Source organism: Dipodomys spectabilis, unplaced genomic scaffold (assembly GCF_019054845.1).
Source record: "Dipodomys spectabilis isolate Male_0828 unplaced genomic scaffold, ASM1905484v1 ptg000075l, whole genome shotgun sequence".
NCBI classification, from domain to species: domain Eukaryota; kingdom Metazoa; phylum Chordata; class Mammalia; order Rodentia; family Heteromyidae; genus Dipodomys; species Dipodomys spectabilis.
The window spans coordinates 10,212,417-10,284,505 of NW_024870752.1; the positions used below are offsets into that span (position 1 = coordinate 10,212,417).

At 37.7% G+C, this 72,089-nt stretch overlaps 2 protein-coding genes across 3 annotated transcripts; one reads left to right on the forward strand and one right to left on the reverse strand.

The window, feature by feature from the left end:
- Nucleotides 1–9,013: 9,013 nt before the first annotated feature.
- Nucleotides 9,014–23,194, reverse strand: Tgds (TDP-glucose 4,6-dehydratase). The gene is made up of 12 exons (XM_042682686.1): nt 23,100–23,194; nt 20,969–21,035; nt 19,211–19,279; nt 17,540–17,630; nt 16,190–16,332; nt 15,860–15,958; nt 14,511–14,570; nt 13,349–13,392; nt 12,623–12,788; nt 11,467–11,525; nt 10,483–10,580; nt 9,014–9,242 (listed from the first exon to the last, which is right to left on the reverse strand). The coding sequence occupies exons 1-12, from the start codon at nt 23,180–23,182 to the stop codon at nt 9,157–9,159; spliced, it is 1,065 nt and encodes a 354-aa protein (XP_042538620.1). The 5' UTR covers nt 23,183–23,194; the 3' UTR covers nt 9,014–9,156.
- Nucleotides 23,195–26,866: 3,672 nt separating this feature from the next.
- Nucleotides 26,867–51,576, forward strand: Gpr180 (G protein-coupled receptor 180). Of its 2 annotated transcripts, none has more exons than XM_042682675.1 (9): nt 26,867–27,060; nt 30,259–30,417; nt 34,776–34,976; nt 42,012–42,192; nt 42,339–42,388; nt 45,852–46,009; nt 47,708–47,899; nt 49,670–49,747; nt 50,897–51,576. In XM_042682675.1, the coding sequence occupies exons 1-9, from the start codon at nt 26,916–26,918 to the stop codon at nt 51,053–51,055; spliced, it is 1,323 nt and encodes a 440-aa protein (XP_042538609.1). In that variant the 5' UTR covers nt 26,867–26,915; the 3' UTR covers nt 51,056–51,576. The 2 variants fall into 2 exon arrangements, with proteins under 2 accessions (XP_042538609.1, XP_042538610.1); XM_042682676.1 differs by having other exon boundaries at nt 34,854–34,976.
- Nucleotides 51,577–72,089: the final 20,513 nt, after the last annotated feature.

A 72,089-nucleotide genomic window follows, 5' to 3' on the forward strand; every position in this document is an offset into this window, starting at 1 on the left:
CAAACCTAAAGTCAGTGTAATGAATAAGTAGCCTGGATGTGTCTAACACAATTGACACAATTGATCAAATTGGATCAAAGGCTACAGATTACATAAGTGTTCTACCACCAGGAAGTTTCCTGGAGGTAGCAACCATAGCTAGTGAGAAAATGCCCTGTACACTTTGAAGTCTTAAGGAATAATTAATTTTCTATTGGTTCACAAAGAAATATGTGTCCATATTATACATATACATGGAGAATATGAAAAAAGTAAGAAAAACTATTAAAAGTTGGCTGAATCTGGATAAAAGATGCATAGAACTTCTCTGTGTCATTTTGTAACTCTTCTGAGAACTTGAACCTCAATTTAAAAAACACACACAAATATTTTTGGCTGTCTACTGGAACCAACACAATTTCAGTTAGATTCAGTACTAACGGTGAACAACAACTTGGTTATATTAGCCTGATCCACAAATTATATATTTCAGGAAACTGAGACCCAGAAATGCTATGGAAGTAACTTACTTGAAGGTTACTTACTGTATTAGTCCGCTTGAGCTGCTATAACAAAACACTGTAGATTGGATGAAAACAAGGAAATGTCATCATTTGAAGGGTGGGAGTATCTAAGAGCAAGAAGCTAGCTGGTAGGGTTTCTGGAGAGGACTCTCTTCTTGTCAAGCCAACAGATGCCATCTCCCTTCACACACATGTATGTCCACACACACACACATACACACACACACACACACACACACACACACACACACACAGAGCTACTTCTTTTAAGGCCATTCATCCTATTAGATACAGGGCCCACCCCATGGCCTCTTTAACTAGAATTTCTTCTAAAAGCCCTACCTCCAAATATAACACAATTGGTTGCCACATATGAATTAGAGTAGGCTCATGATTGAGGCCCTAGTGGTTAGTTTTGTTTAGAACTGTGATTAACCCATATCTCATATTCTCTGCATTGTAATCAAATGCTTTCAATTTTTTATAAAGACTCTGTTTCAATTAAGCATTGGCCCAAGAGTCTAAATCTAAAACTGGAATTTAGGGCCAGAGCTTTTCTGCAGATGAGGTTTTATGGCTTTATGAGGTGCATAGCTACGTGTTTTGAAGTTTTCTGTTCGGAGGAAATATTACCTTTGCTTGATGTATGTTCAATGGTTTCTCCAAAGTTATATATTAAAGTTTTGTAACTTGAAAAGTTAATAGATTGCAAATATCATCAGTGTGCTGAATTGATCCAAAAGAAGTTAATTTATTTAAAGCCATTAAACCACAAGTCGATGAAGACCTTATTGTTTTTTGTTTTTGTTGGATCACATACATCAATATAAAGCCTCTGGGTATACTTACCAGGCCAGAAACAATTAAGTAAATTATACTCAAGAACAACCTAGCAAGCTTTTTTTTTTTTAATGTTCTAATCCAATCTTCCCACATCCATCCAGCAATCGCCTAACTAACCATCTGTATTGTGCACAATGCCCTGAAGGGCAGAACTTGGATTCCAGAGCTTGAATTTCAGAGACTTGGGCATCCTTAAATACTTCTAAGCTTAATTGCTGCCTCTCCCTTTGATGAAGTGGGCCAGCCTCCCACCTCTTTTCCTGTCCCTGTTTCTCCATCTGCCTACTCTCAACTCTCCAGCAACAATTCATCCGAAGAGATTGAATGAGATAAACAACACTGGAGCTTCCTGAATCCCTTGCTATTTTTAAAATAATGATAGACAGTATTTTTTTTAATCTGTTTGTTCTTTTGCCCAAGTGAAGGTATAGAAGGTGGTATCCTAATATTCAGGGGCTCGGAAAAGGCCAGGATGTAGAAGTGCTTGTGGGCATTAGCCCTATTTCTCCTCCAACCTCTCAGCTGCTTCATTCTCTTGACTTCTCACAACCCCAAATGTTGTCAAGTCATCTATGCATAGATTTTCCCCATCACATCAAGTTACATACAACTCCAAAGGGAAGAAGATTGTAGTCCAACCCCATTATTCTACAAGTTTTTCCAATGACTGATTTTAAGCAGGAATCCACCATACCCCACACAGAAGCCCCCATTCAGACTATATACTTTGATCTAGTGACAATGTTTTGTCAATGTCAATAATTGGTAAAGAATAGTGCTTTGATTTAAGAATAATACTTCCTTCCTGACAGTGCTGGGTTGGAACTCAGGACCTTGCATACTCTGCCACTTGAGCCACATCTCCACTTCCAACTTTTTGGTGGTTAATTGGAGATGAGAACATCATGAACTTTTCTGTCTGGTCTGGCTTTGAACTTTGATCTTCAGAACACAGACTCTTGAGAAGCTAGGATTACAGGTATAAGCCACCAGCACCTGGCCCATGTATGCTATTGTTTTTAAGTTTGGTGCTAAAGTATTTGGAGGCAATTTGTCATAGTACCTACAAATATTAACTATCACACACAGAGAGGCAGTACAAAATGTTAGTATTATTAGATTCAGAAGGAATGTCCCAATGGCCTTTTTCCATTTATTGCTAAGTTTTTCTTGTATATATCAAGACCATATTTTTAGAGTATGTGGTTTTAATGAGGATTTTTCTTTTCTTGCTTCTGCTTTTACTTTGAAAATCACACAAAAGCAGAAGAACCAAAACATGTATCGGTTTTCTGATTTAATACGTCAGTTGTATCTTAAAAAATAACACAACTAAATGAAATGATGCTATTTCAAGGAAATATCTCCACACCTCATAGTCAACTCCAATGTGATTTACTGCAAAAAAAAAATCTTTAATTTCACAAGGTCAATTTAATAATCTATCATGACATACACTGGGGATAATAATGTCTTCCTTGTCTTTTATTCTTAACTTTTAATTTCCATTCTGAAGCAAACTTTCAGTTTTGACCTTCACAAATAATAAGGAAAATCAGATTGCAGTAATTAGAATATTACAGTAACACCATCTAAAACTATGGTTTGATTTGCCCATTAACTTAAGAAACCACAATTTCAACTCCCAAGGATTTGAAACTGATTTAATTGAAGCCATATGTCATACTACTCTTTTTTTTAAAAAATGATAACTGAAACCTTTGCAGAGTAGGTCAGAGGTTATACACTTATTTAGAACACCACCAGGCAAGCAGAAGATCTACAAAGCAGCAGTTCAATTTAAAGGAAATATGTATTTTCTAAATATTAAGTCGAATTTTCATTTGATATGTACTATCCAAATAGGTAAAATGTACACTTTTCTCTGGAGGGTTTATCTGTTTTGGGCAAAGAAAAATTGCTTTATATTTTCTACTAAGGTTATTCTGGGTTTCCCCACAATGGGAAGAACAAAACTCCAAAACTATTCATTAACTTAAAGATATTTATTTTTCCTGGAAATAGGTGTTCCTCATAAGACTGAACCTAATTTAATATCCATCCATCTTTATCCATCTTTGTAACCTGGAAATATACTTTCTCTCTTCTCCAAAATCTACAGTTAATTTTTTTTAAAACTACCTACCCTGAGAGTAAACTGTTTTATTCCAAATCCATCAATGGAGATGGTGAAGTACAGGTTTACATTAGACACTGAATTGGGAGCCAGAAATTTATAGCCATGGGGAAAGATCAAGAATTAAAATTGCTTCTTTGGCTCAATGAAATGGGCTTCCCATTTTCTGAATTTAGGGTAGAAAAGTGACTTTGGGAAAATGGAATATTTTCCATCATTAAGAATGCTCTCAGCTGGGCGCTGGTGGTTCACACTTAAAATCCTAGCTACTTACGAGGTGGAGATCTGAATATCATGGTTTGAAGTCAGCCATATAAGGAAATCCCCAAAACTCTTTCCTCCAATCAACCACCACAAATGGAGCTGTGGCTCAAGCGGTAGAGCTAAAAAGCTCGGGGAGAGTAGTCAGGCCCAAGACTAGTGTATACACACACACACACACACACACACACAGTCTTTTAAGACTAGAACACAGCAAGTTGAGCTATAAACATAGCTACAAACACCGACTATAGGAGCTGGCCATGGTGATGAATAACTATAATCCCAGCTGCCGGAGAGGCAGAGATTGAGAGGGTCTCCACCTATGCCAGTCCAAGCAAAAAGTTAGTGAGACTGCCATCTCAATCAACAGACTGATGTGGTGGTGAGTACTTATAATCTCTGTTAAACAGAGACAGATTGGAGGACCAAGGTCAGAGGCCAGCCCCAGGCAAAAACATATAATACTATAGAAAAATAAAGAAACATAAAGACTGAGATGTGGCTCAGTGGTAAAGCATCTAAGAACACTGGGGGAGAAAAAGAAAAGAAAAAAAATAATAAGAAAGGATCAAAGAAAAACTACCCAAAGACAGAACTTTCTACAAAGGGGCCTCATACTGAGCATTAAAGCCAAGTTCTCCTAAACAAACAACAAAGAAGCTGTCAGAAGCAAGCATTAAAACTTGCAACACTGGTTTACTTCTTTCACAAAGTGTGAAGTTCAAGGAAGAAAGTGAGCTTTCTGTGGTTAATGGTGCTGTCTGAAAAAGCAAGGGTTCTGCTTAGGATGTGAACAGACAGATGTGCATGTGAGGAGAGAGGAAGGGGGAGAGGAGAAAGAGAAAAACAAATGAACCCATATCCAGGAATGCAGATGATTACAATATAGGCTACAGGTCCTGGGAGGGAAACAAATCCCTAACACCTAGTGTGATGGTCACAGGCTAGAACCTCAACAACTGCAGGTGAGGCCAACTGATACCTTCTGTCACCTGTTATTCTAGCAAAATGCCTGAAGCTGGGTGACTTAAAAAGAAGTTCATTTTGTTTACAGTTTTGGACACCTCAAGTCTGAGACTAGGCAGGCCACTTCATTTGGATCTCTGAGAACAGGCCGGATAGATGTCGTCACATCAGGTGCATGTACAGAAGCCAAAGAGGGGGTTGCGGGGTGGTGGTGGGAGGGGACTCTTCATGGACTTGCTCTTTCTGTAACAATTCATTCTTGGAAGAACCCAGTTCCTAAAAGAATTACATGAATCCCTTGGGAAGGTAGTACTCTCAGTGACCTAACTATGTCTAACACTGAATAATGCTACCACAAGTTCCACTGGCAGGTATTCATACATTTAACTCTCAAGTACATGTCTCTAGATCTTGAGCTCACCAATTTGAGTTTCAATCTCATTTGTTCCACAGACCCCTAAAGCTCAGTATCTCCCAGCCAGTATCTCAACAACTAAATGTAACTTACCTTTCTAGTTCCCCACTTAAAACCTTAAAGTACCACTGAAGAAACAGTCTTCCACATTATCATCAATCAATAAAAGGTTTTTTTAGCTTGAAGTTCTCAGTCCATCCCTAGCTCCACCCCATCCACAGTGTTGTGCTGTAGGTCCTATCATTGCAGCTTGATTTAATGCCACCGTTTCCTAGGTTGGATCCCTGCAGGAGTCTCAGTCTTCCTTAAATTCTTCCATACTGTTGCCAGTATAAGCTACCGAAAAATGTAATCCTCCAGTCAATAAAAATGGCAAAAGAGCTCATAACATGTGAAAATGTTTTTGATATACTGCCAATGGAGCCAGGGATGGTGGGGTGGGGGGCGGCAGGGAAAGCAGACTCTAAAACACCTCTAATAATCCTCTATTTATTTTTTAAACATGTACATCTGGGCTGAGGTGTGGCTCAAGTGGTCCAACACCCACCTAGCAAGCACAAGGTCCTGAGTTCGAATCTATCTATCTATCTATCTATCTGAAGAGCACATATCTATATTAGCAAAATTAGATTGTGGATGTAGATTATGGATAATTTTTAACTTAATTTTCCAAGTTTTCTTTAATGTCTGCCTGTTATTTTCAAAATTAGAAAGCAGAGAAGTACAGAGAATTCTGATAATGTCAATAGCTTCCTTAAAATTCTGAATTAGCTCTGTGCTGGCAGGATGTGTCTTAAAATGAGGTGCCAGCCCATCCCCCTCTAGCCCTTTGTTCCTGTCTCATGCCACAGAGGAATGGTTTCCAAAGGCTAGAGGGCATCTGAATTATGGGCCCCAGCCCTAGGATTTTTGATAGTATAAATCTGGAAGGAGGCCCAAAAAGGTACATTTGACAGTTTCTAAAAATTATTGTAGGAAAATATACACCACTTTTAAGTGTACAAGTATACTTAAGTACATTAAGTGGTATATTGTGTAACCATCACCGTTATCTACTTCTTTGTCATGATCCCTAACAGTAACTATACATTAAACAATAGCCACTCCCCTTTCCTCATCCCTGGCCCTGATAAGCCTCCAATACACTGTCTGCGCCTATGAATTTGCCTTGGGTTTGGCTTACTTCACATGATGTGTCCTTCCTCAAGATCTGTCCATGCTGTAGCATACTTCAGAATTGTGTCAAAAGGCTACATTTTAGTTACCCACTAATGTACTGATGGACACTCATGCTGTTCCACCTCTGGCTATCATGAATAGTGCTGAGCACTAGTGCCCAAGTATCTGAGTCTTTTGGCTATGCACCTAGAAGTAGGATTGCTAGGTAACATGTAATTCTGTTTAAGGTTTTGATAAACCACCACACTATTTTACACAATGGCTGTATCATTTGATATGCCCACATACAATGGACCAGGGCCCCAATTTCTCCATATTCTGGCCTACACTAGTTTATGTGTGGGGGGGGGGGGTGGGGAGGTGCATAGGCATGTGCACTGGTACTAGAGTTTGAACTCAGGGCCTTCTGTTCCACCTACTATCACTTGAACCATGCCTCTAGCCTGGCTTTTTGCTGGTTCCTTTTTGGAGATGAGGTCTTGAGGACTTTTTTGTCTGGTTCATCTATAAGGATCTTTCAGAACTCAACTTCTTGACTACCTACGGTGGCAGGCATGAGCCACCAGTGCCCAGCTAAGTTTTCTTTTAAATAATACCCATCCTAATGGTGTGAAGAGCTAACTTATTAGCTTCAATCTGCATTATTTTCAATACTGAACTAGGAGAATGGTTGACAAAGCAACACTGATAAAAAAAAAATAGAGCTTCCACACTGCACCAGTCCTTCTGCCCGGAATCACCCCCAACTTTCTCTACTGGCTCTCAGTCAGTCTTTGACATGGATAGCTTAAATATCATCAAGGAAACCTTCTTGGAACCTCTTGATTAGGCTGGTGGATCTCAGAACTTCTGAGGCTCAGGACCCTGAGACACTGGGGGGCCATTCCCTCAGTAAGGTATCACTCCCCTAGCCAAGACAGTAAATAAAAAACAAAATTGCATGTTGGAAATGGAGATGACATCACCCTTGAATATCTCAAGGATGTAGAGGTGGGCCCACAGTATATCTCCATTGACTTCACCAGCCTGGTTCTTGCTGTAACTGTAAAGAACCTGCAGAATCGCCATTCTCCTGAGTTCTATGTGTACAAAGGGTTTGCAGATGGCTGGGAGTGTGAAGAGCCTAGCTGTGGATCACATGGTGATGCCAACTAGAAAGCAACCACTGTGGAAGAACAAAGTCCTGAGCAGCCCAGCAGACTAAATTACATGGGTAGTTAACTTGAGCCAGCCATCAGTACTGACCCCAGAACTACCACAATGGGCAACCTGAATAGGACAGTTATGAAGGCAGAGATGGAACCCACTGTGATTCACATCATAGATCCTCACTTCTCACAACCAATCCAGCTGCTGTTATCTGTCAACATCTACTGTTGGAAATGGTGACAGATGCTGAACCTCCAACATGGCACTGCTAACAAAGAAAACAACCAATTAGTTGGTGACAAGCTGACTTGATGCTCACAGTAGACATTTTTTCTACATGGGGTTTGCCTTTCTGTAAGCCCAGCCACAGCAGCACCATGATCCTGCCCAAGTTTGCTTTCTCCTGTCTTATCTCTGCAGGCATTGCTGTGTCTCCACATTTGCCTCTTGCAGGACCTGACTGCCTCACCTGTCCACTTTCCTTCCACTCAGGAAATTATCTGGAAAAAAGAAACAGAGGAAGTGGACTTGGAGACCAGAAGACACAGTAAGAAGGCTGGAGTCAGAGTACTGATAAAGTGTATCAGGATTTTTAATGGTGGGTCAACAAGCCACAATACCAACAGAGGGTCATACGCTTTCCTTTCCCTTTCTCAACCCAGTACCCAGCCAGTTACTTTTTCAAGTCATTTTAAAGTCTTTAGGCAAAGAGATTTATAATGCACAATCAAGCATTAGAAATATTTTCTACAGTAAAATAAAAGCATTAATAAAAATTGCCATATTCTATATTAAATATACTAAAATATTGACAGTTTTATAAATAAAATCATTTTAAACAATACATACATGATGATAAAATTTCTTCAATACAGGTTATATATAAATCAACAACTAGCTTTGAAAACATAAAAATCTTATATGCCCTTTATAAAGTACCAAAATTCATTTTATAAAATTATCAAAACTTAAAAAGCTTTAGAAATACTTCCATTTTTTTCCATTTTTAAAGAAACTATAGCATAATAGCAGACCTTTTTAATTTTTTTAAGTTGAAATACATTATAATACTCAACCTACAGTGCCTAAAAACACTTCTGAGACTTGCAGACACCGGGAAAAGCTAGGAGCGGAGCCCCAGACCCACCAAGCTTTACTGTCTACCCTGTGCTACTACCAACCTTTATTCTCAAAACCACAAGCCTCCTTCTTGACCCTTCTCTAGAAAGCCTGTCATGAGTGATTTTCTAATTTCCAGAAGTTCTGAAAGAATTCTGATCTTTAAAATCCCATACCAAAATTGAATGAATGACTTATTTTAAATTTGAAGTTAGCCAGGCGCTGATGGCTCATACCTATAATTCTAGCTACTTAGGAGGCTGAGAGCTGAGGATCATGGCTCAAAGCCAGGCCAGGCAGGAACCTCCGTGAGACTCACATCTCCAATTAACCACTAGAAAACCGGAAGTGGTGCTGTGGTTCAAGTGATAGAACGTTAGCCTTGAGTTGAAGAGCACCGGGACAGTGCCCAAGCCCAGAGTTCAAGCCCCACGACTGACACCTCCCCCCCAAAAATGGAATTTAATACAAAAAAACCATGGATCTATTCCTAATGAATTAGGGCTCTTCATTTGGTCACATGATTTCATGTCACTTGTTGAGGTAGGACAATTTTTTTCTTCCTCTGAAGACTGTGCTGATTACATAAATGGTGGCTGTACTGGAAAGGGCTCTAATGCTTGTTCCACATTCTTCCAGTTGTGAAAATTCTCTCTGTACCATTCAACTGATAGAAAAACAAACAAACAGAAAAACAGAAAATAAAAAATCTAAAACCAAATGTCAATCAAGGTTACTGAGTTCTCATTATATAAGAAAATTCTTGCCCCTCAAAACCCATCAGCAGACCAAGGCTAAATAATCTGGTTTTTAACTTGACAATGATACTATAACCTGAAAATGTTAGAATTAAAAACACCTTTTTTTTTTTTCTGTTTCACTTCAAAAATCCTCCAATATTGAAACTGATGTAAGTGCAGAAGACATTCTGATTTCAGGGAATTCAAAGTGAGGGAAAAGTCATTTGTAGTGGTTTTTAAAGTTTTTATTTAAAAAATATGGTTTATATAAATATGGTAGCACTGCATCAGAGGCAGAGTATGCTGATGTAAGCTTCCTTCTACTATGTGAAATTATTTTATTCAATACTATCAGTAAAAACTTTCTGAATTAAAAGAAACTTAACAGCTATATGTTGCCTTTGATTTTTTTTTTCTCAGCTCTTCAACTCAAGGCTAGCGCTCTACCACTTGAGCCACAGCACCACTTCCGGCTTTTTTCTTTTTGCTTATGTGGTGCTGAGGAATAGAACCCAGGGCCTCATGCATGCAAGGCAAGTGCGCTACCACTAAGCCACCTTCCCAGTCCCTGCCTTTGATTTTTATTTTCAGTATTTGACTGAAGTATTTTGTATTTCAAGATCCAAATCATCAATTGTCTTCATTTGTGTAGATGTTTTCTAATAAGTACATTTCTAAATAGAATTCTAAAATACATGCAGACTTTATACTTTTCTTCATGGATTTTCCAAATACATTGAATTTGTTTCGTATTTGTTTCTTTCAATATAATGTAACTCAAGACACTCAAAGACTATTGCAGCTTATATTTCATCAAATTTTAGGAACCACACCTGAAATTGGATTCTTATTTATAGAAAATGAAAGAAGAAAAAAGCTACAATAATAAATATAAGGTATCAATGATTACATTACACAAAACTTTCTAGGATATAAGAAGGTATAAAAATATGCACTTCAGAATCAATGAAATAGGCATTTGATTAATATTAATATAACACAAAAACTGATGCAGTTAGTCTACGAACTTCAAAATACTCAGAAATATGTTGTGTAACAATTTAAGAAGTACAAATGATTTATTGAAAAATTTTATATAGTGTTTCTAACAATGAAATATTTTCATGTTTTTCTGATTGCTCCTAAAGTGATCAAATTTTAACCTACTTGTTTTCTTTATTCCTTCATTCCAAGGCACTTTAGGTTTCCATCCTAAACCGTGAATCTTTTCTGACTTCATTGGATATCTCATGTCATTGGTAGGTCTTAGGGGGAAAAAAAAAGAATTAAAATGATGTTCTGGATATATGTCCACATATTTAACACTGAGAGGTATGTTTGTGTTCATGAATGTCTACAATAATTCATTTTTTTAATTAAAAAAGAAAATCTCTCTGAGCCAGGTGCTAGTGGCTCATGTCTATAATCTTAGCTACTCAGGAGGCAGAGATCTGAGGACTGCAATTTGAAGTCAGCTGGGGCAAGAAAGTTTATGATACTCTTATGTCCAGTTAATCACCAAAAAAGCCAGAAGTGGAGATGTGGCTCAAGTGTAAGACTTGTGGAAAAAAATAAAGCTTAAGGACAGTGCTCAGGCCCTGAGTTCAACCCCCAGGACCAACACAAAAAATAAACAACCAAAATAAATCTTTGAAGGCATACTCAATGCTGAGTATTAAAAACAAATTATATAATATATAATTTATAAAAATCTATAATGCCCAATACCTAACTTTCTCTGGGGTTTATTCTTATAGTTACAATTTTAAATATAAATCTAATGTCTGGTACTTAATAAATGCTTAATGAGTGAAAAAATAAATACATATAACTTAGGAGTTTTAAGTGTCAGGCCCTAGGCCAGGCACTTTATTCCCATTGTAATTAAACCTTAGCATACTCATGTAAGCAAGGTATTATTATCCCTCTTTCACAATGGAGGAAGCCTCACACTTAGAAAGGGCCAATAACTTTCTTTAAGTGTCACAGCTAGTAACAGTGCTATCCTTAGTCTGTATGATGTTTATAATTAGGGAACAATTTACTAGAAAATTCAAAAGAGATAAACTAGTTTTCAGGTAAGTCCATAAAATTTATAATTTTACACTAAGATTTCACAACCTTCCCCCAGTGTTTTAACTTGTTACTCACCTATCATTAACATAATCAACCCAATTTTCCATTTCAGACTCTGAATTTGTCTCTTTGATCTGTCAAAATGAAGAAAAAGCTTTTGAGTCAAATTATAAAATGAGACCAGAGAATAACAATGGTATTTAAGGGCTGATAAAAACAGTCAAGAAAGACAACTGCCTCAAGCACAGGAGACACCAAAAACACTTTCTATACCTCATAAACCACATTCCATATGAGGTGCAAAAGAGAATATGCAGGATATAAACTACAGGAGAAAATGTATTTTCCTGCTTTTTGCTTTAGGTTTTTAATATATATATATATTATATATATATATATGTATGTATATATATATACGTACACACATATGCTCCGAATTATGTTATATGTCATGTGCTTTGATTCTAAAATACACAATTTTGTATTTCTGACAGTGAGTACATCTCACAATATGGACGTGTACATTAGTGAATTTGTTTCTTGCAAGGAGTGACTACTAAAAGAATTACCAATGAAAATACAAGTAGGACATGTAATTATGAATTCTACTTCCCATTTTTAAATTTAGTAAACTGCAAACTACTGATACTGATAGGTATGAGTCAAGCGGAAAAAGTCAGAGAATGTGATGTTAGGAAAACGAACCCTCAAATATGTATTTTAATGTTTTTGTTTCTTTCATGCATGTGTTTCTAACGCATTTATAATATTATTTCTTTGTTGCTTTGTATGTCCCTCCCCCACAGTGTAACCCCCGCTTTCACTATATTTGATGTCAGTATAACATGTGGAGGAGACGGGGACAAACAAGTTGATTAAGGATTCAGGTGGACCTGTTGCAACAATGAGAAGTACAAAATGTCATGTCAAAACCAGCTTTACAATGTCGGTGGGGGGGGGAGGGGTATGATTGGGTGGGGGGGGGAGGGGGGAGGGTGGGAAGGGAGGTGAAGGGTAAACAAAGGAGGAGGCTGCAATGCTTGGTAAGAAATGTATGCATTTTCCTGCCCATGTAATTGTAACCCCTCTGTACAGTATGTTCTCAAATAAAATAAAATAAAATTTAAAAAAAAAAAACAAAAAAAAAACTACTGATACTGAATAACCTTGCGCTTACTGTCACTGACTTTTTGACAGTTTTCATGTATCTCCCTCTGAAAGAGTTACATACCAGATGTATTAGTTCTTTGGCAAGCTGGACAACTGACATTTCAAAATTGGTTCCAACGTTATAAACTTCGCCTGGCTTTCCCTTTCTGAGGACAGTGAGAAGTGCTTCTACTACATCGGTGGCATAGAGGAAATTTCTTCTTTGAAGCCCTGAGCCATGGATGCAGCTAAAGAACAAAGCAGAATTGGAAAGTGTGAAACATTAAGCTCTCCCAGGGTAGGATAAAACAAGACTGGTACAGCTCTGAGAACTAGTTACCACAAGGAGCTTAGCAACCTTACTGAAACCACAAATTCTCATAGTTTTTGTATACTGTATCTCTGCAAACTTTCTCGGTCTACTCAATAATTGGCAAATGTGAACCACAATGAATACTTCTCAACTTCATTCTGTAAATCCATCTTGAAGAACTAGCCACAGTTCTACCAATTAATCCTTTGAGAATAGGAAAATTATATAAAGATTGATGCTAAACTTAAACGTTGTAACTCAAAATTCAATGACAGGTCATTAAGAGTTGAAATTATCTTATTAAATTAAAATGATGAACTATGGATTATAATTACCTAAAAAATATCACATTACATGAAAAGATTTTTAAATTTTGTGGGACATTCAAGTCCATGGCCTCCAGCTCCAAAGCTCTATGACTTTTATGAAATGCTATTACCCAACACTTTCAACAGACCAGAAAACACAGCAGTGAAAAAGCAAGTGATAACATACCATTTCCTGTTGTGTTGTAATAAAGATATAAATTTTGGAATAACCTGAAATAAAAAAATATTGGAATAACCTTTCCAACATTGGAAATCACTCACTAATATGAATCTAAATTCAGAAGATTAGAGATAAATTCTAGTTCTTTTTAGTCATGAATCCATGAAAGAGCTCATAGTATTTGATTAGCAAAAGAACTCTCAGATAGTTTATTGTATAAAACGTGGATTATCTACAGATAAAATTACATAAATGAAGGAGAAATCAGAGGAAGTCTTCATAGGATGCTCGCTGTCCTCTCTGTGCTGATTCCTCACAGAAGGTAAGAATATTATCTTACTGCTCACTTTATATATGACTTGTACTTTATAGAGTCAAGTGCCCATGGACTTACAGATAATTTTATGTTAAAGGGAAAATAAGAAATTACTATATTTATTTTATACTTGCTAAGGATACTCTACAAATAAAGCAATATAAATATGCTGAGGGTCTCCTGTTTGGACAAATACGTGAAAGCAATCACCTGTGAAGTAAGAAAACTAAGCCTCCAAATATAAGCAGAGCAGTCACAGTTATCTAGAACCGGACTTGTGGCCAAGGACCAACTGCATAGGCACTTTCACTCACTTAACTACTTTTCCTATCTCCTGCTTGTTTGGCTTTCTGAGGCCATTCGGCCATATAACAATAAAGATGAGTTGTGGTACAGTTAACCATCTGACAGCAAGACAAATTTATGTACTAGCTTCCCACATCACTGCCTAAGGAGCTCTGAACTTTCTGTCCATTGAGATATATAGATCTGACTGCAGTCTTAACTGCAGCATAGCAGCAGTGGTGGGACTCCTCTCTGGCATTTCAGTCCCCCAAAGACAAGGCATCTGCCCGTACATCATCTCACTGGATCCTTCCAATGCTTTTCTAAGCATTTTCATTATTCCACCATTCAAAGATGCTCAAAGGGCCTACAATCGTGCCAGCTACTGTCAAACTGATACTTAACCTCAAGCCTTTAAACACTAAGTCTGATGAGACTTGCATATAGCCTATGAAGAACCTATAATTACAAAATAATTATTTAGACAAGTAATTTAAAAGGGATTATTTTAAATATTAAGAGATTACAATCACTAAAACCCACTATGGATTCAGAAGTAAAATTTACCTTTTCTGGATATTGATGTGGTCCATAAACATTACTGATTCTTGTAATGACAACTGGAAACTTAAAAGAGTGAAATTCAACATTAATGTAATGAAAAAATCCAACAATGATTATTTTGAAGATCTGCAGAGGTTTAAACAATAGGTACTGTCACCTAAATAATTTTGCACATTTTTAAGGAGAAGGTTTTTTTGTTTGAAGTTCTCAAGGTTTTTGTTTTTTGAATTTGCTTTTCAAATAGGATCTTGTGCTAACTTTTCTCAGACTAGTATTCAACCTGATTTGTCTGGATTTTTTTCCAAATGCTTGGATGATAGTCATGGGCCATCACATTCAGCTCTTGTGTTTTTAGGAACCTTACATTAGAAAAGGTCTCTTCAAGGGGAAAGGGACTGTGAATCCAAGCTAAGTCTGGGATGCACAGTGGGACCCTGTCTGGAAAGATAGCAAGAGAGCTAAAAGTGACAGTGAGGTGGGGAAGGGCAGTAGAGAGTGACAAAGGAAAGTAAAGGAAGGAAGGAAAGGAAAGAAAGAGGAAGGAGAGTAGGAGGGCAGGGGAAGCTGGGAGGGAGGCAGGGAAAAGACAGAAGAAGATGGAGTTCAGATAAAGGATCCCCCAAAAAAGGCTCCTCTTTACTGGAGCAAGGAAAGGCAAGTTTGTAAATAAGCCTGATAGAGTACTGAGGACCTTCTACTTGCTCATTTCAGAGGCTCCCTCTAGTTCTCTAAGTCTGCATGGGGCTAACCCTCAAGTTGGCCCTCTCTCTGTCATATCAATGCTTATACATAAAAGAACTACTTCAAATGGAAGAGGACCAATGTCACTAGAACAAAAATGGTGAGAGAACCTTGTATGCTCTTGGCCTGCCTTTCTGACCCAGATCCTAATAGCTAATGATGATCAGTGGGAAGCCAAATATGTGGGGGTTTCATTGGGCCAGGCTCCCACATGGACACTCAGAGCCACCCGGGGCGAGTCTACCTCCCATTCACGAGGAGTCAAGAATGCTGAATGATGCAGAGAGAAGCACACGGCAGGAAAGGAAATCTGTCCACCCTCTGTCTTCCTCCACTCATAGGAATCCAACAGGGCTTTTCACTATAGCTGTAACATTCTACCTAGTACTGAAATGGGAAAAATATATATTCAAAATATTGCTTTAATGATAAACTGAGTCATAAGAGGTAGGTCCTATGTTGTCCACATAGTATAAGAAATCAGTATTTTAAATTCCTTAATATGTAAATTTTCTCAAGCTATATCTTCTATTCCAAAAATGAAAGTACTTGCAATTTTAGCACTTAAGTCCAAAGTAAGTGGTTAGTGAGTTTCAGAAATCAGTTCTTACCTTGTGTTGTTCCCAATATGACTGTACAAAACATTCAGCAGCCGCCTTAGATGATGCGTAAGGATTTGTAGGCTGCTTGGGTGAAGACTCATCAAATTCCTAATTTTTAAAAGAAGAAACAATGGAATAACAGTTTGGAGTGTCCCCAAGCACATAAGTAGAGCACAGAAACAGCCCAGTATGGGTTTAGTCCACTTGCTCAGTAGGTGGAATATATATTTTCTCCTATTCAAGTTTCTAACCCCGCCTGACCCTGCTTAGCTTTCAAGGTTAAAGGAGATACCTTGCTACAGGGTGATATGGCTTGTAGACTGTTTTCCCTAAGCTTACCTGATCAACACTGCCTCCGTATACTTCATCTGTGCTGATGTAAATAAATTTCTCAACTCTGGCTTCATGAGCAGCACTTACCAAAACATGAGTGCCATAGACATTAACATATGTAAACTCAAAAGCTCGGACAAATGAAAGATCTAAAATAAATAAATAGATAGATAAATGAGAAAACAGCTAGAACTACTCAAGGGACTCAGGTACAAAGCAAATATCAAACATACTACAAATATTATTCATATCTTTCCCCAATATCATTTAATATAAAGCCATCTGCTCCAGCCCTATTAAAAAAAATAAGGTGTATGTATGAGTACAATGGTACATAGGTGGCTATTATTTAAAGTTCCTCAAATGTTTATGAATTCAAATATCCATCAAGAGTAAAAATACATAAGAAAGCTGCAATATATTCTTAAATTGAGATAGTACACAACACTGAAAAATGAACAAATTCTATCTACACCTATCTGGATGAGTCTAAGATTTTTTTTTAAGACCAAAGAAAATCTACACACTAGTTCATATGTGTTTATTTTTTTAATTCAAAAATAGTCCAGACTATGGGCTGGGAAGGTGGCTCAGTGGTAGAGCGCTTGCCTTGCATGCCTGAGGACCTGGGTTCGATTCCTCAGCACCACATAAGCAAAAAGAAAAAAGCCAGAAGTGGTGCTGTGGCTCAAGTGGTAGAGCGCTAGCCTTGAGCTGAAAAGCTGAGGGACAGCACCCAGGCCCAGAGTTCAGGCCCCACGACTGGACCCAAAAAAAAAAAAATAGTCCAGACTAAACTATAAGTTTTAGAGGAAAAGATGTAGGCAGCCAAACTATAACAAAATGCAAATGGAATGATAACCAATCAGTAGGTACTTGGTACAGACTACCAAGGACTCAGCAACTTTCAATTTCCTGCTTTGCTTCAGTGATGGCTACTCAGGTATACACACTATCACTTTTTTATTTAACTACACTTCTAAATTCTTCAGAATATAGGTAATCTTCCACAATATTAAGAAAATTATCAAAAATATCGCAAATGCACAAAAATAGTACAGATAATTAAAAAAACAGTTTAAGACCCATTTCCTCATGCTTCTCCCTCCCTAGTTTGAATCTGATTTAACTCCAAGTTGTAAGATATATCAAAAATTATATTTCAACCTACATTCATAAAAATAATTTTAAAATGCCAAGTAGACCAGTGACCAGAATCTAGTTTACAGCATGTATATCTTCTTTCAAAGGTATGCATTAAGTTACCCATTCATTCAGTGCCATTACCGGACTTTAGACTTCTGCCTCCAAGGGATTAATGTGCCAATCATGACTGCAACATAAAATAGTGCTTACCTACGTGTGTTTGTGCAGCAAAGTGTAGAACTATATCTATCTGCTCTGTTTCAAAGAGCAGCTTTACAAAGGGCAAATCACATATGTCGCCCTATATGGAAAAAACAAACAAACATGAAAAAGTAAGTTTCCTGGTACATTCTTATTCACAATAGCCATTCTTATTTCATATCCCCCTTTTCCTACTTCCTATTTCAATAGAGAATATCTTGAAAATTCAGCGAAGTAGACAGGCAGATATAGTAAATGTGGTGTTTATCCAGTACCTCAGAATATATGAAATTTAATCCAAAAATTGTTGCAAATAAATGTAAAATTATATTGAGCAACAACTACTAGTTTTATCACAATTGTGTGTATGTGTGTGTGTATGTGAGTACACACACACATGCATGTTTGCTGGTACTGGGGTTTGAACTTAGGGCCTCTCAATCTTGCTCTGATTTTCCGCTCATGGCTAGTGTTCTACCACTTGAGTCATGCCTCCACTTGCAGCTATTTGCTGGTTAATTGGAGATAAGAGCCTCTTGTATTTGTCTGCTTGTTCTGGCTTTGAACCCAGATCTTTAGACCTCAGTTTAACTAGGACCACAAGCATAAACCACTAGGTTGAGCAAGTTATAGCACATTTTTATGACTGCTACATCAGTAAGGAACCCTAGTACTGTGGCAGTACTAGGGTTTGAACTTAGGGTCTGGGTACTGTTCTTTAGTATTTTGTTCAAGGCTGGTGCTCTACCATGTGAGGCACAGCTCTACTTCCAACTTTTTGATGGTTAATTTGAGATAAGAGTTGCATTGACTTTCCTGCCCAATCTAGACTCAAACCATAATTCTCAGATATCAGTCTCTTGAGTAGCTAGGATTACAGATATGAGCTATCAGCACCCGGCTAGGAAAAATTTTAACATTAAAAGAAAACACAAAAACCTTTGAAAGAACCATTACTGAAATATATTTAAACTAAGTCTAATAACATGCATATTTTATCTCAAGTAAGTAAAATTATGGTACATTTAATGTTTATATGGACAGCGTGTTTTTCTTAAAATACACATTCTCAACAAATCTTCAGTAACTGAGGAAAATACTTTAACATTAAATTTTAATATATTCTTTAAGTTTTACAGTTATATAAAGAGTTTATAGAATTATATTCTTGGGGAAAAAATCATACATCATAACATAGTTTCATGGGACAGTATTGCTTCCCTCTCTAAAAGTGAAGGGCCCAGCCCTGTGGTTTACCCTTTGGACTTACCTAAGAGAAATTGCTAAGAGTCAGCTGTCCAAAGGCAATGGCCTTCCTAAGGAAGACTGTCCTGCCAGCTTCCCTGATGGTTGATGTTTCAGAGTAACACTGTACTTCATATCATTTGTTGGGGAAGGCATTATTAAAAGAGGCCAGTGAGGACCCAAAGTCACAAACCAGGCAAATTCTGCTAGTTATGCATGAATTTGCTAATGTATCAAAAAAAACCCCAACAAATCATAGTGTAATGTCAAACCAAAAGTAAAATTCTCTACAGCATGTGCTACTTCTAGCAATGACTACCTGATCCTTTAAAAGGTCTTCAGTATGTAAGTATACCTTATAATTTATAATGGAGATAAACATTATTTCTTCATGACTAAAAGGACACAGTACAATAGTTATAAAATCTTGCGTACCTGTATAAATTTGTAGTTTTGTTTGCTAGAAATGGCTTCAAGATTCTTCAGACTTGCACAGTAATCCAGCTAAAAGTAAGAGAATGGGGGAAGGGGAACACAAAAAAGCGGTAACATTATATTTTCCTATAAAATAGAATTTATTTTATTTAAGACTACGATGATGAAGGCTGGAAAATCAATGTGTGTTTGTTGTATTTTTATACATTTTAAAGTTGACATCTTAAAAGTTTAAGGAAGTAATTTTTCTTAGCTTTTCAAAATATCAAACAAATAACTCTCCAAATTAACCTTTCAATAAAACTCTACTTAAAAATGCTCCTGCCAAAATATGCCTGCAGCTATTGGTAGCTAGGAAAGTTACCACTAGTAAAATTAAAGTAACCATTTGTATAATCTTTTACATCCAAAAACATAGTGACTACTAATCTTAGCTATCACATTCTTCAGGGAGACTCCAATTATTGCTAATTCTCAAAAACAAATTAATTGTATTACATTTTTAAAAACACACATAATATCCAGAAAGTTACAAAAATAGTAACAAACAAAGCCTTTCAGACCAAAAAGAATACAGTACAATATCAAATTATACTAGCTCCCAGTATAACACCAGTAACTACAAGGTTACATTAAATGTTGAATTTAGGAAGGGTGGACCTGTTTTTGTTTGTTGCATGATTGGGATATTTTTTTAAAGGCTGCCCTTGGGTTTGGCATGGTGGCACATGCCTGTAATCCCAAATATTTGGGAGGCAGAGATAGGGGTATCAATATTTGAGGACAGCACTAGGCAGAAGCACAAGATCCTATTTGAAAAATAAACTAAAAGGATTGGGAGATGTGCCTAAAGTGGTAGAGCACTTATCTAGCAAGCACAAGCCTCTGAGTTTGATCTCTAGTTCAAACAAACAAATAAACAAAACAAACAAGAAAACAAGGGGGGGGAAAACACAAACCTTGGTCTGCTGGCAGTGGTGACACATGTCTTTAATCTCAGAATTCAGGAAGTAGAAGCAGTAGGATCTGAAGTTTCAGGCCAGCCTGAGCTATGCAATGAGACACTGCCTCAAAATAGCAAGGGCTATGGAAATATAGCTCTGTGTTGAAACACTTGTCTAGCACAGACAAGGCCAAGAGTTTGATTCTTTTATTTTTTCTTGCTACTACTACTGTATTATTGTTGTTATTATTGTTATTTTGCCAGTCCTGGGGCTTGAACTCAGGACTTGGCCACTGTCCCTGAGCTTCTTTATCTCAAGGCTAGCTCTCTACCACTTGAGCCACAGCACCACTTCTAGCTTTTTTTGTTTATGTGGTACTGAGGAATCGAACCCAGGGCTTCATGAATGTTAAGCAAGCACTCTACCACTAAGTCACATTCCCAGCCTGGGTTTGATTCAGAAAGAAAGGAAAGAAAGAAAGGAAGAGAGAGAGAGAGAGAGGGAGAGAGAGAGAGAAGGAGAGAGAGAGGGAGAAGGAGAGGGAAAGGGAGGGAGGGAGGGAGGGAGAGAGAAAGGAAGGAAGGAAGGAAGGAAGGAAGGAAGGAAGGAAGGAAGGAAGGAAGGAAAAAGAACTCAACTTTGTGGACTAATACATGCTAGTTTAGAAAGATCTTACATAAGTTTTACTACATCATGAGCACATACTATAAAGATCCATAAGTAGCTATCATAACTAAATAAATAACAGGATCCTGAAAAATATAATTCAATTGAAACATAACTTCAATGCATGGTTCATTTTTATAAAACTCACCTTGTCTAGATTTATGATCATATAATTTGGATAATCTTCTACTAAGGAGACAATCACATGTGATGCACTGTAAGAAAAGAGTAGATTGTAGGAGTAGAAAACTTTTACCTCTCTATATTCTTGAGTGCTTTCCTAAGCTGGTGAGTATCAGAAGATAAATTTAACTTTTCCAAAATAACAGAAATAAGGTAACCACCCGCCAAAAAAAAACCCCAACATTTTTTACCCAACTTTCAATACTATATATAAACTAACTCTTATACTCGCTTTATACCATTTGGGAAAAAGAATTGGGTATAAAGTATAAAGAAATAGTCACTTGACCCTATGTTGCTATCAACCTAGTCATCCCATCAATGCATGATGAGTGTGCTAGTCAGAACAACTGCATTGAAATTACACCATGCCTTTCAGGAATTGCAGATACAATTGTATAAAATGTAAATCAGGTTGAACAGTCATTTGTCTAGGTTTAGAGTAACTTCTGCAATGGCTATCTCTTGGTATGACAGTTTGGCAATGCAAACCAGAATCCTCAGGAAAGATTTCCAAGCTAATGATCCAAACTATCCTGAGTTGGCTATCTGCAGAGGCTGCTAGGCTTCAGAACACTTGGAAATGGAACCAAAGGCTCAATGAAGTCAACTACTAGATTGTCAAACATTTAAGCATTGGGCTTCCAGGAGAAGGGTAAGCCCTGACCAGATAAATTATGAATTCTGAGCCTGTACCTGGAAGACCTTTGACAAACAGTCCACCTAGATCAGCATTCTCACACAAGTAACACACTTTAATGTCCTTTTTTAAAAAATCCTCTTATTAGATGGAACTAGCCTGTCTGATACTCTCCCACAAATGACTGTCAGACAAGAAGCAATGAGCTAATGGATTAGTGGGGGAAAAACAGAAATACCACATCCCTTCCTCTTCTGCTAGACACTGAGTTCCTTGAGAGTAGGAAAGTGTCCTGCTTGTCACGCAAGCATTTATCCTTTCAATAATTACTGAAGATCTTCATAAAATGGGCCAGGCATTCTTTCAGGTACTTAGTGAACCAAAGTGTCTGCCCTCCTGGAGTTTACATTCTACAATGGAGATGCAGGCAATGAACACGCAAATACAAACGGGCAATATACAAATATGTGTAATATCAGGAAGAAGTTAAGCCTGTTAACAGAGAGCTAGGCTGTGTGTGTGTGTGTGTGTGTGTGTGTGTGTGTGTGTGTGTGTGTGTGTTCTATATATAATGTATTCAGTCAGGTAAGGACACTGCAGAGGTAGGTGGATGTGAGTAAAAAGCTGAATTCAGCAATGCAAAAAGATGATAAAGGACAGGCCTACAAAGCACTCAAGAAGGGGGTGGGCACTAGCCAGGTGTGCTCCAAGAACTTAAGAGGGTAAAAGGTAGCAGGCACAGAAAAGAAGAGCAATCAGGTTGGAAACAGCAGTTAGGCACCTGCATCTTCTAGGTGCAGGAGAGTCTGGAGTTAAGTCTGGGAGGAGACCCCGCCGTGCCTTCGCATAAGTTACACAAACGTTGAGCAGTCTGAGAAGCAGAACAACCTTGAGGGAACAGAGTGCCACCGGGATGCTACAGTCTTAATGCAGACAAAAGGCAGCTCGGGTGGGGAAGGCTGGTGAGCCCTGGTCGCCTGAAGGACGTGCTCTGGAAACGGACAGGAGTGGCTGCTCGCACGTGGGTCCGAGCAGGAGGCAGAGAGCCTCTTGGGAGTCACTGGGTTTTTACGTATGCTGCATGATGCATGTCCTAGGAGATGGCTGTGGGGTGCGGGAGGTATCCACCCATCAAGGCCTGGACGCGGTGCTGGCCGGAGGCTCCTTTTAGGGGTGGGGATTTCCGTGACACGCGCGCACCCCAAGAAGTGACCAGGGGTGACTGGCGCCAGGCGGGGGCGGGGACAGCACCCCCAACACCCTGGCTTTGGAAAGGACTCGTCTTAAAGAAGTTGCAAACGGATCGCGTCTGGCGGGGCAAGGGGTGGGGCGAAGTGGGGGCGCGCGAGGACCCTCCCCAAGTCAGACAACCCCTCCCCCGAGGCAGGCAACAGCGGTGGGGGCAAGTTCGGCCTTCCTGAGGAGAATCTGCTCGGCCAGCGGCGTCGGTACCTACATGAAGCCAGCACCGCCGGTCACCAGGACCCGCTTCGCAAAGCTGTCAGGGCCCCCAGGTTCCGCCCCGACCGCCATCGACATAGCCCAGCTCGGCAGCGCTCGGTGCCGTAAAGCGCGGGGTCTGAGGACCGCCGTGAAGCCCCCACCACGACGTTTTGCGACTCGCCTCCCTTCCCTGATACGTTACTGGGAACTTGGCCGCCGCTTCCGGAAGGTGGGGCCTTCGCCAATTTTCCACGCCCACTTTGGGGGCGGGGCTGAGGGAGTCTTCCTGCGCAGGCGCAAGTCCTTTTGGCCTAAGACTGGTCTGCCAGGAGCAATTGAGATTGTCCAAGGCATTGGGCATTTTATAAGCTAGTGTGTCTGGTGTGGGTTAAGCTTTACTTAGATTCACAGAAGTACAACATTAAGAGTGAGTGACTTCTTTCTTGTACTTCATCCATCTCTAGCGGTTATGCACCGTGGAACCTTTGTGGGGTTTTCTTCTTTCAGGGTGGAAATGAGAAGTCACTATTGCAAAATTAACTCTTACTATTGTTGTTCATACGATTATGGACAGCACATGCTACTTGTAATCATAATAATGATGCACTCTATCCTTTTGCTCACTTTGCCCCACTCCCCTGGTCCTCCTTGGTCTTCTTTGAATTGGATAAGAATGCTATTTTCCTACCCCTTTTCCTCAAATGCCTGCTTAGTTTCCCAGTATTCAGTCCTAGGTTTAATGTCTTCCTATCAGAGACCTTTTTTCACCACACAATTAAAATAGCAAGTTCCCCATTACCCTGAAAAACCATCTTAACCTTATTTGTCTTTATACTAGTCAATGTGCGAGTTGATGATGCAATTATTTGTTGTCTCTGCACCTTCACTGAGCTTTTTGTTTCCTGATTTAATCCAAAATCTCTACAACAGAAAAAATGATCAGTTAGTACTGTCCAACAGATAAAGATCTTTTTCTCTGCATGGTATGTCTCAGCAAAGCCTAAACAGAAGTATTATTCAGAACATTTGGAAATTAGAAACTCTTTTATTTTTTAAGACTACCTTGCTATGTTGCCAGGCTCCTGTCTTAGCCACCACACCCCATCATTATTTCAAATTTTTTTGAGGAGAAGGTAGTAATACATAGGACAATTTCAAATGCGTATACTCTGGTGACAAAATTCCACGATGGACAATATTGATCATTTTATTGCTGTGTTGTTTAATAAGAAAAAAATGGGACAGAAGTCAAATATCTATAAGATTGTCTAACTTTTAAAATAGAATAAGCTTTAAACATAGGAAGCCATTACAGAATGAGAACCAAAATATATTGGAGTAGATACTTATACTTTTTTCCTGACGCATATCTTCCTCACCCCTTTATGATCTCCTTAAGTGGGCTCACTCCAGGAAGGTCACATATGGGCACCCTACTCAGCTTAGGCCAGTTTAACTTTCCAGAGATTTCAACTTGATGTAACGTTATAGTGATTGCTGTTCTTGAATTCTGAGGACTTACACATTTAGAAATTGTTCACAGTCATCTTGTTTGCAGTGAACTGAGGAACCCAAATGCCTGTTTTCAGTGAGAAAGACAGAAGGAGAGAACTCATAGCATTCAAGGCTTATTTTTATTTCTTCATTAGGGTCGATTTTATACCTTTCTTTGGTTTTCAAATAACATTATAAAATAACTTTAGACAAATTAAACAGAGCTAATTTGAGCAAAAAAAAAAAACATGAAAAGGGAAACAGAAGGTTGAGAGCTTCACAAGTAGTATTTATAGTGGAGGTATGGAGAAGAAGGGCATTCATCTGGTTATCTTATCTAGACTCAGGCATTCATCTGCCATATATGGACAAAGCCTAATTCATTAGCCTCCTATGATTGACAGAAATTTGGCTATGGGCTAGAATACATTCCCTGCTGGATTGTTCTTAGTTTATATACTGCTAGGTTGCAGTTCCTTGCAGTAATTCAAAGCACTAGTGGCATGTGCAGACCAAATTTAGGTTAACACCACATGTATTTATAAAGGCATGTGTAAAAGGACTTATTCTACACTATCAAAAAGGATTACCTTTCAGTATTAGATACATGCAATGACACAAGGAAGTAGGCTACGACTCTAAATTTTACTTTATACACTTTTGCCTATGACTTCTTATGTAAGCTGCATGAATTGCTCTTGTGGGAGGAAAAAAACCAGTGAAATTTGAAAAAATGATCAAATATTAATGCCGCTAGTCTATTCCTGGTCAGTTAGAGAATCTAAAATGATGGTTATAGGACAGGAGGTATGTAGAGAGAATTTGTTTTTCTTATATAAATGCTTATTGTTGAATGAAAATGTGCATATATTTGTGAAATGATTTTTTTAAGTTCATATTTTCATCAATCCAGTCTCCATCTCTGACTAACTGGAACTTCCAATATAGTGAGGGATGCATATAAGTCAATATTGATTTACAGTAATATCTTGACGAGGAAGTAAGGAATTCTGGTTCCAGGGGCAACTAACACAGAATTGAGAATCTGAGAAAAAGAAGAGAAGTTGAGTGGTTCAAATACCTCCAGCCAGTATTTGCAAAATCACCTTCCAGAAGAGAAGTTGAAGTATTTCAGGAAATGACAATAGGTAAGGATGGGCACTTGGAAGATCTGAGAGCCTGTCAAGAGTTTGGTTATGCACTATAGACTATCTCTGAAGGGATATCTCTATCTCTATATGCACTAAGAGCTATCTCTAAAGGGAATCTCTGAAGAAAAGTGATGCGGTCTAATTGCACTTCTAACAGCTTTCTGTGGCTAAGGAAGAGATGGGTTGTAGTCAGTTGAGAGAATTAAGACCAAAGGAAAGTCAGGTACCAAAGGTCTAGTAAGTGATGGAAGGAATAAGAATGTGACCACTGTATCCTTCCAGCAGAAGCGAGGCCACAAAATAGTTGTCCGTGAGCTGTTTAGCTCTGAGGGTACCAGAAAGGTATGATTCCCACCTGTCTGATCTGTTTGGGAATCAAGAAGACAGAAAACCTAGGCAGGAAAAATCACTTAGAAGCAGAGAAGTTTAATTTAAACATGGTCATGTTCAAAACATATCCTTGATGAGACAAAGGATGAGGGGGAACCAAGGCAGCAGCTATATACACACGACAGTATGTTGGAAATGATCTGTACAATGGGGGGGGGGGGGGAAGGAACGTAGGAGAAAAATGAGGGGAGGGGCAACAAGTTTGAAAGAAATGTACTTATTACCTTACTTATGTAACTGTAACCCCTCTGTACATCACCTTGACAATTAAAAATAAATATCCTTGTCACATTGAAGTGATCTGGGTGTAGAGGAGGAAAAAATCAGCACATGGTTCCAAGTTTGAGAGTTTTCTTTCTGAATCCCATAAACTAAGGGAAGAACCCCCGCAACACACACACACACACACACACACACACACACACACACACACACACACACACACACACACACACACACACCTGCACTTTTGCAGGCCAGCCGCAAGGCAACCGAGGTGATGGTTTTTCCCGTAACCTGAAGCAACAGCCTCCCGCTGCCCCATTTAAAAAAGGCGGGAACTAGCCAGAAGACAGGAGAGAGATGGGACGCCCGGAGGTGCCCGTCCCACCCTCTTCGGCCTCTGATTGGTTAATATCTTTGGCTCGTGGCAGAGGAAGCGCCCCTCATTGGCTATCAGTCTCCGAGGGTCCAGCGTTGGCTCCGCCCCCCTCTCCTCTCCCTCCCTCCCCCCCGGTTGCCGACGTGGGGCTGACGGCCCGCAGGCGGTTGGGAGCGGGTGCGGGTGTGAGGCGATGCGGGGACTGCGGCTGCTGGCAGTGGCCCTCACGTGCTGCTGGTGGCCGCAGGGCAGCCATGGTAAAACCCTGCGGGGCAGCTTCAGCAGCGCCGCCGCCCGGGACGCTCAGGGCCAGAGCATCGGCCACTTCGAGTTCCACGGTAGGTCGGGGGGGGGGGGGCGGGGAGAGGGATGGAGGCTCGCGGACCCTGCCCGAGTCCCGGCCCCGAGGGCCGCTCCTCCCCACCCCACCCCCGGGGAGGCCGGGGCTCGCGCCGCCCGGCCCCTCCCCGCCACGTCGGCCCGGCCCGCCACCCCCACCCCCTGGACTGGCAGTGCCGCCGCCGCCCTCGCCGGCTCCCTGCCCCCCTCCGCCGCTTCCCGCGAGCGCGGGGTGCGTGGGGTGGCCCGCCTCGTCGTCGCGGACGGAAGGCGCAAGCCTGGCGGCCACCTCGCTCAAGCGGAGCTCCCGGCCGCCCCCAAGGCCCTGCCCGCGCCAGCCCGGGGGACGGGCTGCCTGGTTCCCGATCCTTCCCTCCCCCCCGCACCCCTCCCCCAAAGTGACACCTTCTGCCAACTCCAGACACCAGCCGGTTGCCATACGTTGGGGCACGCAGGTTTCCTGTCCCCTCCATGTGCCATCCATTTGGAGCAGGACCGGTGTACGTTCTTCTACTGGTAATTACTACCCACAGTTGCTAGCAGCTCCCACGGTTCTGGTTCACTGAAGTACAGGCGCTGTCGACTTCCACTGGACCACGAAGACCTAGAATTAAATCCATGGCCATCCGTGTCCTTGGACCTTTTGTCACCGGTATTCTTTAGGGCCTGCCTGAAATCAGACTTCGATTTGATGGTTACCTTCGGTGCCCCCCGTCAAAAATCAGTTCTGTTTTCAAGGAATGATTTTTTTTTAAAACCATTCTAAATTTCTGCTTCATTAGCACCCTCAGAATTTTCGGTAATTTTTCATGGCACTCTGGTTGTCATTCCCCTTGATGAAGTTAGGATCTTTTGTTTTTATGGTTCTTAATTGCACTAAAAAGGCACAACTATGGAGATCAGAATATAGACCTGGAAAAGATTCTTAGGGGAATAAAATAGAAATGAAAAGCTGTTTTGATATTGACAGCGAATTTGAAGTCCCGGAAAGTTACAGAGTTGATGGTATAAAGGGAGAAAAACCTGATTTAAAGGAGGAAACAAAATCCGAAACTGAAGTTCTAATGCTACCTAAAAAATGCAACCAGTTTTCAAAATCTAAGGTGCATAAATGAAGAGATGCTTTAAAAAGTTTTGCGAGTGGTATTTTTTGTCAGATTTTCAGTATTTCGGTTTTTCAATCAACTGAATTGTAACAATACTTGGAATTTAGTGACGGTGGCAGTTATGATAATTAAATGGCACAATCCAGAAAGTGTGTGACTTGTATTGTTCTTAGTGACCATCATCAAAGACATTTAGATAACCTGATAGTGGATAAGGTGTTCCAAGTATATTTTTCCCTTTTTATATATGATATATATTATAAAATATACAACTATATGCTCATATATTTTATTATCAACTTTAATTAGCATTATATTTTATACTATTATACTATCATCATTTATACTTAGGCATAATTTATACTGAAACAAGTATAAGTAGTGTGATTTAAGGTGTTAAGAGGCCATTTTTAAGACTTGATAATTAGCTGGGTGCCAATGGCTTGTGTCTGTAAGCCAAGCTACCCAGGAGGCTGAGATCTGAGGATAACAGTTCCAAGCCAGTCTGGGCAGAAGTCTGTGAAACTCTTATTTCCAAATAAGCACCAAAAAGCTTGAAGTGGAGCTTTTTTAAGTGGTAGAATGCCATCCTTGAGCGAAAAAGCTAAGGAATAGTGTCCTAGCTCTGAGTACAAGCCCCAGATCTGGTTTGTGTGTGCACACTACACATACACACGAAATAAGATACATTCTCTATGTATATTACACATTTACATTTATTTAAAATATTTAATCGGAACAAAATTGCTAGTAACAAAAAAGTTTTTTAAAGATCTAAGGGAATTAGAATCTTAAAATGAAAAATGAGAAACAGTGTCCTGCTTAACCTCTTCTCATACAGAGTCCTTTCCTTTAGAGACAACTACTTCTGTGAAGTTCCTCTTGGGGTCCTAACTACAGTTGGTTATGTACAACCAGGCTTATTCTGGATCAGTCATCTAATGTTCTAAAAATTCTTTGGAAGTTCACAGATATAAAATTTTATTTCCAGGTGAAAATTGTGTACCACTTCAGACACATTTACTTAAACTTTCTTATCATTTATGGTTACTTTTACATTAAAATATAATTAAGCATGATTAATCATGGAACACTTTTTGGTTAGAAAAAGGAGCTTGGACAAAAATCTCTATACACTGTGATCAAACGTAAAGTATATGGCAGTGATTATAAAACAAGTCAAATTCTATTACAGTGAATGTCCAAATATACCAGATGTTGCTTTGTATTCAGTGAAATACAATCAATTACATTATAAAGATTCACCAAGTGTTAATTTTTTTAAGCTTGATGACTTCTTTTTAAAAAAAATTATCCGGGGCTGGGAAGGTGGCTCGGGTAGAGTGCTTGCCTTGCATGCATGAGGCCCTGGGTTCGATTCCTCAGCACCACATAAGCAAAAAGAAAAAAGCCGGAAGTGGCGCTGTGGCTCAAGTGGTAAAGTGCTAGCCTTGAGCTGTAGAGCTGAGGGACAGCGCCCAGGCCCAGAGTTCAGGCCCTAGGACCAGACCCCCCCAAAAAAAAAAATTGTCCTAGGTGGGCGCCGGTGGCTCATGCCTATAATCCTAGCTATTCAGGAGGCTGAGATCTAGGATCATGGTTCAAAGCCAGCCTGGGCAGGAAAGTCCATGAGACTCTTATCTCCAAGAAAACCGGACGTGATGCTGTGGCTCAAGCAGTAGATTGCTCATCTTAAGCTGAAGAGCTGAGGGAAAACGTCCAGGCCCAGAGTTCAAGCCCCATGACTGACAAAAAAAAAAAAAAAGATCCTTTATGTAGTTGTATGACAAGGTTTCAATTCAACAGCTGTGAGTACAATGACTTTTGATCAGTGTCATCCTTTTTATCATTTTCCTCATCTCTCCCAACCCCATCCATCCCCTCAAGGTGCTTAGCTTCATTTTCATGTATGTACATTGAATATTATGACTACATGATAATCTCAAAGTGATATTTTTTCAATTGTGATTCACCTTGTTGAGATTTATACTGGATTTTAAATACCCATTTTAATTAGTAGAGTTGTTTAATTGTTCTGTCACCTCAGTTCACTGTTAGACCACACTTGGTAATTTCTGTTTTAATGTCAAGGTGACCATGCTCTTCTGTGTGTCCGAATCAACAACATAGCAGTAGCTGTTGCAAAAGAAGCTAAACTCTACCTGTTCCAAGCACAGGAATGGCTAAAGCTGCAGGAAAGCAGTCCTGGCTATGGTTGTAGTGAAAAGTTAACCAAAGCTCAGTTGACAAGTGAGTATAACCCCTCCTTTGATTGTTGGATATGACTTTTTCCCCTTAATATTGGACAGTATAATATGTACATAGATACTAAACTGTTTCAGTATCCTATACCTCACAGTGTGTTAATACTTTGGCTAATACGTTTTGTTTTTTTGTTTTAGTCCTTCATGAGGCTTGAACTCAGGGCGTGAGTGCTATCCCTGAGCTTTTGTGCTCAAAGTTAGCCCTCTATCACTTTGAGACATAGCACTGCCCTCCCCCCTTCCAGTTTTCTGGTGGTTAATTGGAGATAAAAGTCTCATGAACTTTCATGCCTAGACTTGCTTTGAATGGTTATCCTCAGGTCTCAGCCTCTTGAATAGCTAGGATTACAGGCATGAGCCACCAGCACTCAGCTGGCTAATGTGTTTGGGGCTGAATTTTAAACAAGCTAATCTTTTCCTTGTTCAAAAGACTGAATCTTTTCCTGCTTTATCATTCAAAAAAAATTAAACATCCAGATAATTTATAAAGGAATACTTTCCTTCATTTAGTCTCTATAGTTTGCATAGTTCATGCTAATATAACACACATTTTTTTCCTTGGTTTTAGGTCACTGAGTGAATAATAGCATTTGTTGGATGCATATCACTTTAGCACTGGGCTAAATACTAAATAGGTATTTAATTAGTCACATATATGTTGCTCAAGACATACTGTTTTTGCAACATATCATTGGTTTCATATAATACAAGAAGTCTGTTGGGGGACCAAAAAAAAAAAAATGTCACTTTGCAATGTACCAACACCACATCATTTGTAAACCTCAGGGTTTGCTTCCAGAGAGGCTCATCTTTATCCTAAGCTAATGGCTTGAGTCCTCACTTGCATCCATTTTTTTTTTAATCATGTTTCAGGTGCTAGCCACTCTGAGTGATTTCAGAGCTTTCAATAATGTAGAAATGAAGTATGTGTGCCAGTCTGCTCATTTTTTGGGGGGGGGCTCCGGTCGTGGGGCCTGAATTCTGGGCCTGGGTGCTGTCCCTCAGCTCTTCAGCTCAAGGCTAGCGCTCTACCACTTGAGCCACAGCGCCACTTCCGGCTTTTTTCTTTTTGCTTATGTGGTGCTGAGGAATCAAACCCTGTGCCTCAGGCATGCAAGGCAAGCGCTCTACCACTGAGCCACCTTCCCAGCCCTAGTCTGCTCATTTTATACCTAGAAGCAAACTGATTATGAGACTTGAGTTTGGTGCATCCTTGAGAAAAAAAACAACAAAAAAATAAACTACCCCCCTTCTCACCCCTGTTATTCAGACTCAAAAAATAGGAACTACTCCCTTTCTTCTCTCTCCTGTTATTCACACTCATCTGCATGTAAGATTATGATGGGCTCTTTTAGCCTAATAAAGTAAAACACTCCCATTTCCCATTTCCTCTTTTTCTTTTTGAGGTACTGAGGACTGAACCCAAGGCTTCCATCTTTATTTTATTTTATTTTTTTAATTTTCCTTTCTTCCCTGTTCTTTCAGTGCAGGGGCATTGTTTAAAATTATGAAACGGAAGATAATCAGGAAACAGGAACTTTTGAGGAATAAAGATGGTTTTGTTAAACTTGAAGACCTGAAATAATAAATTAAGTACCTATTATATATATATGTGTGTGTGTGTGTGTGTGTGTGTATATATATATATATATATATATGTATATATTCATCAATTCTTTTTCCAGTAACAAATCTATTTCTTAAGAAAACCTACTGTCTTAAACTTGTATATGTTCTAATATTTATAGTATTTTGTTATTTAGAAGCCTAGGTATATTGAAACGAAACAGTATATGCTAGTACCACATACTTACAAATAATTTTTATAGCAAGTGTTCTTCCTGGCTACCAGTATGACTTTTAAGAACTAACAGCCTTTCCCCTTTGGTAGTGAACTCATTAACTGTACCCAGCTTCTCTGCACAACAGTACTGCTGCTCTGCACTATGAAAGATGATATTTGAAATATCTTATAGTGTTGATTACCACTGGACTCTTCCAAATTAGTGTTTAAGAGGTTATTTTCCATCTTTCTTTGTTGTCTAGTGTTATAACATATCAGAATTATTTTCTTTATCTTTTTTCCTTTTTTTGTGGTGCTGGGTATTGAACTCAGAGCCTTGTTCATGTTAGGCAAAGTGGTCTAATGCTCTACCTACCTGATCTATACTTCCAGTCAAGATTATAGGTGTGTACCACCGTGCTTGGAAAATATTTGTTTTAAGCTGCAAACTGTATTGTCTGTTTTTAAAGCAAGCAGACAGACAGTTTAAAAAACTCTGCACTGAAAATGATGTTATACATATTTTGGTCAAAAACTTAATCTAAATGAAGTTGACAGTAATTTGTTGTAAGATTATAGGAGCGAAATGTAATCTTACATATAATCTTTTGATGTTATCTTGTGCATATTTTAAAAACCACTAAAATGTATTGTTTTTCTGTATATTTTGATTTTCAGTGCATTCTCTCTTATAATTGGATAATTATGCATTCAGTGCTACTTCCTGTAATTCATGTTAATATTTGAGGCACTAATTACACCACCATAGAATATTGCATGTTCTCTTGTAGTCTTTTTGTCTCTAAAACAATAACGTACAGTTTTGTCAAGAGGTTCCTTTCCCAGACTTGCTGAAAAAAACACAGCGAGACAGAAGCTAAAAGCTAGTATCATTTTATGAAGCATGTTTTTGCTTCTTTTTGATGTAAATCCATATAATTTAAAATGAAATGTCAAAAACTATATTGATGAAGATATAATGATGAATTGTCTTATCGAAGAGAGTAAGTGTGAATGATAAAATAGCAACATAAAAGAGCTTTTTTAATGAGGTCAGGATTATGTAATTACAAGTCTCACAGTTAAACAGTCTTATTTCTGAGCCCTTTACTAATTGTATATATTAAACTCTTATTAGAAGTCTTCAAATACTTAAAGAAACAAGGTCTTAGCTATATTTTTTCAGAGACTGTATAGTTTAAAAAAGTAGCTTAAATGAGCTATTTAATAGCAAAATGAGTTCTATTACAATAGCCAAAAAAAGCAGTGTTATAGTATTATTAATAAAAATCCTTGCTCAATAAACTAATGATGAATGAAATTCACAATTTATAGTCAAGTCCTCAAAATTAAAACAATAGGGAGTCATATCTCATTCATAATGATTCATAAAGATATGTCATCTTTCCCCAACTTTCTATTAGGAAAAATGTTCCACATACAAAACAGTTGAAAGTATAGTACAGTCAGCATCTGTATATCTTTTGGTAGATTCAGTAATCATTAATACTTTGTTACATTTGTTTTTAATAGAACCATATGAAAATAAGTTATAGATACTATAATTTGCTCCTTTATTCTTAGTATGCATTGTCCAAGAGTAAGGACAAATATATTTATTACCATCGTATTATTATTACACCTACAAAAATTGATAATTTTATAACATCTTCTAAACTCTATTCCATATGAAAATTTTTAATTACCTTAAGAATCCCCCCTCCACTTATTATTATAGTTATATAACAGCAGAACAGTTCCCACAGATTCTCAAATGCCCTCAATTGGATTTTTTTGGATTGAGAATCACTTGGCAATATAGCTACTTTGTTTTAAAAAAAGGAAAGGAGAATTTATTTAGCAGGTCTGTCATTGACAAATACCATGCTAGATGGCTCATATTTGCCATAGGTTTTTTCTTTTATGAGTGAAAAAAATGAGTGTTATTTCTTGTGTAACCTGGGCAAAGTCACATAGGTCAGAACTGAAGTCAGGACAGGAAGAAAGCCAGGATTCAAATACAGACCTATAAGATCATAAGATTTTCCCTTTCTATGTCCTGCTTTATTTTTTATTCTTTATTCTGTGTTCTGTATATTTTTTAGATTCCTGTTACATTTGTGTTCCTACTCTTAGTACCTTTTTAAAGAATGGCAAATCTAAAAAAATGAATATTTTTGACATAATGTTTTTCTAAATTGAGTGTTCCATTTAGTTAGCTCAAGTAATGTTGGAAAATATTGTGATGTTGTACAGCATTGTGAGTCTGTTTCATGCCACAAACTGTTCTTGGAAAATTTTTCTCCTAAAAATTATTAGATGGTGAGTTTTGTATTGTGTCTATTTTTTCATGTTATTTTTAATAGTGGACTTATTTGGTTAAAAATGCATTATTTTAATCTGCTTGGCATTTTCCATGCCTTGTTCCAATACTACACAGGGTTTGAGTTTCTGAGGCAAAAGACGGAGAGGGACTCTAACTCCAATCAATTATTTGACTGAAACAATGAACACATCCAAAGGCTTTGCTTTGAAAGGTGCTGTTTTCTTTCTCTTTAAAGTGACAGTGAACCAGACTGAACATAATCTGACAGTGTCCCAGATTCCATATCCACAAACCTGGCATGTGTTTTATGCAGACAAGTATACCTGCAAAGATGAGGAGGAGAATTCTCAGGAAGATGGTATCCCATTTGAAATGATGTTACTAAATCCAGATGCTGAAGGAAATCCTTTTGATCATTTTAGTGCTAGAGAATCTGGTAAGAATTTGTATTGAAATATATCCTGGGACTGGGAATGTAGCTCCATGGTAGGGTGCTTGCCTAACATGTAGAAGGCATTGAGTTCTATCCTCGGGTACCACAAATTAAAAAGAAAAGAGAGAGAGAGAGAGAAAGAAAGAAACTTTATGTTGTGGTTTTACAATATTAGAAATTAAAATCAACCCATCTATTTAAGAATGGTAGCTATTAAGTTAAAAAAGCAGAACATTAAATTTTGTATAACTTCAATTGTATTAAAATGCAGAAAATAAAACAAGTTGCAAGTTGTGTATTTGGTAGAGAATTACATTATTTTTAGTTTTTTTCTGTACAATCTAGATTTTTTGTTTTTTGATATTCTAGTCTCAGTTTTATAAACAAAAATGCTAAATGCTAATAAATTGAGCAATCTTAATTATTAATTTAGTGATTAAGTCAGATTAGAAACTATTTTAGAGGGTGTCACTAGGTTGTTTGAATAGATTTAGAGATTGCCTTTATTGGTGCTTGCTTAGGCATAACTAAATCTTTATGTTTCTTAAATGCATATCCTCCTATAAGACTTTTAATCAAAATTTTAGGTGACTATATCCAGTCCTAGCAAAGTGAGATTCTTAACTCCAACAGAAATGACTTTTTGCTGTCATGATTTATTTGTTATGAAGTTTAACAGATTTGCCAGTTAATGATTGAGTAAGGATCTTTGTATAGCATCTGCAAAGAAAAGTATTTGGAGTTGACCTCTTTGTGAGTTTATTGCCATTTAAAAGGTTTGCCTACAGGAAGTGCCCTTGGATTTTATTGGCCAAAAAAAGGGAAAGATAGAATGTAGGACAAGAGTGGGCCACATCAGACTAAACCAGTTCTTTAGGTCGTTTGATACAGCTAGAAAAACAAGTCAAAGATCCTATGTAAGAGTCAGTAAGCCACAAATAGCTTAGAGTGACAGAGGTGCTGAATATTTGAAAATAGTTTTGAAGTTCATTCTGTGAAGGAAATGGCATAGGGTAAACCACTTACAAACTATTTTGAAAGTGGGTAAACTTCAATTTTACATTTCATGAATAATACCTTCGCTCACTGTAGATTATTAGTGGAAGTGAATTTAATCCTGCAGTTTGTTTTTGTCTTTATAAAAGATGTTGATGCCCAGCTCACACTTGTAATTCTAGCTACTCAGGAAGCTGAGATCTGAGGATCCCAGTTCGAAGCCATCCCAGGCAAGAAAGTCCATGAGACTAAACTCCAGTAAACTACTCAGCAAAGGCAGGAAGTAGTGCTGTGGCTCAAGTGGTAAAATGCTAGTCTTGAGCACAAAGTGGCTAAGGGATAGTGCCCAGACCCTAAGTTCAAACCCCAGGACCAGCAAAGAAAAAGAAAAAAGATGTTGACATTTATTCATGTTCCCTATTTCGGAGTGACATTAGGGAAACTCAGGTCTACTGGTAGCACTGGATGCCTGGTTGAACTAATTATTCATAAGGTATCTTTCAACTATAAGACTTCATTTTTTCACGACCCACTTTTAGGACTGGTAAGGGCTTAGCAGGCAGTGTCTGCTTCCATCATTGGCTATGCAAACTCCACATCTACTCGCCCCTTCCCCTTCAGCCTTCCAGGGCATGGACCCTCCCTCAAGTGATTGTTTTATTTATTGTGTGGATTCACAAAGCTCTTATGGATCATCCAGTAGTCTTTGTCTTTTTTCTTAATCCAGGCTCTCATTTCTGGGCTCTTCCTCACTCCTAATTTTATCAACTTTAACCCCACACCATAAAGTGATGGCATTTCTGATGGCTTGGGCTACTCAATGCCAGTCATACTCATCCTACCTGTCCTGAATCTCACCCGTGTCCTCTATCCTCTATTCTTTTCCTTAACATCCTGAGTTATGACTGGCTTTCTGTAGGATTCTCACTAAGCATTCTGATTGGATTCTTGCCTGACTTTGTCACTGATTTTGACTTGATGCTTACTCTGATAATCTAAAAGCTGTCTTTCTTATTTAAAAAATGGGAAGAGTTACATTAGTCCCATCACTGACAATGTTTAAATAAATTGCAAAATCCTCACTATAATAGGTTGATTAAGCACAAGGTTCTGCGCAGAACTTATTTGCAAAGTATTATTTTAAAATGCCAGAAGCTCTGTACATCACCTTTATAGTAACAATTTAAAATTAAAAAAAAGAATAAACACAATAAAAAAATGCTAGAACTCCCCCCAAAGGATCCAACCTTGTTTCTTGGCTGACATAATTCTTCACATCATGACATTTTATTGATTAAAATGCTTATGAGCCATGGAAGTCTAAATTGGTAGTTCTCAGCCCATCACTGCATATATTTCTAGAGTTTTCTTTTTTTGAAACAACCCAGATGTTTACCCCCAGAGACCCAGATCTATTTTGGAGTAGAAGCCAGACATTGAGAACTCTGAAGTAGTTTCTAATACGCAGAACCACTGATCTAACAATCTATTTTTCACATTGTTTTGGTGATATATTGGTTTTAAAGTACACAGGGAATCTTCCTAGTGGATAACTTCAGGTATGGGATTTGTTTCAGGGAATAATCTCCAATTCATTTTAGAAAGATGCTGATTATCTGCTCTGAGTAAGGAAAATTGATTTACTATGCTTTTTACCAAGAATTGACTCTTATCATATATCTGTTGAAATTACAGTAGCCTGCTGTAAACAGCTGCTATTAATGTTCTACATTTAGGCAAATGTTAAAATTTTATATTTTTTAATTAATTATTTTATATCGACTAAACTAGCAAACTAAGGCAAGTTTGATGCCACTTGATAAAGTTCTAAATAGGAACATAATGCTTTAAAGTAAAACAAAATGAGATTGCTTTTTAAAAATAGTCAAATCTGCTGCCATATCTGCCATTACATTGTTTTTAAGATTCCAGCAAATATGTTTATGCTTTTCTGTTTTCTGTTTTTGTTCCTTTTCCAAACAAAAGCAGGTTGTGCCTTCCACTTAGCACTGGTAACATGTTGGAATGTTTTGGATTTCTAGTAAAGGAAAACCCTAGTGCAAAGTATCTTAATTCAGAGCTTCTCCGGAGGGGATTATTCAGCATCTCTCTGCTTTACTGTCCTTTAACTGACTTTGTCTTTGGGCTAGCTCCCTTAAATTCCAAGGTAGCAATCTGGACATTCCATCTAGGTAATGGCAAAATTCAATATCTCTTTTTAAGAGGAAGGAAATCTTTCTTGGAAATCCCCCATAATGTTTCATTGGCCACAATGGGATCGTGTGCCTTGCTATGCAGCATCATCAGAGAAATATGTTTCGATATCAGAAAGAAGAAAACTGTCAAAAAGGTTAAATCTGCCTCTTGCCAGCAAGGATATTGCAATTTTTGGTTTGGAGATACTTGAGGGCAGTTTGGAACTGAGACAGCAAGGATGAATGATGTACAGGAATGTCTGCTCTATGACCATGGACTCCTCCCCATTTTTCTTACTCTCTTCTGCTCTACCATCATTTAGCTGGGGGTGAAGTTATATAGAGAAGCTGTCTTACATAATTTTCTTCCAACTTAAAAACTTGTGAGTTCTTTTTTTCTTTAACCTGGACTTAAGTCTACACATTTTCTTTATAAGTGTTCACTGCCCACTGCAGATTTATTTAAAACTCTTTTTCTTCTTGAGGGTATATTAACTTGAGTGAGACTTATTACACATTAGATTTTAATTTCAGTTCAGAAGTACTTGCTTATAAAAGCCAGTAGCAGAATGAAAGTAAAACTTGTGGTTGAAGAAGATAAAACAGGGAGACTTTTTTTTTTTAAGACAGGATTTATTTTTCACAAAGCCCTGAACCCCAGCATTTTATCTTTAACGTCTTACGGACAGGTCCATGATAAGAATCCTTTATCTGAAACTTAGTGAACAAAGTGTAGGACAGATGTCTTAGGTTAGTTCATTTAATACATTATTTCAGTAAAATAATTTTCTTAGTTAAATGTTAGTACATTCTTGGAAATTCATTTTTGCTGGTGGTGTGTGTTTATTTTTCAATTATTTTTTTGTCAGTTGTGGGGCTTGAACTCAGAGCTTGGGCACTGTCCCTGAGCTGCTTTGTGCTCAAGGCTAGTGCTCTACCCCTTGAGCCAAAGTGCCACTTCCAAGTGTTATTTTCAAAGTTCCTTCCTCCTACATTATTTTGATTTCTCAGCAAATGGTCTGAGGATTTTCATGATGGATTTGTTTTTTTGTTTTTGTTTTTGTCAGTCATAGGGCCTGAACTCTGGGCCTGGGCGTTGTCCCAGATCAAGGCTGGCGCTCTACCACTTGAGCCACAGTGCCACTTCTGGCTTTTTCTGATTATATGGTGCTGAGGAATCGAACTTAGAGCCTCATGCATGCAAGGCAAGCACTCTACCACTGTGCCACCTTCTCAGTCCCTCATGATGGATTTGTAACTCGAAATTTAAAACTATCCTATAATGAATATTCTATAAGGTATTATAAATAAATAAAACTTGTGTTTTGTTTAATCGATTACTTCAATACAAAGAAGAAAGATAAAAATTAAGTACCAAACAAAATAACATAAGTTGTTTTATTCATCAATAGCTGTTATAATATGGTTAGCATTTGCATTTTCTGTCTTGTTACAATATTATACAAACTAAGTATTTTGGTCCCATATTTTGAAATACCTGTTTAGGTAAGGAGATTACTTTAAAAAAAAAGTAATCTTTACTTTTTTTTTTTTTTTTTTCTTTTTTTTTTTGGGTCCGGTCGTGGGGCCTGAACTCTGGGCCTGGGCACTGTCCCTCAGCTCTTCAGCTCAAGGGTAGCCCTCTACCACTTGAGCCATAGCGCCACTTCCAGCTTTTTTCTTTTTGCTTATGTGGTGCTGAGGAATCGAACCCAGGGCCTCAGGCATGCAAGGTAAGCGCTCTACCACTGAGCCACCTTCCCAGCCCTAATCTTTACTTTTTAAAACTCCTTTTTTCCTGTTATTTGGTCTTCCAAAAGTCTAATCATACCTTTTACTTATTGACATAGAGCAGGAGAGACACCCAGTGGCTACAAAACTTCTTGCTGCTCTTTTTTCCCTCTGATGCGAGCGCGCACACGCGCATACACACACACACACACACACACACACACACACACACACACACACACACACAAAGTTGAAATAAACATTTCTTCACAATTTTTCCTCTGACATATTTTCTAAAGTTATTTTCCAGATAATGGAAGATTCCCATTTCTGCCCACATGGGAAATTGGAATTGGAATGGGCTCAGTATTCACAACTGGAATGGGATGATTGCACATTAGACTGTTTATCTTCATATGAATAGAGATGGCTGTTTCTACTGCAATGTCACTTTACTTTAGTGTTAGGATGTAAAAGCCCTAGAATTAGAAACCATCTTGAATGTAACCTTTACAATTGGCCCTCTCCATCAATGGATTTCCCAGCTACAGATCAAAAACATTTGTAAAAAAGTTTTGTCTGAACTAAAAACATACAGGCTGTTTTTTATCAGCATTCATTAGACAGTGCAGTGCAACACCTGTGCACATTGCATTGATGTTGTTTTAAGCACTGTAAATAATCAAGAGAAGATTGGACTTTGCAGGAGGATATGTGTCAGATATATACAATACTATGTTCTTTTTTTTTTTTTTTAAGAGACTTGAACACCCATGGATGTTGGTAGCTGAGGAAGGTCCTGAAACCCACACCTTTTAGATACTAAGAGATAAATGATAACCATAAAATGCAAAGGCTTGTAAGAAATTTCAGAAATTTCTCAAAAATAAAAACCTCAGTCAAAAGATTCATGTAACATGAACATTGCATAAAGAATATTAGAGAAGGTGCTGGCAGGAACCAAAAGTTGCTATGGCTAGTACCATTCTTAACAATAACTTTTAAAATCTGTACTTTTTTATTTTGCTATTATCTTCTCCACCCAACCCCCTTTGCTCATAATTTCTGCTCACTCAGAACTTTTATTTCATTACAACCTAGTTTGATTTTTCTACCATGTCTTCTACCCAAAGTCAGCTTCTATGGCTGACTTTGTATATTTTACAGTTCTAACTACCAAGAGAGAAATGATTTAGCTAACTTATCTTTAACTCATGTTTGCTACTTGTGTTGGGGGCCATTTATTTTGTGTTATAGTCAGCTATGGAGAGGAGTCATTTGCTCTTCATAGGATTTCCTTTTCAGCCAGAGCTATAAAAGTCTACCTCAGAAAGGAGTCTGGGGCATGCCAGGTGTTTTACAACATTCTCCATAGAAATGCAAGGCACTAGAACATTTCAGAGCTGTGGTTCTCACATGTAAGTTCTATTAGAATCACACTAAGACTTACTAGAACAGATCTCTGGGCTCCACTGTGTTTCTGAGTGTTTCTGTGTTTCTGCTGTGGAGCACTTATCATCAGCTCTCTGGTGCTGCTGTTAGCTCAGGCACCATGCTTTGAGAAACATTGTCAAAGTTAACTTTTTGTCAGAATAAATCCATTTCTAAACTTCTTATAAAAGAAGTCTTCTTTGATTGAGGGTAAGCAATCTAAATGAATGCTGAAGTCATTGTTTTCATTTGCTGCTTTCAAACAAAATTCATTTTATGGTGAGTCTTTGGGCTTTGGTGTTGGGATATATACATATATATACACACATATATATGTATACATATATGTATGTGTACATATGTAGTTACATATAGTAATTTGACTTTATCTAGGTTAGTTTAATCTGCCTCCACAGTTAAGATATTGTCCCCAATAATATCTTAATGATTTCCATTTGTTTCTCTCCAATTTTCAAATATGTTCTAGCTGGGTATCACAGCATTCAGAATCAGGCCAGCCTGGGCTAAAGAAAGAGTTCCATGGGAAGATCCTTTCTCAAAAAGTGAATTTAAAAAGTAATCAATGAATTTAAAAGTTCTAGAAATATACTAACAAGATTTAAAAGCATCCAGCACTATACTGGTTTTGTTTAACTGAAGCCGACTCCCTTTCTTCTCTTCACAGGGTTACATGAGTTCTTTTTCCTCCTAGTCCTAGTGTACTTTGTGGTTGCTTGCATTTATGCTCAGTCATTGTGGCAGGCTATTAAGAAAGGAGGACCCATGCACATGATTTTAAAGGTTCTGACAACTGCATTGCTGTTACAAGCTGGTTCAGCTTTAGCTAATTACATTCATTTCTCCAGGTAACTCAAAACCACTAAAACTGTGTTCATCATTACATCTAATTAATCCTAATTAGTCCACCAAAATTATGCTTGCTTTGATTATAGCAGTTGTTTTTTTCACACGTGAAATTTACACTTAATACTCTCCTTTTCAATTTTTTCAGGTACTCCAAAGATGGGGTAGGGGTGCCATTTATGGGAAGTTTGGCAGAATGTGAGTATGTTCCTGAGCATTATTGAAGCCGATGATTTTTAAAGCTAAACTTGCCATTTACTTACCTGTTTTTCTTTTTTAAACTTAATTCTTGTCTGAGGTTGTAGCTCAGTGGCAGAGTGCTTGCTCAGCATGCATGTGGCCTTGAGTTTGATCTTCAGCAATATAAAAATAAAGTAAGTTATTTTTTACCATGGAACAATTTTTCTGTCAAGGGTGGTTAGAATTCAGTTTGACTGTCCTATTTAGTATCTTCTTGATAGTGAATAGTAGGCATAACCCTTCATTGTTTTTAGAACGTATTTATATATATCCTCAATATATATAATATATATCCTCAATATATAATATATCCTTAATATATGTATATATTTGTATTGATCCTCAATAAAAAAAGAATGCTTATTCCTACTTTGCAGATACAGTACATTTCTAAGTATCAGTCAACTATTGAGTTACAGTGCGGGACCCAGAACCAAGTTTTCCAATCCAAAATTGAAAGTTTTCTTCCTAAGATAGCTCCACTTTCTGTTATAATGTCTCTGTTTCTGGACCAAGGCCTTATGTACAATTATAATTGAGCTGAACTTGTAGCTTCATTATTTGATGTCTAAGGGAAACTCTTACAAACATATTTAAAAGATCCTGTAATCATGACATTTTTAAAGAGAGCTAAAGAGGAACAACAAGTCATGAGCTCTCTGTAATCTCTTAAGATTTGCTTTTTTTAAATAAAAAAAGCACATTTTGAATATGAAACTGCTGTAGAATTGACTTTTCCTTCCATTTCCATAGTTCTCTTCTAGTTAATTCTTTAATGGGCTAACTTGTGATAATTGCCATTTGTCATTTTAAGACTCATTCAACCAGAACTTGCTACCTATTCTAAAAGTCTAAAACCTCAGGAAAGTCTCATTTTCCTTATGAAGAGACTGTATGTGAGTAGTCCATCTCTTGTACATATGCAATAAGAACTTAATCCTTTGTGAACATTGTCTACAGCCCTGACCTCTCCTCTCCTCTCTCCTCTCCTCTCTTCTCTTCTCTCTCTTCCTTTTCCTTTCCTCTTCTCCTTTCCCCTTCCCCCTTTTCTCTTCCCTTTTCTCTTTTCTCCTTTCTTCTTTTTCCCTTTCCTTTTTGCTTATCCTTTCCTTTTCTTTCTCTTTTCCTTTGAGTATCTCTTCGACATTCAGTAGAATTATATCACATTAAGGCTAGCTAGATCCTTAGAAATAATTTTGCTTAATGCATTTAGATGAAAAAATTGACATCTAAAGAGTCAAAGCCCTCAGAGCCAGTTAGTGGCAAAGCTATTGCTAAAGTCAAGGACCATTGAATATTTATGAGTGTCTACTATAGATTAAAACTATGGTTTTAGCTGTCTAGAAGTTTCACTAAAAGTTTGAAAAAAAAATTCGCCCTTTGTTTTTTGTTTGTTCTTTGGTGATTTGTTTTGTGAGGCTAGGAGATAAAACCCAGAGCTTTGTACAAGCTAAGCTAATGCTTTATCACTAAGCTTATCTCCAGCTTGGGGTTTTTGGGGGGCGTTGGAGGGAGAGGTTGTTTTGTTGGTTGTGGGTCCTGAACTCTGGGCCTAGGTGCTGTCCCTCAGCTCTTCAGCTCAAGGTGAGCACTCTACCACTTTAGCCACAATGCCACTTCTGGCTTTTTTTGCTTATATGGTGCTGAGAAATCAAACCCAGGGCCTCATGCAAGGCAAGCACTCTACCACGGAGCCACCTTCCCAGCCCCTCCACCTTGGGTTTTTGAGATAGGGTCTCACTGTGTAGTTTATAGTTTTGCCTGATCTGGAACTTGCTAATCTTCTGCCACAGTCCCTCACTCTTCCCCCTGAATGCTGAGATTTGCAGCATGCACCACAGGTGCCTAGTGCAAACGTTTTCTGTTTTTTTTTTAACTGCAATAAATTAATACTGTTAATTTTTACTAGTTTCCATAAGACTCAGTTGAGAGATTAAAATTCAAGACAATTTTGCATGATCTGTGTATTTGATCTGCAGTTATTTTTCAACAACAAATGAGCAGTGTTCTACCTATCCACTATGTAGATCTCTGCATTACTTTCTATATAGAATGAGCTATCAAAGTAGAGGAGTTTTCCCAGGGGATTTTACTTCTTAGCAGATTATGCAGAAACATCCATTCAACCAACTTTTTAAAAGAATCTTGTTAGCTAAACATGTATTTGGAACATATTAATAAAATTAGTTGTCATTTGAAAATCTGATGACATAAAAATATGCTTGATCTGACAAGTCATAACATTTTTTATCATTCAGATGTAGTGACCATTCCTTATTGGAATTTACTTCCACAGGTAAATAAACATAAATGTAGAGTAGCCAGTTTTAATTTGGATGACAGATGTCAGTATTCCTTAAAAAGTGCATCATTAATAGAGTTTTGGCTTGCAGCGTTAAAATACCACCATTATATGCTTGGCTAGTTTTCTCTGTATTGGTAAAGAAAATACTCATATAAAAACATCTAAGTTACAGGTGACAGTTTATTAAATTTCAGTCACCAGGTTTATTTCAAATATACCATGATAAAAAAAAGCGTTGGTATTTTTTACATCAATAACTCTTAGTTTATAAGATAAATGTGCTTGGAACTTGAAATATTTAAAGGTTTTTATTTCTTTTGTAGTGCTGATGGACCTTTTTTGTTGCATTCTTTTCAAAGCAGCAGACTTCCCCTGCAGTACAGGTGATGGCCACGTGGTGGCACATCACGCTAATTCATGGAGCCGTTCAGTTGTCTCAGGTTTTCCATACTAAGAACAACATAATGGATGATACAGGGACCATGTACTTCACTCATACTGTCTCTCATTCGTAGTTTTACTATGTACCCTTCATATTGTAATTCACCCAGAAAACATACTGTTTTCCTTATCACACAATATATATTTAGAATTTGTCTCTTTTTTTTCGGTTGGTCGTGGGGCCTGATCTCTGGGCCTGGGTACTGTCCCTCAACTCTTCATCTCAAGGCTAGTGCTCTATCACTTGAGCCATACAGCCACTTCCTTTTTTTTCTGCTTATGTGGTGCTGAGGAATCGAACACAGGGCCTCATGCATGCGAGGCAAGCACTCTACCACTGAGCCACTTTCCCAGCCCTAAAATTTGTTTCTTTTAATAAGGTATAGTAAATCTAAGAAAAATGAGAACCATGAATAATTTTATAATCCAGCTAGTAGATACAATATATATTTAATGTGTATATAAAACAGTGTTTTCCCACACTTCTAGCTTTTTATAAACAGTTACAACTTTTATAGACAATTTTAAATTGTTTTAGAATTATTGCATGTAATTGTCTTTTCTTTGAAAATGCCCTTTTATGGCAAAAAAAAATACGGTATTGTATCAATACAAAAAGTACAAATTCCAGGTGTTGCAAAAATGTGGTTGATTTTGCTTTTGTTTTTCCTCTAGTTTTTGACATTGCTTCCCAAATCCAGATGTTATACCTACTTCTGAGTCTATGCATGGGCTGGACAATAGTCAGAATGAAGAAATCTCAAAGCAGGCCTCTGCAATGGGATTCTACCCCCGCGTCGACTGGCATTGCAGTGTTCATTGTGGTCACACAGGTGAGTATTGGCACTCAATCTTTGTCACACAGGTGAGTATTGGCACTCAATCTTTCTGCATAATAATGCTGAGAAATGTCAACGTAAACATTGCTCACTTCAGAACCAGGATCCATGACGAATTTGTGTTGTTTTAAAATGTAAGTTAAGGGCTGGGAAGGTGGCTCAGGGGTAGAGCGCTTGCCTTGCATGCCTAAGACCCTGGATTCGATTCTTCAGCACCACATAAGCAAAAAGAAAAAAGCCAGAAGTGGCACTGTCACTCAAGTGGTAGAGCGCTAGCCTTGAGCTGAAGAGCTGAGGGACAGCGCCCAGGCCCAGAGTTCAGGCCCCACAACCGGACCCCCCCAAAAAAAATGTAAGTTAAAAAAATGATTGTTCAGATAAACTACTAATCTTCTGGGTGCTAACATAGATTGCAACTTATTTGAATTAAAGCCTTCTACCTGCTCTTCTAAGCATAGTATGTCCTATGTCATAAAATAGTTTTCTTCCATATTTTCCATCATATGGCAAGTCTCAGCATTGAATAAATGAATCAATAAACTTGCCAGTGAGTTTTAGAACTGGCTACTTCTTGCCTAAGTATTTACGTGATCTCTGAAATTAATTAAAAAGCAAACTGTGCAATGAAGAAAAGTGGGATTTTGTTTCTGGAAACAAATACAAAAAGCAGATCTGGTCTTTTAGGAACATCTCTCTACTTTTATTTTTCTTTTCCTCTATAGCGGCAGCATTGATATTCTAAGATAGCCATATGCATATGTGCAATGGGTTTGTAAAATTTAGGAAAAAAGAAAGGTATAACCAGATATTTATACTGTTTATTAACTATAAATAGTAATGAAATATGCACTCATCTCTGAACAGGACATTATAAGTTTTGATGCATTAAATGAAGAGTTTATTAATGAAAGGTGGAACTTGTGCTTCATTCATCCCTTTCCCTAGCATTTCTTAAGTGCAGTAGGTGCAGAGTGCAGTAGGAATATTGAATTTACATGGTTGGTTTGAGAAACAGACTGTAACCTGGTGGTAATGTTTAAAGTAGATAGTGCCAGAAATTGGATTAGAAATGATTTAAATAAAGGCAAAGTTCTAACCAACTTACAGTTTTGATATAGCACTTAACAAGACTAATGTTAACATCAGACTAAATTTTCAATTTCCAGCTCTTTTAAAAATTCAATTTTCTTTGCCATTTAGTTGTAATTTTAATTCATTATCATAGACAAATACAAACTGAGAACTAAAGTTGACACTAGAGCTTAAGCAAGCATTTATGGTAAGTATATTAGACAAGCTCTGATTTTCAGTAACAGCCAGACAACATTGAGACAGGCAATCAATGACTACATAAAGGCATATATGTATTACACAAGATGCCATCTTTGAATCTTGATAATAGTAGTAGTTTTGTTTATGGTGTCTCACCTGACTTTACCAAAAAATCCCTCTTCTCTAACCCAGGGCTACTAAGACTAATTAATGCCCTTTTTAGTCTGAACAGTCTCTGTACCTCCTTAGGAATGTTTACGGAAAGTTTAAAGGGTTGTTTATGAATGAGTTTAACAAAGTACTTTAGTGGAAATAAGAGTCATGTTTTATATATACATAATATTTATACACATAAACACATACATATATGTACACATATATATACACACATATGTATAATTTGTTTCTCTTTTTCTGCAGAGCATTTTGCTCCTTTGGGAACAGTTTGAAGATACCAGTCATCATAGCTCCCATTCACATCACAATATAGCAGGGATCCTGCTAATCATTTTAAGAATTTGCCTCGCATTCTCACTGGGCTGTGGACTCTATCAGATCATCACCGTGGAGAGAAGCACACTCAAAAGAGAGTTCTACATCACATTTGCCAAAGTATGAGCTGGGAGAGAACAGAGCTTCTTCTAATGCTCAGCTTTGTGCTGGTGTCTATGGGAAGTTTATAAATGACAACCTGCCAACTTGTATTGCCTTTCACTATGTGCCAGGCACTGCACTGGGCCCGTCATGTGCTTTACCAGTCTTCACTGCATCTACATGATATGGGCGTTACTAGCCCCATCACAGAATCCATGCAGCAGTATATCCCTGAAGTCTGCAGTAGTCAATTTTGCCTCCTCCACAGTTTCTGTATAAATGATTTTTTTTGTGGCAACAGAATATGTTTTAATAAATTAGAATAGAACTCACAGTTTCTTAAGTCGTTAATTGAGTGAGAACTGTGACTGTCAGAGTTACAAGGTCTTTTATCGCAATCTGAAGAGCTGTCCTTCCATGTGAGCACATGAGTCCAGGAGGCCAAGTATCTTTTTTATTTGTCACTCACTTCATCCACATGAGATCATATCTACTTCATACCTCCTCTTTGTATCCTTGTGTCCAAGAAGTCCAAACACAAATATGATTCTCTCCATACTTTTTTAGTCAAAGAAAAAAGACTTCATCCTAGCAACCCACCCCAGAATTCTGATCCGCTCTCCTGTTAGCTCAGCCTGCTCCACAAAGTCTCTAAGCCTCCAAGGGAGGTGGGCAGAAGGGTCAGAGTTCCCCTTTATTCCTGGTGTTAGGCTTTGCAAGGCTAACAGCCCCGAGATACACCTCCAGCTCTGAGCACCAAATGACCATTTACTTCGGAATTTTTCATAAAGACAGTAGTGCTTACTGAGCTTAAAAATTCTTAATGCATTTTAATTTTGAATAAAGGCAAACATCCAAAAGCATTTACAGAGTAGCATAAAGTGCTACTTGATTCTCTCCCATCTACTCAGCAATCATCACCTCCTTATGTAATCCCTGCTGAGAGTACATATTCCTATATTCATTTTTCTCCATTTCTTTTGTTCCTTTGTTTTTGTGTCTGTCCTGGGGCTTGAACTCAGGGCCTGGCACTCTCCTTAAGCTTTTGTGCTCAAGGATGGCATTCTACCACCAAGGCACAATTCCACTTCAGGCTTTTGGGTAGTTAATTGTAGATAAGGGTCTCATGAACTTTCTGCCTTGGCTAGCTTCAAACTGCAATCCCCAGATCTCAGCCTCTTGAGTAGCTAAGATTACAGGTGTGAGCCACCAGTATCCAGCTTCCGTTTTATGTAAGTAGTAACATGCTATAAACACTTTCTTGTATACCTTTTTTACCTCCAAATCTTCAGTGTACCTCACATACCATAGTAGCTACTATTAAATTATTTGCTTCAAATTTAATTTTGGAAAAGAGAATATGTTTCCACAACTCAAGGAAAAATTTGAAAAGTCCCCTCTTCACTACTGCTCACACACCTATCTGTTGTTGGTTGGATTATGTGTTTGCATACTTTTACAGCACTTATGAATTGCATTTTATTTCTTTACAGAAATACCATGCTTTTCTCAGTCATTAATTTGTCACTTATATTAATGCATTTGTGGTATATTAAAACACATCTGTAACAGATTTACAAATATAAATATTACAAGAAACAATTATTAGAAACAAAATATTAATGTCACAGCAACAAACTTTATATCTACACTTAATATTTTAAGGTCTACTTTGAAATCCATTTGAGGCCATGCAAAACCTAAATAGGCTATGTAATTCTTTTTAATCTCGTATATTCTGAAGATAAAAACATAGCTGAACTTTCTTGATGTACTTATTTCTTTCAGGGCTGCACCTTGTGGTTTTTGTGCCATCCAGCTCTTGCGTTCATTTCTGTCATGTTTAATGACTACCAAAGAGATAAGGTGAGTAATATGCATCATCTAAACAGGTGGGTTTTTAAAACTTGAAATGGCCTTTATGTTTAAAATACTAAAGTAGGAGGGGCATATTTATCTATGTTTCATGAATTCTCTAAAACTCTGAAAATATTAAATTAGTGAAGTATAAAATTTGTGAAATTATTAAAAATAGAAAAGAACTTCTAAGCAATAGAAATAGCTTTCCTTATTTCAGCTTATTTCAGGTATAATGTTTTACAAATTACAGAATCGGTAACATCTTTGTTAAGAAAAAAAATGGTGAAGATTGCTACAAAATGGTAAAACCAAGATGGATTTATAAGAATCGGTAGTTGCTTTACTGATAGGAGTTTGCTAAATTTTGATTATCAACCTGCCTTCTTAGGTGAATAACTCTAGCGTTTCAAAGTGGAGTTCTGCCAAGAGACCTTTACAAGCAATGCAGTATGTGCTTGAAAGCACAAATGTTGGTTGAGCCTGAAATGTTTTCAAAGGGCAAGTAAATAGGAAGCTAATCTATAGAAATAGAAAAGTGACCTGAGGATTTTTGAAAGGACTTTTAGAGTACTCTTTAACATTTGGCTAGGAACATGCTTTATTTGTGTTGTTAAAATAGCCAGAAACGTCATTTTTTCTTAATATTTACTGAAACTCAGGTCTGTGGTATGCACATCCTAAAGCAAGAATCTTTTAGCAAATCATGTTTTATGTAACTTGCATCTATAAACTGGGGCATCTATAAACTTAGAGACAATATACTTTTGGACAATCATAGTTCTGAATGTAAGTGGTATTTTCACATTGAAATTTTTGATAAAATGAGAGCTGGGAATGTGGGATGTGGCTTGGTGGTAGAGTGCTTGCCTAGCATGCATGAAGCCCGGTTCAATTTCTCAGTACCACATCAACAAAAAAAGCCAGAACTGGCCCTGTGGCTCAAGTGGTAGTGTGCTAGCCTTGAGCAAAAAGTTGCTCAAGGACAGTGCCCAGGTCCTGAATTCAAGCCCCAGAACTGGCAAAAAAGAAAATTTTGATAAAATGTACCCATGTTGGAGCTGAAGGTAAAGTACTACATATAAAAAGCATATATGATAAATTGAATGTAGTTTCTTCATTCTTGTAGTGAAGGTATTCCCTTTGTTTTCTTTTCAGGTTATTATCATAGGTGTAATCCTTTGCCAGTCCGTTTCCATGGTTATTCTGTACAGACTCTTCCTGTCCCACAGTCTGTACTGGGAAGTTTCTTCGCTTTCCTCAGTAACACTACCACTGACCATATCATCTGCACACAGAAGTCGCCCACATTTCTGATATTTGATCTTTGTTGAAAGAAAAAGTGATTGGACACAAGAGTGCAATATGGATCAGATATGATTCTTCATACATTTAGTATGAAAAAATGAACAGTGAAAGCATGTTATTTATACAACTGCATTTAAGCAGTATCAAAACTTAGAAAAGATAAGTGGAATGTTTTGAAATTTACTTAAACAATAAACTTTCCAGAAAGAATGCTGTTATAAGGTGGTTGAAGCAATTTCCGTGTAGAAATAAATGTGAAAAAGATAATGATATTCTCAGAAGCTATTCAGCACTGACAATGCCTCATATCAATTGCTAACTCAGGTTTGATAGTCTTATAAATAGTAATCAGTTGAATGATTACTTGTTTATACATATCCAAACTAGTTCAGTTATGGAATCAGTGTAGTATACTGAATTTTTTAAATTATTCTTTTATGCTTTAAAGAAAGTGCATTCCACATTAGAGTTGAAAGGAATTGAAAATGAAATTACTTCAGAAATAAAAATAAAATATGTTCACAGTTAAATGAATAAGCTTTTGTTTATTCATGGGTTTTAGCTTGATTAGCAAAGGATATTGGACAATTTAGACACATGTATTTGTAAAAACAAAGGATTTTAAAATCTGAGCATTTAGGTAAAGGGACAGCAGGTTTATGTGTCTAAAAAGAAGGAAAAGTACTATGCAATATAGTGCTAAAATTTTAATCCTGATATAATTCATTTCTCTTACATTGAATCCCCAATCATAATTAAGCCATATACACAGATTAAATTAACAGAAGCATTTCACATAAACGTTGGTTTCAGTCATCAACTACCCATGAATTCCTGCCCAAGGATACTTAATCAGGATTAAATTTTCTATGAATAATTGAAAAACAAAATACTCACTGGATTTGTTATAATCTGTGTTGGCACTGGATTTTAAGTAGTTGCCATCTTGAATCCTTTGTAATGAAGCCATATTGGTGTGTGTGTGTGTGTGTGTGTGTATGTTGCCCCCAGATTGAGTAGTTAAAAAATACCAAGTGCCTGAGTAAAGAATTGCTATATGGTTGTCAATATTTGCTGTATAAAATGATTATTCTGCTTAATAGTTACTGATTGGAAATTATTCTGTTGTTGTTTGTTAAGTTGTTCAGGCCTTTTTATTTTTAACCTGTGGCTTATTTAAAAACATTTTTATCTCCTTACTTTTTAAAGCAATAAATGGTGCAATGACTTGGTAATTAAATTCTTCAATTAAATAGTTAATGTAGCCCAGCTTAAAAGTAACTATGGTTTTGTCTTTGTTTTTTCCACGCACATAGACTCATTGGAAATTAAGCATTCTCCTTCATTTCAAAAGCAGAGTATATATGTTTGTGACTAGTTGAATAATAAAAGAATGAAGGTTAGGGCTGGGAAGGTGGCTCAGTGGTAGAGTGCTTGCCTTGCGTGCCTGAGGCCCTGGGTTCGATTCCTCAGCACCACATAAGTAAAAAGAAAGCCGGAAGTGGCGCTGTGGCTCAAGTGGTGAAGCGCTAGCCTTGAGCTGAAGAGCTGTGACAGCGCCCAGGCCCAGAGTTCAGGCCCCACGACCGGACCCCCCCCAAAAAAAACCACAAACAAACAAAAAAAGAAGTTTAGCTTCCTGATTAAATCTCTAATCATCTCTAATAGTTATTTGTATAGCATTCAGGAAGCAAGAGTTATGGGTGAAAACTAGAAAAGTTTGAGGTATGTTTTATTTTACAGAATTAGCTAAGTGGTCATCATTTTTTTTTAACTGTGTCTCAGCACCAGTTCATGTCTATAGTTTGTTTTTCAATGTCTGTTCAACTGACTTACACTTAAAAAAAAATAATAAAGCCTTGGGGGCTGGGATTGTGGCTTAGTGGGAGAGTGCTTGCTTAGCATGCTTGAAGCCCTGGGTTTCATTCCTCAGTACCACATAAAAGCCAGAAGTGGCTCTGTGGTTCAAGGGGTAGAGTGCTAGCCTTGAGCAAAAGACGCCCAGGGACAGTGCCCAGGCCCCAGGTCTGGCAAAAAAACAAAAAAAAGTGAAGCCTTTTCATAAATTTTGTGAATTTTCAGCAATGGAAAGATAATGTTATGTTGTTTTACATGAAGAACCTAGTAACTATGATGAACATATATGAACATTATTATGCATGTGTTTATGAACCTTCCAGGTTTTTTAATTTTTGTTTTTAATGTATAAAATTGCTAAAAAATTATCTTGTTATTTAAGAGCTAATGTTAAATGAGAAGCAGTTATAAACTCCCTGATGAGCAATTGAGACAAAATTTATAGTTCATAGGTCATGATATAGTGTCCCTTCTTTTTTCCTTTCTGAATGTTTACCTGGAGAGTCATCATTGTAGATTACATAAAGGTAAGGATATACTTTGAACTATTAAAGATAAAATCTTTTCTATTCCTCTATCAGATAATGTTTATATGCTGATAAACCTATTTTATATTTCTTACAGAATAGCCCTCTCCCATTTTAAAAAACTTTTCTGCTTTTAATGAGATGTGATGTTTAGTTTTATTGACGTATGTGATGTGAATTGCTACTATGACTCAGGCATTTTCCCTGCTTTCCCTACGCTCTATGGCAATAGCCAAGCTCCCAAATCACTGAGAAAAAAGAAAGCTCTCCTCACCATCGTTTTTCTCCTTTACAGTTTCGCGATTTAATGAGCACATATCAGGTGTGTTTTTAGTGAGAATGAATGACTATAGGTAATTGAGACTATTGAATGGATTATTAAACCTGTGATTGTGCTGAAATAAAAAATGGGCTTCATTATATAAACTCAGCACACTTTAATATTTGAGCCTGCCTTCGAGCCAGGGATTTTTATCTCAGGGCTTGGTGCTCGCGCAAGGCAGGTGCTTGCCTACTTAAGCCTCCCCTTTTCTTTGTCAGATCTTTGAGGATTTGGGGGGGGGTTAGTTTTTGTTTGAGAACACCTATGATTATAAGAAACAGCCTATCAATTGGGGGTCAGATCTAAGAGTTTATAATATTTTGGATTCCAACATGAATTTATGAATGAGACTAAAATAATGAGATTACTTTTTCCAATTACACCTGAAAACTAGAGTGGAAGCACAGTAGCTTGAAGCCCTGTTATTACTTCCACACATGGGCAGTCCTTTACAAGGCACCACGGACATCTTGGTGCACACTTAAGTGCCACGAGGCCAGGAGGAATGGGAAGAAATGGTCCTGCATATGGCAGCCAAAACAGTCTCTTAAAAAAAAAAGGAAAATTAGCCAGATGTTAGGTATAGGGGAACCTTTGGGCTAATAATTTATTTGTAATTATAAAATTATATAAACATATCAGTCAGACCCAGTTACTACACCCCTAATAAGAATGCTGCATTTGTCTCCTATTGCAATTAGTAAAAGGGAATTCCCAAACCTGACATTCCTCTGGAGGCCTCATGGGATCCAGGCCCTGCCTTTGCATGCTCTTGTTTTGTACCAGTATTTCCTCTCATATCCCCCACCCTTCATGGCCCTCCACCGAAGAACATCCAGTTTATCACTGCCTCTGCACGTTGGCACCAGTCATTCTCCTATTGGGATGTTCTTCCAAATCCCGGCATACCTCTTTGGTAGAAACCATATCCCCAGGTGCTCAGCTCAGATGTCAGAGACCTCAGACCATCAGTGGTGGGTTCTGTGGTGCCAGTTCAGTTCTGCTGGAGACATGTTCCTCAGAATTCCCTCAGAGTCTGGGACAGCATGGGACACAAGAAATGTTTGATTAAGAGATTTAGGAGACAGAAGTCCCTGTTCTATTGGAAGATCCAAGCAAGGCACGGGGCATGGTTGCAGCTCACCCACAATGTTGCTTACCTGTTAACTCATCCTGACATGTGGGGCAGGAATGCTGCTCCTGCTTCTCCATTGCTTTCTGTCACTCCCAGACCCTGGTTTGTTTTATTCTGTGACCAAGTTCTGAGGACCACACTTTTGTTTAGTCTTGGGTAATGGGAGGACCTGAGACCAGGTGTGGATTCCAGCCCATCTTCACAAGTTCTACTTTGTCTTCATGGGAGGCTTCAGGCTTTCCCCCACTCTACATCTTTCTTTCCTAACTGCCAGACACCATTGTGGGGGCTTGAACTTGGTGGGGGCACTGTCCCCGAGGTTTTTGCTCTACCACTTTAAGCTTACAACTCCCACTTCTGGTTTTCTGGTGGTTAATTGAAGATAAGAGTCTTAGGGACTTTCTTACCCAGGCTGGCTTCAAATTGCAATCCTCAGATCTCAGCCGTCTGAGTAGCCACCAGCACCAGGCTGTAAGTCCCTTATTTTTAAACACTAACACTGTGTTACATCCTAGTGTTTCTCCTTTTCTGATCAGACCCTAATCAGTAAGCCATCCTATTTAATACTGCCTCCCCCTCCCTAACTGCTCATCTTGTCACCTAGTCCTCCATTTCTTTATTCTACTATATCTTCTTGGTTGGTCCCCTCCAATATCAATTATAGTTAATAAAAATGTAAGATCTAAGGGCATTTCCCTTAATGTCTAATGTGCATTTCCTAGCACCTAGAACATTTCTGGTGTACTTTTGAGTAAATGAACAAAAGCAACTCTGAAAAAGTTGCACATATATCCTTAGCAATGTAGCTAAGTTTTTAAAAAGTAATTAATAGAACCTTTTACAGTGCCTTTAATAATGCTTTACTTGCTTTTTAATTATATGGAACTCATAAGTATATAAAATCTTGAGTAGTCAATAGTAGTTATCAAACTTACCAATAAAACTCACTAGTTATGAGCAGGTGCCTCAAAATGTCGCAGAGGCAGTTTCCTTTTATTTTGTATCCAATGTGGACCATTGTGTCTATTTTCTTAATCCACCACACCTAGAGGCACTAACTTCTAAGAGTTTTTCAGTCCGCTGAAGGAATGTTGGCATTGGTGGAAGGAACTATGAAGAAACAGGAAACTCAAAATGACAACCCATCCTAGGAGTCATTTAGTGGGGGGTGAAAATAGCCCTATCTCCACAGACCCAGGGAGCGTTATTTCTCAGTGTAATTCATAACAGTGGCCCTGTGGTCGAGAGAAGATCAAGGTATAAATTGTTTGATAGCCTCTGACAAATGTACAAATATATTGTAATTTTTTCTTGTTAAATAGATATTAGATACACATTGCAAAAAAAATCAAAAAGTTTAAAAGGGTTTAGAAAAGAGGTGTTAAGTAAGTAAAAGTCCTCTCAGCCACTTCTTTTCCCCAGATCCAATCTCTGTTACCTGAAGTTTCTTTGTTTTGCTTTGTTGTTGGTAATGGGGCTTGAACTCTGACTCTGGACCTGGGCTCTGTCCCTGAGCTCCTCAGCTCAAAGTGAGCACTCTACCACTTGAGCTACAGCACCAGTATTCTGGTTGTTTATTGAGGATAAGAGTTTCACGGACTTTCCTGCCTGGGCTGGCTTTGAACTGCGATCCTCAGATCTCAGCCTCCTGAGTAACTAGGATTACAGGCGTGAGCCACCAACGCTGGGCTTTACTCGAAGTTCCTTGCTTATCATTCTAGGGATGGCCCAGTGCATATGTGAACATGCCTATGTATGAAACACAAATTGTAGCATGCCCTGCAGTTGTTCTATTTTTTGTACCAGATACATAGAACTCTGTTACATGATTGTACTTGAATTGTCTTTATCAGTTCTCTGTTAATAGACATGGTTGGTTTCTACTCTTTTGCTATTATAGATAAGGCTGAAATTAAGACTGGAATTTGGAATTTGCTTCGTCTTCTTTCCCTCCTCTCAGATCCTCCCACACCACTTCTTAGGTCTAACTTCTTGGGATTTCCCAAGTGATTGAATGGTATTTTTTTGTGATTCATGATAGACCTGATAGTTAACACTGGAAAGATGAATCTGGATGGGAGTTGGTCACACCAGCAAGAACAGCCATATGTTTAAAGGATTGGGACCTTGAAGCACATGACATCAGTCGAATGTTTATTGAAGAGAAACTGAAGATAGAGTTGGAACCTATGGCCAATGACTCAATCATGCCTGGGTAATGAAACCCCAATAGAAACTCTGGACACTGAGGCTCAGGTGAACTACTTTTGTTACTCTATGTGTTGTCACAAGTCAGTGTTCTTGGAGGGTCATGTGCTCTAAGGACACAGGAACTGTGTTGGGGATCTACTCAGATCTCACCCTGTGCCTATCTTCTTTCAGCTGTTTTGCTTTATTGTTCTTTTGCTCTAATAAACTGTAATTGTATGTATAGTGCTTCCCTTTGTTCTGAGTTGTTCCAGTGAATTAGCAAACCCCAGGGCCTAGGGGAGCATGTAGTCAGTTGGTCAGAATTGAGGATGCAATACCTTTAAGTTGTTTCTGCTAGTGTCTGAAGTAAGTGCAGTCATGGGGAGAATTAAACTGTGATGTTTGGCTTCACTTCTGGTAGTTTGTGGTAGAAATCATTGCAAATATCCCTTTGTGGTGTTACCTGCCAATCTGATAAATAATAACTAATCTCATGATAGTTTTTATGGGCATTTCTCTAGTTAATTTCTATGTTTGAAAACCATTTCCTTTCTAGTTCTGTGATCTGTCTGTTCATCCTTTACAAATTTTTCTTTGGGCTGATTGTCCTTTTATTGATTTATTAAAGCTCTCTTAAGAGAGTGCGTTGAAAATGTGATGAGTTTAAAATGTGTTTTCTGTTTTTTCCCTACTTCATTAATGACATATATTTTTGCACTTTTTTTTCAAATACAGATGGGATTATCAGCCTTCTTTCTTTTCTCTCTTCCTTTCTTCCTTCTGATTCTGATATGCTTCCAATTTCACAAGTAGAAGAGCCTTACTTTTTTGAGATTAGTTTTATATGTTTAAAATTTTGATCTGCTTGGGAATTTATTTTCTATAAAATATGAACTAGGGATCTGTTTCTTCAAGCAGTTACTTAGTATAACACCATGTATTATGAAATCTGTAATTTCTTCACTGATTTGCTTGTAACTTTTAAGGTTGTTCATTGAACTGTTGACTCATGATCTAATACCATACTGTTTCAATTATTATAATAGTCAAATGTGGTTGACTAGTCTTACGATTTTTCCCATTAAAAAATCCCATTACTGCCCGGCACTGATGGTTCACACCTGTAATCCTAGCTACTCAGGAGGATAAGATCTGAGGATCTCAGTTCAAAGCCAGCCCAGGCAGGAAAGTCTGTGAAACTCTTATCTCTAATAAACCACCAGAAAACCAGAAGTAGTGCTGTAGCTCCAGTGGTAGAGCACTAACCTTGAGCTGAAGAGCTAACTCAGGCCCAGAGTTCAAGCCCCACGATGGACCAAGAAAAAAAAAATACCATTACTCTTGTTTATTTTTTCATATAAATGTTGGAATTCATTTGTTCTGATTTTTTAAAAAAATACCTTGGTATTTTAAGTAAAATGTTAAATATGCATATTAGTTTAAGGAGATTTGGCTTTCTTAATATATTGAAAGTTAAACCTACAGATGCCAGCTTCATCCCATTGGCTCTTCAGCCAAGCATCTCCTCTCCTGTCTGAAACTGGTCATTTCCATACTGTTCTAAGAAATTGGAATGAAATACTTTTCTATTTTTCTCTGTAACTATTAATCATTTTTAAAGACTTCTTTGTATAAATCTTACACATTCCTTGATATTCCTGCATATTTTAATGTTTGCCTTCATTATACTTTGTGTATTTACTATTATTTTACAAATGTATCTAATGTGTGTCCAGTCACCTAATCAAATTCTAATAGTTGTATTAGGTTGTATTTGGTTCTCTTGTGTATTCTAGGTAAACACATTCGTTATTTTCAAATAATAATTATTTTTGTCTTCTTTCCACCATGTACCTCTCATTTTTGTTCCTTATTGTTGCTTCCATAATGTTCCATTAGTTCTGATAAACAGGTATGGTAGGAGGATTTTTACATTCTACACAGAGTGGTTTCAAGTAGACATTGAAGAGTTAAATCTGTATATCTTAAACATTAGGGCAGCAATTAAACCTGCCCTGTCTGACTTTGAACCTCTATCCTCAGATCTCAGCATCCTGACTTGCTAGGATTATAGGGATGAGCTACTGGTATCCAGCAAGAATTTTTTTAAATGATGCAACCATATGCTATCAGCAAGAAAATCACTTCCAATATAATGATATAGGTACATTAAAAATAAAGTAATGGGAAAGTTATACTCATGTCTCAATGTGGTCTAGTTTTATAAGAAAATACCATAGAGCAGGGACTTACAAGTGACAGATGTTTATTGTTTTCAGTTCTGGAGGCTGGGAAGTCCAAGATGAAGGTAACAGAATATTCTTATTGAAGAGAGCTTGCTCTCTGTTGCATCATTATATGGCTGACCTGGTGGTGCTTTGAGTCCTTCTGGTCTCTTTTTAAAGGCATTAATCCAATTCATTGTGGTTTAGCTCTCATACCCTAAACATCTTACAAAGGCCCACTTCCCAGCACCATCACATTGAACATCAAATTTTGACAGGTGGGTAGAGAGGACACCAACAGTTAGAACAAAGCATAAGGCAAACAAAATGAAAGTAGAATGGCTATATTATCAAAGTAGACTTTATATAATAAAATTATCATAAGGAAGATACCAAAGGAAGATGCCAAACTCATCTCAAAGTGCTTGCGCTAAAAACCAACAATTGGAAGAAGTAAATCATAGTTGGCGTTTTCAAAACTTTTAGTAATCAATAGAAGTAGAACATCAGAATACAGAATCACTAAATAGCACTATCAGTCAACTAGATCTTTTTTTTTTTTTTTTTGCCATAAATCATTCAATCCAAGTGCAGCAAAATACTTGGTTCCTCAGGCATACATAGACGATTCACCAAAACAGACCAAACCCTGGGTCATAAACCTCAACTTGCCCAGCTGGCACTGTACCACTGGAGCCATACCTTGAGCCTGGTTTTTTGCTGGTTAATTAAAAGTGAAGTCTCAGACTTTTCTGCCCAGGCTGGCTTGAAATTTCCATCCTCTGATCCTATCTTCCTAAGCAAGGATTACAGGTTGTAACTACCAGTACCTGGCTAATGTTTTTTCTTTCCTTTTTTTTGTTAATATGGAAAATAATATTCACAGGTTAGTTATCATTCTTTTTTTGGTTTTTCTTTTTTTGGGGGGAAGGGTGGTGGAGGTAATGGCAATGAGACTAAAACTCAAGACCTTGTTTTGTTAACAGGTAACTCTTCCACTAGAGCCTCAATCCCAGTTTGGTTTTCATTATATTTTAGATAGATAGGGCCTGATTGAGCTTCCAACCACAATCCTCCCTTATAGCTAGATTACAGATGTGTGCTGCCATACCTTGCTGCTAGTAGATTTCTTTATGTTAAATGTATCATTCAATACATTTTTTACAAGTTTTGCTTTCCCAAACTGAGGAAATGTAAAAACAAACTACTTTGGGGTTACTTCCAAGGGCATAAACTTTACCACTGTAAAGTTTGATTCATTTCTTGAGAAGGTCTTTTGGCTTATTTCATATTCTAAAAGGTATATATGTAAAAGCAGCTATGTTTTTGAGTTTTTTTCCTTGCCTAATACATCACATATAGTTCAGAATTATTGCTGCTAGATGGTTCAGTACATGGCTGGTTAAAACAAAAGGCACTGAGCCAATTTCCAGTGGCTCACACCTATGATCCTGTGACGATCCTGTGATGATCCTATGAGGATCATGGTTCAAAGCCAGCCCAGGCAGGAAAGTCTGAGAGATTCTCATCTCCAATTAACCACCAGAAAACCAGAAATGATACTGTCGCTCAAAGTCATAGAGTGCCAGCCTTAAGCAAAAGAGCTCAGGGACAGTGCCCAGGCCCACAACCAAAAAAAAAAAAAAAAAAAAAAAAAAGAATAAAAGACGCTGAAGTCTTTTGTACCTCAAAGATGTTATGATATACTTTAAGGACTATAAACTTTATGGAGGAACAGCCCTGAAAAAACCTAGCTCTGCCAGCTTCTGTAATCTAGTTCAAAGGCATGCAGCATACTAGGCACACTGAGGAGAGACCTTATAGCATAGAGTGAGAGATGAATTCTAAAGTGTCGGACTCCCTGGATTGTTGCAGAGATTATAGATGGTGTTTGGGTCTTCACAGTACAATGTCCACTGTAGACTTGAAGGATATGTGTCAGAGTTTCAGTGAACTTTGAGATTATTCTTATTTGTCCATAAAAATATTTAAATTCCCCTGGAATGAAATGTTTGCTTTACATATGTGGTTAGAACAGAAAGTAGGTGTGATTGGAACACGTTCAAGAGTCTAATTCACACAGGACTGCATTCCAACTAACTCCCACACAAAACAGTAAACTGTTACATCTCTTGCCTAGCCCATGAACCTCATAGATTTTCAGATTAGTTTTAAGACTTACTCAGAAACCAGTAATGTAGAAAAAGTTTTGTGCCGGGGAATTTTTTTTTCAAAACTTAAAAATGGATCTTTTTAAAATGGAAAGTGATTCCCTTCTGAATACACCACAAATTGCTAAAAAAAAAAACAAAAAAAACAGGTTCCTCATCAAAAAAGTAAATCATTGTTTCAGGTTTCACAGAAATAAGTGATATTCACCTGTGTCCTAACAATTCTACATTTGATGGTTCCTTTTGGGAAATATATGCAGTGTTTTGAAATAGTCCCTAGGTTTTAAACACACAGCAGAAATCGAAGGTTTTGCTTCAGTTTTGATTTCAACCCCATCCAGTGCTCTCTCATCTTTTTGAATATGAATTCCCTTCCAGAAAACATCTCACCTTCCAGGAACCTGTCTCTCTGATGTAGCCACTCCTTGCTCTATCCAGTGAGATCTCCTTTGGATTAAAGGGGGAATAAATTCACTGTTTGCTCCCAAGCAGATGTCTTCCCCCAGGGCTCTGTTTTAAGTCAATAAGGTAATATTTGTCTTGTTAATTTTCATACTTTGATTCTTTATCATAACGCTGTTTGGTGTTTCTGGTTCTTATGATACTCTCCTGTCAACTCAAGCATCTGCCAAGTTCCAATAACTGCTACATGTCTAAACTGCATTATCTTGCTAGTCTTGGCTCTGTCTGAACATCAGAAAACAGCCAAATACCACACAAAACATTTCAGCTTGTGGATATGTCCCGCAAGCAGGAATTACACCTTGGGTGGAGTTGACAGCAGCCACGGGGAGCTCTTCTGCACTCTGCATCATTTGTACACACGCCATGTAATATGTGCCGGAGAAGAACGGAGCACCAGATGACTGCAATAACATCACTAAAGGTGTGCCTTTCTGCCTATAAACCCCTGTTTAAATGGGTTATTGTGTTTGAAGTGATTTATTACAATCTTTAGAAAATGAAATATGAACACGGGACAAGGGGTGTGGAAACCAAGGTATGAAATGGTATGTTTTATGTAGAGGAGTAATCAGGAAATAATGAGCATGCATTCTAATCAGAGTCAAGTCGCTACAGCAGATTGAAAAGACTTCCTTTTATTGCAGGTTGAACCTGCGCAGCGCTGGACTTGTGCGGTAATGAAGTGTTGCTACGTTCCTCTGCATCTGATTTTATGAGAGCTTTATGTGTTGGTGGGACTTCCCTCTTTATGCATTCATGTTTTGGTTTTAATATATTTGCTTTGAGTTCGATTATTTTTAATAAGCTGAAGCTTCACGGCATGAATGTGAGATGAGCACTGAGTTATGAGTAGCTGGAGTGAGGGAGGAGTCAGGAAAGGAAAACTGTATCCTGCCAGGAGGGTCAACTTGCTTTTCATTAAAAAGGAAATGCTTTTTATCTCCAAATATATGGTGACGTTTTTTCCCTAGGTAATTTTGCTGTGTTTGACCTTTTCTATTCATTCTTTTCCTTTGTAATTTTTAAGAACTTTGCCCATAATTCATATTGGAAATATTTTTCCTGCTTTGTAATTTGTTTTTCAGTTTTGTATATGTATATTTATATATACACATGTGCATATTCACATACACACACTAATCTATTGTGAATATGTATGTGCATATTCAGAATGTCAATGTTTTCTTTTTAAGATATATATTATCTTTAAGTAGCATTTCTTATTTTTTCTATTATTTGAAGTAGTTGTAATGAGGAGTTTCAATTCAGCCTGTCAGTTTATGAATACAATGCATCTTGACCAATGTCATCCCTTTTATCATTCTCCCCCAATCCCTTCCAACCCTACTTGAAAATGTTTTCATATAGCCAAATACATGAAATTTTTCATTTGGAATTTGTGCCTTTGATGTCTTCCAATAGCCTAAGATTTTTATTAATTTCTGTGTTTTTACTCATGGTTTCAGCTAGATTTCTTTCAATCAATTCTTTAATGAACTTGATATTTATTTTTATGTAACACAACAGTTCTCATCCAAGTTTTTGTATTAGAATCACATGAGAAAAAAGTATGTCTAGATTTCCTCCTAGCCAAATTCATTAAGTATATATGAGGCTGGGCTTTTTTTGGGGGGAGGGGGGAATCCAGTCGTGAGGGCCTGAGTGCTGTCCCTCAGCTCTTCAGCTCAAGGCTAGCACTCTACCACTTGAGCCACAATGCCACTTCCGGCTTTTTTCTTATGTGGTACTGAGGAATCAAACCCAGGGCCTCGAGCATGCAAGGCAAGTGCTCTACCACTGAGCCACCCTCCCAGCCCCTGAGGCTGGGCTTTGATCACTGCATTCTCTCAGAATTTCTGGAGGTCACTCATGACATATAAGCCAGAATCAAGAACACCTGGCGTAAAGAGTGAGGAAGAGAGACAGCATTATATTTTGTGAAATTGTTTCAGTCCACCTTGCAAAGAAACCGTTGATAAATGTTTTTTAATATGAAAATAGTCATGATGAGTATAGTTGAAAAAATATGGGTGTAACATTGATGTTTATCAACACTCTTTAAGTTTTATGCTACCACATTAGTACAATAGACAAAAAGTACAATCAAATCTTAACTATCTGAGGATAGTGGGATTTTATGTATGTATGTATGTATGTATGTATGTATGTATGTATGTATTTATTGGTCATGGAGCTTGAACTCTGGGCCTGGGTGCCTTCCCTCAGCTCTTTAGCTCAAGTCGAGTACTCTGCCACTTAAGCCACAGTGCCACTTCCAGCCTTTTCTGCTTATGTGGTGCTGAGGAATATCAAACCCAGGGCCTCATGCATGCAAGGCAAGCACTCTACCACTGAGCTACCTTCCCAGCCCATTGGATTTTAATTTTCTTTTTTAAAAATAATTTTTATTGTGAAAATACCATACAGAGGGGTTACAATCACATAAACAAAGTATTGAGTACATTTCTTATCAAGCATTGTAGGCTCCTCCTTTGTTTTCCCCCTACCATCCCTTCCTTCCCATCTCCACAAATACATTCTCCCCCGCTCCGGATTTTAATTTTCGTATTTATTTTTTTCTTATTCTTTTATGCATTTTCCCAAAATCTTTACAAAAGCTGTGGATTGCTCCTTATAATGAGAAAAGCAGTTGGAAAAGAATATTAACTTTGAAAAACCAAGACTAATTTCTAACACTAAATATTACGTAAAGAAGTACTAGAAGAGTTTCAGCTATGCCATTATCCTTAGATTGAGTTTGTCACTTGCAAAGTGGACTATTAGTGAGAACATACATAGATGTTACTGTCTTTACTGCTTCTGCTTATTTATTTATTCTACATACATATATATTTACTTAAATTATAACCAAGGCTTTTGTGATACTGAGATTTGAACTCAGGGCCTTATACTTGTTCCACAGGTGCTCTACCACTTGAGCCATACCTGTAGCCATTTTTGCTCTGGCTATTTTTGAGATAGGGTCTTGATTTTTGTTCTTGGCCTTGGTCACAATCCTGTTTATATTTGTGAACATAGCTAGGATGACAGGCACACACCACCATGCCCAGCTTTCTTTCTATTGAGATGGAGGGGTGGGGTCTTAGGAACAGTTTACCCAGGCTGCCCTTGAACTCCAGTCTTCTCTATCTCAGCCTCTCCAATAGCTATTTATGCCCGGCATAACTGATTTTAAGTTCACTAATTTTTTTCCTTACTATAGCTTATCTGTGAGATTGAAATATAGTTTTGAGATGATTGATAAAAAGAACTTATATATTTCAGCATTTGATTTTAAAAAATTAAGTGCTTCTCTGGTCAAAGGACCAAAGAAGGAATCACAGTAGCCAATATGTTTTTGTTTAATCTTATCATTGCACAATTCTTATTTTTTTACAGGAAACCAATTTAATGATAAGATCTTGCATCTATATGGGATATATAAAAGTCACAGAGATTAAGAATTTAAGACACTTAAGACACATTTAGTCCTCTTGACAATTGACAGGGCTTTTTTTTTTTTTTTTTTTTTTTTTTTTGTGGCGCTTGAACTCTGGGCCTGGGTGTGTCCCTCAGCTCTTCAGCTCAAGGCTAGTGCTCTACCACTTGAGCCACAGCGCCACTTCTGGTTTTCTGATGGTTAATTGGAGATAAAAGTCTCACAGTCTTTCCTGCCCGGGCTGACTTTGAACGACAATCCTCATATTTCAGTCTCCTAAATAGCTAGAATGACAGGTGTGAGCCACACGCACCTGTCAGACAGGGCTTTCTTGAAGACATTTATTTCATCTGAGCTTGACAGAAGTCGAATTAGGTGGATGGAAATTTTATTTTTTATTGAATCTAAAATTATTTTAAAGATTGGTCACTAATTTAAGGAAAATCTAATTATGATGTATCCAGTTTCAGAGATTTGAAAATTTGAAAAGTATGTGCATCTTAGAATCAATAAAAGACAGAGGTAATTCTCTTCAACCAAGAATAGAGAAAGAAGAGTATATACTTGCCCAGTATTAATATCCTGATTTTCCTACACTGTATCATTAAATCATAAAGATGACAATTGAGATTACTGACAATTGAGATTACATGATAATTGGTTAGATTTACTTAGTCCAAATGATAAGGGGAATTATGGTAGGATTATTAGAGTCCATGTCTTTTTTTCAATCCAAGTGACACTCAGGAGATCTATTCAGAAATATTTATGTCTGCCATGTCAAATATAACCCTGGATTCCTTGAAAGTTTTTTGACCTTGACCTCAAAAACATCTATACCACTGGGAAGAATTGTTACAATGCTCTGTCCTGAAATAAAAACATACAATACTCTGTATGCAGCATTGGCATGTAGCCTTCTCGATACAGTGTTTCTTTAAAAGAAAATGAAGTTCTAAAACTAGAATCAGTATTTTGTTTATGTTCAGGTCCAAATGGTCTTATGAACCCATGCAAAATAACATAGGAGACAAGACTACTCATCTATTTAAAGGAGCTTGACAAGGTGTCAAAGAGGAATTGCACTGATTCTTATTATTATGTTCACCAAAATAACCAATATTTGTTTAATAAAATTGACTTCTCTTTTTTTTTTTTTTTGGGTCCAGTCGTGGGGGCTGAACTCTGGGCCTGGGCACTGTCCCTCAGCTCTTCAACTCAAGGCTAGCGCTCTACCACTTGAGCCACAGCGCCACTTCCGGCTTTTTTCTTTTTGCTTATGTGGTGCTGAGGAATTGAACCCAGGGACTCAGGCATGCAAGGCAAGCGCTCTACCACTGAGCCACCTTCCCAGCCCCTTGACTTCTTCTCAAAGGTCTATTTATCAGTATTAAATAATGTGTAATTTTAAAGGTGTAGACAGTAATCTTGAGAAAAAGAACAAAATATTCATATGACTTGATGGTAAGACTTACTGTAAAACTTCTATAATCAAGATTATATGGCTTTAGTGTAAATACAGAGGAGCAGGTCAGTGGGACAGAATATAGGGTCCAGAAATCCAGCCCCATGGTTTACAGCAAAAGTACCAAGACAATGAAGCTCAGAAAGGCCAGGGCAGCAATGGCACTGATATGATGATAAAAGTATGGAAAAATGATGAACCTAGATTCCCACTCAGACCTCATCCAAAAGGTTAATTTGAAAGGACATGAATTTAAGACATAAAAACTAAAACTATAAGACTTCTCAAAGAAAATTTTGTGGCCTTTTTGTAAGCAAAAGTCTTTAAGACATGAAAAAAAGATCACTAAGAGGCAGGTGCTTGTGGCATACCCCTATAATCCCAGCTGCTCAGGAGGCTGAGATCTGAGGATTGTGGATCAAAGCTAGCCTGGGAAGGCAAATCCCCAAGATTCTTATCCCCAACTTAACACCAAAAAGCTAGAAGTAGAGGTGTGGCTCAAGTGATAGAGCACCAGCCTTGAGAAAAAAAATAAGGAGCAGTGTTCAGGCCCTGAGTTCAAGTCTCAGTACCAGCGCACGCGTGCGCGCACACACACACACACACACATATAATATCAGAAGATGCTGAAAATTAAAACTTTATCTACTGAATAAACAAAAAGATGAATGGCAAGCCACAGAATCCACAGAAGCCACAAACTGGTACAAAACACACACACTGTCTCTCTACCTCTGTGTCTCTGTGTCTGTTTATAGACAGATAGACAGATAGATGATAGGTTTTATCTTGAATAGATAAATAAGTTCTAAAATTAAAGGAAAAAAACATTTATTTAGGCTGATGCTAAAAAAAAGAAAGAAAGAAACATGATTAAGCACATAGGAAAGTATCAATTTAAGGTACTAGGAAAATACAGGCCAAAATCAAGTATCATTTTACACCTTTGTTGTTTTTCTTCATGCATTTGTTGTTGTTATTGTAAAAGCGTTGTACAGAGAGGTGAAGAAAAAGTACATCTCTTTTTAAACAATGCCATCCCTCCCATTGCTCCCCATTTTTCCCTCCTGTTCCCACCCACTATATAGTTCATTTTCAATGTAGTATCTAGTGAATACCACTGCTGCATTTGTCCACCCTTTGTTCCACCATTTGTGTCCCCACCCAGAAAGATAAATTAACAAACCTTCCCAAAGACAGATAGATGAGCAAACAAGACAAAAGGAAAAGAAAACAAAAGCAACAATGAAGGGAAAAACCTCTTGTTTTCATTTTCTGGAGTTTATTTCAATAAATATTATTTTATATGATCAGATGCATATTTTTTGTTTGTTTTCTTCTCCTTTGGTCTCACTGACTTCACATCTTTGAAAATGGATGAAATTAATAGGTGAGTTTCCAAGTGGGAAAACTCAAATGCATTGCTGAAGCACAAAATGGAGGTGGGAAATAACACAAACATGTTGGAAATTGTATTGGCACTTCCTTATACTGATAAACATGCATTTATTGATAGCCATTCTACACTTAATCTTAGGTTAAAAAGACACAGAAACAAAAAAGAAAAACAACCATACATTTCCAAAATTCCTTGACTGAATAAGGACCACCACTTTATTCAATATAGTCAAAACCTGGGAACCACCCAAATATCCATAAATAAAGTAAATAAGCGTTATGTGATTATCACTCAGCAAAAAAAAAAAAAATGGGGGGGGGTAAATACTGACATCCAACAATATAGAGTAGGCTTTATATTTTCCTGTGAAGGTTTTCATTTACATTCATGTAAAGTTTTAAAGCAGGCAAAACTATTCTAATGTGATAAAAATATGAACAGTGAGAACTGGTGAGAGGAAAACAGAAGGGAATAGTCTGAGATGATGGAAATATTACCTTGATTAGGTGTTGCTTGCATGTATGTACACATTTATCAAAATTCACCAATGCGTCCTTACTGCACACTCAAGGATGTACTGTCCTGGAAGGAATGGGGCCAGTTGACTCTAGAATTCTGCTTACCACAGATACAGTATGTCAAGAACCGGGACAAAAAATAGACAAAAGGGAGCAGTTTCTTTGGAGATAAGTATTGAATTATATTTCTAAGATATTGCTTTTAGAGTGCCCATTTGTCATGTGGCTGGGGAATAACCATATTTGGTAACTCTCTACCTAGTACCCAAGGGTTTTGGCACACACTCTCTGGCAGCCCAGATCTTACCCAGTCACCTTCCTAATAACTGTACTCACGCAAATGAATGAAAATAGAAGTTGGGTGGATGCCAACAGAGTCTTGTAATTGCTTTGTGTCATTACAATCATAATGTAAACATTGCCATTTTATGTGTTCTAATCTTACTTGTAGTTTTGAATAGGTGTGTATACACACCCATATCTGGAAATAATATAAAATTCTTTCCCATTACATAGTTGCTTCTAAGCAGTACGAGATATTCCTGTGAAGAATATGTATGAACGATTTTCTTTAAATAGTTCATTAATAGTACAGATGTATTTAGTGCTTTCTCTGGCTGTAGGACAGAAACCAAACCACATTCTTTCTTGGGCTTTGAATGCTAAGAAGAAGCATCTTTGTAATGATAGGCTATTACGGGCCTCTCCAGACTGTGACCTCATGCTGTAAAAGGCAGTTTATGTGCTACCTGACACGACACTCCATAATCCACGTCTTGAATATCATCAAATTCTGCACTGACAGCATGCAGGTTGGCCTTTTATAAGAAGAGTACGTAATACAGCTGCCCAATTGCCCCCACAAAGGTTGAAACAGTTGCCAGCTGAGCAGCAGCACTGCCCCGGGGCCCTCTAGAGCCCTCTTCAACTGCAAAGGCAACTTCAAACACCCTGGTGGATGGCTTCATTAGCAGCTTGTTTGGATAGCATTTTCACACTATAAGATAAAAATGTTCTGAAGAGTTTGTTTAGGTCTCCTAATGAGTATTTCATCCCAGCTGGAGCAAGCACACAGGAGAATACTATACAAACAATCCTCCCATCAACTCGCTTGCCATTGTGTTCCACTGGTGTGTAGATGGTAGGCTTAGACTACACATTGGCAACAGAACTCCACTCAACAACTGTTTTCTTTGCCACATGAAACAACCAGGTTCCCCACTTGGATTCTAAGACTATATAGTCCATAAGACATTAAATTAGATCAGTTTTTATGTGCTGCTCAGCTAATTTTAGGATTTTCAACTCCCCCTTTTAAAGGCTTTTATTGGGCTGAGCCTTTACATGGGATATAGAATTATAAGGTTTACAAATAAGTATGTTTTTTGCTGTGTTGTATGATGATTTTAATTTATGAGTTTAAGGGGAAAAAAATCTTTGAAGTGTATCAGCCCTTACATGTTCAGCAGATCTGCAGGGTCAGGCCCTTCATTTGCATTTTTCTATTTTCTTTGGCTCAAAATAGATTTGATTTAAAAAAAAAAAAAAAGAACAACTTTGGCACAAGATAAATCCCTAATAGGATTTTATTGCTTCTGTTATTTAAGGAAAACAATGTTATGCTTTGAGGTGTGATTAACTCATAAGTAAGGCAGCCACTTTTCAGATTTTTTTTCTTTCATATTCACCCATCAGATCCCACATGGTGTCTGATGTGTTGGAAGTGTGCAGTGTACTTTGTTCTCACATCTATCAAGAAACAAAATTCAGCACCATTTTGTTTCTCTCCAGATGGCAAGAAATGAGTCTTCCTAGTTTACTAGGCATGAGGTCTTATGCATTGAAAAAGCTAAAGTTTGCCTAAAATTATATCTAAAGTCTTACTTGAACTGTAAGAAATGTAGGGTTACACTTGATATGCTAGAATTGATTTGTCCCAGCCTGACTCAGGAATAGCTACTATAGTGACCAGATTTTGCTGTTACACATTTATCTCTCTGTGTAAATATGGGGGAAATCAGGTGGATTATGGAGTGTATAATTGACCTGGAGCATCATTATTTGTCTTTGTCTAGTTTGTTTGGAAGAATGATTATTGGCTTAATTACCATCAATGATCAGACAGGATGAGACTGAATTCTTTCTTTGGTCTCAATTTATTCTTCTCTTTTCTTCTTTCCTTCCCTCCTTCCCTCCCCCTCCTTATCCATCTCTCTTTTTTCTTCCTTCTTTCCTTCCTTTTCTTTCTTCCTTCCTTCCTTGTTTCTTGCTTTCTTGTTTTTCCTTCTTGATTTCCTTTTTTTGCTATGCTAGACAAGTATTCTACCACTGAGCTACACCCTTTGCCAGACATTTTAATGTTTCTTATGCATAAGTTTTCATTTAATCAAGGCTAAAGACTGAAACATAATCTTGATGCTTAGGTTTATGACCTAAATTAACCATGTACTTCAAAGACAAGTTGCTAAAATATGTTATAAATATATAGAGCTGATTATCTGAAGAAGTTATGTGATTCATACCTATGCATTGGATAAGTTGTGAATAATGTATATGTCTAACTCCATAGGTTCATCCATTGTCTTTTTTTACATGTTATGCATATGTACTTGACACATGTATACATAAATACACAAATGTGATAAAGGATGAGTATGTAGCAAACTGAGTATATGTATAATTTACATATTTTTGAATCTCACTTGTTTACCTTAGTGGATATTGACCCTGTACAGCTTAAGGATTAATCCAGCTCTATCAATTAAAGGTGTAACTTTGGACACATTGACTTCCTCCCTTTCCAGAAGAGCCTACTTAGAAAGTCATCTATCAAACAATTAATCCTAGACTTACATTTAATCCTAATTCCCCACTAATGTGCTAAATGGGTCTGAAAATAGGATTTATCTCACTAAAGAAGAATCGAGTTAGAACTAGAAAAGCAATTGAAACATTATTTCCAGTTAGTTTGTTTAATTAGTAAAATGCACTATAAAAGGTAACTCTTCCAATCAACTAAGTTGATTGAAAATGACTTGAGAACTACCATTTTCAATGTGGGAGAAGAAAGACGCAATCAGTAGAAAATAGAATCCCATAACCCTAAACTATCATTGGAAATATCACTACGAACACTTGATGTTGCTCATCATTAATGTGTACACATCTTATCATTGACTGTAAAGAACAAGAAACAATGGCAAGTCCAGTAGCTGTGAACATATCTAGCATCCATAATGTCAACTCCCTATACTGTTTCTCACTTTAAAAAAAACCACAGTTCCGGTAGGATATTGCTTACTCTAAGTTTGGGCACGAAATATTGAAGAT

Bases quoted from the DNA above. Each gene is read 5' to 3' on its own strand.
- Tgds (XM_042682686.1), bottom strand. From the start codon at position 23,182: ATGTCGATGGCGGTCGGGGCGGAACCTGGGGGCCCTGACAGCTTTGCG. The intron at 12,789-13,348 runs GTATGTTATCAC...TTTGTTCTTTAG, and splicing joins TTACAACACAACAGGAAATG to CTGCATCCATGGCTCAGGGC. The intron at 10,581-11,466 runs GTGAGTAACAAG...TTTCCCCCTAAG, and splicing joins GTTGATTATGTTAATGATAG to ACCTACCAATGACATGAGAT.
- Gpr180 (XM_042682675.1), top strand. From the start codon at position 26,916: ATGCGGGGACTGCGGCTGCTGGCAGTGGCCCTCACGTGCTGCTGGTGG. The intron at 34,977-42,011 runs GTAAGAATTTGT...TTCTCTTCACAG, and splicing joins TTTTAGTGCTAGAGAATCTG to GGTTACATGAGTTCTTTTTC. The intron at 46,010-47,707 runs GTGAGTATTGGC...CTTTTTCTGCAG, and splicing joins TGTTCATTGTGGTCACACAG to AGCATTTTGCTCCTTTGGGA.